Here is a 72,089-nt window from a genome sequence, read left to right as displayed (position 1 = left end):
ATTTTGTGGGCCCCACTTCCTTAGCACCTCATAAGACCCACCAGCTTGGAATTTGAGCCAGCCACCAGCAACAGAGTAAAGCCTGTCTGAGACAGGATGGAGCCCTGTGGAGTGGGGCAGACACCATCTCCAGCCTGTGGGCTTTGGAGAGTCCAAACAGATGAGGAGGGTCCTCCCAGCCGTGCAACACAGTGGCTTTGCCAGATTGTGGCCACAATGCCTCTTTAAGCAGGACCTCCATCCACTCCTTCTCACTGAGCAGGACGTCCCAGATGGATCCTCCAGCCATGCTGCTGGCATGTATTAGAGACAGAGATCTGATCTCTCCCTGGCACGAAGTACCTAGGGAAGAGGAGGCCCACCACCAAGGATGGTTGGACAGCCCAGCAGTTCCAGCTTGTGGGCTTTGGAGAGTAGAAATGGTCCAGACAACGGAGGGTCCCCCCAACAGCACCACACAGCAGCTTTTCCTGATTGTGGCCGGACTGCTTCTTTAAGTGGGACCCAGATCCATTCCTCCTCACTTGGCAGGATCTCTCAGCCAGGCCCTTTAGCCAGGCCCACTTGTGTGTAATAGAGACAGAGCTCTGATCTCTCCCTGGTATAGAGTGCCCAAGGGAAAGGAAGGCTGCCACCTAGGTTGGTTGGAAAACTCAGCTCTTCCAGCCTGCAGGTTTTGGAGAGTCCAAGCCAACAGGGGCAGAGGAAATTCCCCTCCACAAGATAGCTGTTTTTTTAAGGTGTGGACAAACTGTTGCTATAAGTGGGGCCCTGATCCCCACCTCCTTGCAGGGTAAGTTCTTTCAGCCAGGTCCTCCCAGCCGCAGCCTCCAGCCACCCTTGTACATGTTCTCCCTGGGACAAAGTGCCTGAGGCGCAAGGGAGGCCTCCAACTTGGCAATTCACACTTCTCAGCTGATCCAGCCTATACGCCTTGGAGAACCCAAACTCATCAGGGAATGAAGGGATCTCCAATACAGCAGAGCTGCTCTACCAAAAAGCAGCCACACTGTTTCTTTAAGTGGGTCCCTGATCCTGTTCCTCCTGATTGGGTGAGACCTCTCAGCCAGGGTCTTCAACCACCTACTACAGGCACATCCAGGCAGGCGATAGGTCAGTACCCAACAGGGATGGAGCTTCCAGAGGAAGGGGCAGGCTGCTTCTTTGCTGTCTCACAGCCCTCAATGGTAGTACCTCCAGCTACAGGAAAAACTGAGGCAACTAGGGCCTGAAGCAGACACCCAGGACACTGAAGCAGCCCTTTAGAAGAGTGGCCAGACTGTTAAAAGTAAAACAAATAGAAAACAACAACAACCCACAAAAACCCCATCAAAAGGTCAGCAACCTAGAAGACCAAAGGTAGATAAGCCCACAAATATGGGAGAGAATCAATCCCAAAATGCTGAAAACTCAAAAAACCAGAGTGCACCTTTTCCACTGAATGGCCACAACACCTCTACAGCAAGGGCTCAGAATTGGGCTGAGGCTAAGATGGCTGAATTGACAGAAGTAGACTTCAGAAGGTGGGTAATAAAAAACTTCACTGAGCTAAAAAAAAAAAAAAAAAGCATGTTACAACCCAATTCAAAGAAGCTAATAATTATGATAAAACAATGCAAGAGCTGACAGCCAAAATAGCCAGTTTAGAGAACATAACCAACCTGTTAGAGCTGAAAAACACACTCCAAGAACTTCACAACACAATCACAGATATTAATAACAGAATAGACCAAGGAGGAAAGAATCTCAGAGCTTGAAGACAATCTTTCTTAAATCAGACAGGCAGACAATAATACAGGAAAAAAGACTGAAAAGAAATTAATGAAACCTCCAAGAAATATGGGATTATGTAAAGAGACCAAATCTATGACTGATTGGAGTACCTGAAAGAGATGGGATGAATGGAACTAGGTTGGAAAATATACTTCAGGATATCATCCAGGAGAACTTCCTTAACCTAGCAAGACGGGTCAACATTCAAATTCAGGAAATACTGAGAACCCCAGTAAGATATTCCACAAGAAAGTCAACCCCAAGACACATAATCATCAGATTCTCCAAAGTTGAAATGAAAGAAGAAACGTTAAAGGCAGCCAGAAAGAAAGGCCAGGCCACCTACAAAGGGAAGCCCATCAGACTAAGAGCAGACCTCTCTGTGGACACCCTACAAGCCAGAAGAGACTGGGGACCAATATTCAACATTCTTAAAGAAAAGAATTTCCAACCTAGGATTTTATATCCAGCAAAACTAAGCTTCATAAGTGTATTAGCTCACTATCATGCTGCTGTGAAGAAATACTGAGACTGAATAATTTGTAAAGAAAAGAGGATTAATTGACTCACAGATCCACATGGCTGGGGATGCCTCAGGAAACTTACAATCATGGCAGAAGTCATCTGTTCACAGGGGAGCAGGAGAGAAAATGGAGTGCCAGCATGTGAAATGCCAGATGCTTATAGAACCATCAGATCTCATAAGATCTCACTCACTATCATGAAAACAGTATGGGGGAAACTGCCCCCCCTGATAAAATAACCTTCACCTGGTCCCACCCTTGACATGTGGGGATTATTACAATTCAAGGTGAGATTTGGGTGGGGACACAGAGCCAAACAATATCAATAAGCAAGAAGAAATAACATCTTTTTCAGACAAACAAATGCTGAGGAATTCATTACCAGCAGGCCTTCAAGAGCTCCTGAAGGAAGCACTAAATATGGAAAGGAAAAACTGTTACCAGCCACTACAAAAACAAAGAAAAGTACATAGACCAGTGATACTATGAAGCAACTAAATACACAAGTCTGTAAAATAACCAGCTGGCATCATGATGACAGGATTAAATCCACACATAACGATACTAACCTTAAATGTAAATAGGGTAAATGCCCTTATTAAAAAACAGAGTGGTGAGCTGGATAAAGAGCCAAGATCCATTGGTATGCTGTCTTCAAGAGAAGCATCTCACAAGCAAAGATGTATATAGGGTCAAAATAAAGGGAGGAGGTAAATTTACCAACAATTGGACAAAAAGAAGAAAAGCAGAGGGTACAAACCTAGATTCTGACAAGACAGACTTTAAACCGACAACAATCAAAAACACAAAAAGGGCATTACGTAATGGTAAGGGGTTCAATTCAACAAGAAAAGCTAACTATCCTAAATATATGCACCCAATACAGCAGCACCCAGGTTCATGAAGCAAATTCTTAGAGACCTTCAGAGAGACTTAGACTCTCATAAAATAATAGTGGGAGACTTTAACATCCCACTGACAATATTAGACAGATCATCGAGACAGAAAATTAACAAAGATATTCAGGATCTGATCTCTCCTCTGGATCAAGTGAACATGATAGACATCTAGAGAACACTCCACCCCAAACAAGAGGATATAAATTCTTCTCATCACCACATGGCACTTACTCTAAAATTGTTCACATAATCTGAAGTAAAACACTCCTAAGCAAATGCAAAAGAACGGAAATCATAACAAACTGTCTCTCAGACTTCAGTGTAATCAAATTAGAACTTAAGTTTTAAAAATTCACTCAAAACCACACAACTAACTGAAAACAGAACAATCTGATCCTGAATGACTCTTGGGTAATTAATGAAATTAAGGCAAAAATCAAGACGTTCTTTTAAACTAATGAGAATGAAGAGACGGTGTACCAGAATCTTTGGGATGCAGCTAAAGCAGTGTTCAGAGGGAAATTCATAGCACAAAATGCCCATATCAAAAAGCTAGAAAGATCTTAAGTGAACATCCAAACATCACAACTAAAAGAACTAGAGAATCAAGAGTATACAAACCCAAAGCTAGAAGAAGATAAGAAATAACCAAGATCAGAGCTTAACTAAAGGAGACAGAGACACAAAAATCCCTTCAAATAATTAATAAATCCAGGAGCTGGTTTTTTGGAAAAATTAATAAAATAGATAGACTGCTAGCTAGAATAATGAAGAAAAGAGGGAAGAATCAAATAAACACAATCAGAAATGATAATGCAGATATCTCCACTGACCCCACAGAAACACAAACAACAATCAGAGGGTACTATAAGTACCTCTATGTACATAAACTAGAAAATCTAGAAGAAATTGATACATTCCTTGAAAAATATACCCTCCCAAGTCTGAACCAGGAAGAAATCGAATTCCTGAACAGACCAATAATGAGTTCTGAAATTGAAGCAGTAATAAATAGCCTAACAACCAAAAAAAGCTGAAGACCACATGGATTCACAGCTGAATTCTACCAGAGGTACAAGGAAGAGCTCCTACCATCTCTAATGAAACTCTTACAAAAAATTGAAAGTAAGAGATTCCTCCCTAACTGATTCTATGAGGCCAGCAACTTCCTACTACCAAAACCTGGCAGAGATACAACAAAAAAAGAAACCTTTAGGCCAATATTCTTAATGAACATTTATGCAAAAATCCTCAATAAACTACTAGCAACCTGAATCCAGCAGCATACCAAAAGCTTATCCACCATGATCAAGTAGGATTTATCCCCAGGTTGCAAGGTTGGTTCAATATATGCAAATCAGTAAATGTGATTCATCACACAAACAGATCTAAGACAGAACCCACATGATTATCTCAATAGATGCAAAAAAAGCTTTCAATAAAATACAGCATCCCTTCACGTTAAAAACTCTCAATAAACTAGATATTGAAGGAACATATATCAGCATAATAATAGCCATATATTACAAACCCACAACCAGTTTCATACAGAATGGGCAAAAGCTGGAAACTCCCCTTGAAAACTGGCACAAGACAAGGATGCCCTCTCTTGCCACTACCATCCAATAGAATATTGGAAGTTCTGGCCAGGGCAATCAGGCAAAAATAAAAAAAAAAGAAATAAAGCATATTCAAACAGGAAGGGTGGAAGTCAAACTATCTTTGTTTGCAGATGACATGATCCCATATCTAGAAAACCCCATCATCTCAGCCCAAAAGCTTCCTAAGCTGATAAGCAACTTCAGCAAAGTCTCAGGATACAAAATCAATATGCAAAAATCACTAGCATTCCTACACAGCAACAAAAAACAGGCTGAGACCCAAATCCTGAATGAACTCCCACTCACAATTTTCACAAAAAGAATAAAATACCTGGGAATAGAGCGAACAAAGGAAGTAAGGGATCTCTTCAAGGAGAACTACAAACCTCTGCTCAAATAAATCAGAGAGGACACAAACAAATGGAAGAACATTCCATGCTCATGGATAGAAGGATCAATATTGTGAAAATGACCATACTGCGCAAAGCATTTTATAGATTCTGTGCTATTCCCATTAAACTACCATTGACATTCTTCACAGAATTTAAAAGGAAAACTATTTTAAAATTCATATGGAATGAAAAAGAACCTGAATAGCCAAGACAATCCTAAACAACAATAACAAAACGCTGGAAGTATCATGCTACACAATTTCAAACTATACTACAATGCTACAGTAACCAAAACAGCTTAGTACTTGTACAAGAACAGAAACATAGATCAATGGAACAGAGTAGAGAACTGAGAAATAAGACTAAACACCTACAACCATCTGATCTTCAACAAACCTGACAAAAACCAGCATGAGGAAAGGATTCCCTATTTAATAAATTGTGTTGGGAGAACTGGCTAGCCATATGCAGAAAATTGAAACTGGGCCCATTTCTTATATGGTATACAAAAATAAACTCAAGATGGATTAAAGATTTAAATGGAAAATACAAAACTATTAAAACTCTAGAAGAGGGCTGGGTATGGCAGCTCATGCCTGTAATCCCAGCACTTTGGGAGGCTGAGGTGGGTGTACCTCCTAAGGTCAGGAGTTCGAGAGCAGCCTGCCAACATGGTGAAACCCTGTCTCTACTAAAAATTACAAAAGTTAGTCAGGCATGGTGGCAGGCCCCTGTAATCCCAGCTACTCAGGAGTCTGAGGCAAGAGAATTGGAGAGGAGGCAGAGTTTGCAGTGAGCTGAGACCAAGCTATTGCACTGCAGCCCAGGCCAACAACAGTGAGACTCCATCTTGGGGAAGAAAAAAAACAAACCTCTAGAAGAAAATCTAGGCAATACCATTCAAGAGATAGGCACAGGCAAATACTTAATGATGAAAAGACCAAAAACAATGGCAACAAAAGCAAAAATTGGCCAATGGGATCTAATTAAACTAAAGAGCTTCTGCCCAGGAAAAGAAACTATCATCAAAATGAACAGACAACCTACAGAATGGGAGAAAATTTTTGCAATCTATCCATCTGACAAAGATCTAATATCCAGCATCTACAAGGAACTTAAACAGTTTACAAGAAAAAATAAATAACCCCATTAAAACATGGGCAAAAGACACGAACAGACACTTCTCAAAAGAAGACATACATGTGGCCAACAAACATATGAAAAACAGCTCAGCATCACTGATCATGAGAGAAATGCAAATCAAAAGCACAATGAGATACCATCTCACACCAATCAGATTGGCTATTATTAAGGTCAAAAAACAATAGATGCTGGCAAGATTGTGGAGAAAAAGGAATGCTTTTATGCTATTGGTGGAAGTGTAAATTATCTATTCAACTATTGTGGAAAACAGTGTGGAGATTCCTCAAAGACCTAGAGGCAGAAATACCATTTGACCCATTACTGGGTATATACCCAAGGGAATATAAATCATTCTATTATAATGACACATGCATGCATATGTTCATTGGAGCACTATTTACAATAGCAAATTCATGACATTAACCTAAATGCCCATCAACTATAGACTGGATTTAAAAAAATGTGGTACATATACATCATGGAATGCTATGCAGCCATGAAAAGAAATGAGATCATGTCCTTTGCAGGGACATGGATGGAGCTGGAGGCCACTATCCTCAGAAAACTAAATCAGGAACAGAAAACCAAATACTGTATGTTCTCACTTATAAATGGGAGCTGAATGATGAGAACACATGGAGACATAGGGGGGCATAACACACACAGGGGCCTACTGGAGAATGGAGGTAAGGAGGAGAGATGGCATCAAGAATAGCTAATTGATGCTGGGCTTAATACCTAGGTGATGGGATGATATGTACAGCAGACCACTATGGCACATGTTTACCTATGTAACAAACCTGCACATGTTGCACATGTACCAATGAACTTAAAAATAATAAAAAGTTGTATTAGTCCATTTTCACACTGCTATAAAGGATACCTGAGCCTGGGTAATTTATAAAGAAAAGAGGTTTTATTGACTCACAGTTCCACGTGGCTAGGGAGGCTTCAGGAAACTTACAATCATGGTAGAAGGCAAAGGGGAAGTGGGGCACATCTTACATGGCTGCAAGAGAGAAAGAGAGAGAAGTGGGAAGTGCCAAACACTTTGAAACCATCAGATCTCATGAGAACTTACTCACTATCTTTAGAACAGAATAGAAGAAACCAGTGCCATAATCCAATCACCTCCCTCCAGGTCCCTCCCTCAACATGTGGGGATTACAATTTGAAATGAGATTTGGGTGGGGACACAGAGCCAAACCATATCAAAAGTTTATAGCAATAAATGTCTACATCAACAAAGAAAATTCTCCAATAAATAACCTAACATTATACCTCAAGGGACTTAAAAAGAAAAAAAAAAAAAAAAACTAAGCCCACAGTTAGCAGAGGAAAGAAACCACAAATTTCAGAACAGAAATAAACAAAATAAAATGAGAAGAACTATAGAAAAGATCAATGAGATTAAGAGGTTTTACTAAGCTAACAAAAAGCACAAAAAGTTATGGAACAGAAATAAGCACAAAAAATTATAGAACTGAAATAAGCACAAAAAGTTATAGAACTGAAACAATTGAAATCAGAAATAAGAGAAGAAATATCACAACTGATACTACAGAACTTCAGAGGATCATAAGAGACTACTATGAACAATTATACACGAACAAATCAGATAAAATAGAAGATGGGTAAGTTCCTAGAAACCTACAACCTACCAAAACTGAATCATCAAGAAATAGAAAATATAAAAAGACCAATAATGTGTAAGGAGATTGACTCAATGTATTAGTCAGTTTTCATGCTGTTGATAAAGACATACCTGAGACTGAGCAATTTATGAAAGAAAGAGATTTAATTGGACTTACAGTTCCACGGTGGCTGGGGAAGCCTCACAATCATGGCAGAAGTCAGGGAAGAGCAAGTCACATCTTACATAGACAGCAGCAGGCAAAGAGACAGCTTGGGCAGGAAAACTTCCCCTTATAATAACCATCAGTCTCGTGAGACTTATTATCACAAGAACAGCATGGGAAACATATGCCCCCATGATTCAATTACCACCCACTGGGGTCCTCCCAGAACACGTGGGAATTCAAAATGACATTTGGATGGGACACAAGCAAACCATATCACTCAGTAATAAAAAATCTCCCAACAAAGAAAAGCCTAGGACTGGATGGCTTCATTGGTGAATTCTACCAAACATTTAGAGAAGAACTATTGCCAATCTTTTTCAAACTCTTGAATATTGAAGAGAAGGGAAAAGTTCTAAACTAATTTTATAGGTCAGCATTACCCTGATACCAAAACTAGACAAGAATACTACAAGAAAAAAAAATTACAGGATATCTCTGATAATCTTAGACACAAAAATCTCCAACAAAATATTAGCAAACCAAATCTAACAGCACATTAAAAGAACCATACACCATGACCAAGTGGTTTTTATCCCTGAGATACAAGAATGGTTCATCATAAGCAAATTAATCAATGTGATACATCACATTAACAGAATGAAGGATACAAATTATATGGTCATGTCAATAGATACAGAAAAAACACACAATTTGGTATCCTTCCATAATAAAAACTGTCAACAAACTCGGTATAGAAGGAATGTACCTCAACATAATAAAAGCCATATATCTCAAGCCCACAGCTAACTTAATACTCAACAATGAAAGCTGAAAGCTGTTCTTTTAAGATCAAGAAATAAGACAAAGATGCCCACTCTCACCACATTTACTCAATACAGCACGGGTAGTCCTACCCAGAGCAGTTAGGCAAGAAAAATGAATAAAAGTCATCCACATCAGAAAGGAAGTAAAACTGTCTCTGTTTGCAGATAACATGATCTTATATAAAGAAAACTGTAAAGACTTCACTAAAAGTCTCAGAAATAGTTGACAACTTCAGTAAAGTTGCAAAATACAAAATTAATATATAAAAATCAGTAGCATTTCTACACACTAAGAATGAACTATCCAAAAAAGAACTTAAGAAAGCAATCCCACTTACAATATTTAAAAAGAATAAAATACTTAGGAATATATTTAACCAAGGAGGTGAAAGATCTGTACACTAAAAACTATAAAACAGTAATGAAAGAAATCAAATAAGAAACAAATAAATGGAAAAATATTTTATATTCATGGATTTGAATAATTAATATTGTTAAAATGTTCAGGTCAGAGTACAGTGGCTCATGCCTACAATCCCAGCACTTTAGGAGGTCAAGGTGGGTGGGTCATTTGAGCTCAGGAGTTTGAGACAAGCTTGGGCAACATGAAAAAATCCTGTCTCTACAAACAAATACAAAAATAATTTGGGCATGTTGACACATGCCTGTAGTCCCAGCTACTTGGGAGGCTAAGGTGGGAGGATCGCTTGAGAGGCTAAGGTAGGAGGATTGCTGGAAGTCAAGGTTGCAGTGAGCTGAGATCGTGCCACTGCACTCCAGCCTAGGTGACAGAGTGAGCCTGTCTCAAAAAAAGAAAAAGAAAAAAAAAAAAAATCTCTATACTACCCAAACCAATTTATAGATTCAAAATTCCAGTGGCATTTTTCTGTAGAAAAAAACAACTCTTAATTCATATGAATCCCCAATAGACCCTGAATAGTTAAAGCAATCTTGAGAAATAGCAACAAAGCTAAAAGGATTAGACTTCCAGATTTTGAATTATATTATAAAGCTACAGTAATCAAACAGCGGGTACTGCCGTGAAAACAGACACATAAACCAATGAAACAAAAGAGAGGGAGCCCCCAAATAAACTCACACATATATGGTAAATTCATCTTCAGTAGAGGACCAGGAATACAGAATGGGGAAAGGATGATCTCTTCAATATTGTTGGGAAAACAGGATATTGGTATGCAAAAAAAAATAATAAAAGTGGACCTTTATCTTATACCATGCATGAAAAGCAACTCAAAATGGATTAAAGCCTTAAACATAAGATCTGAAACTGTAAAACTCCTAGAAGAGAGCATAAAGAAAAATCTCCTTAATCTTGGTCTTCTCAAGAACTTTTTGGATAAGACACTAAAAGCATGGGGAGCAAAAACAAAAATAAAATGAGACTACATCACATTTAAAAGTTTCTGCATATCAAATGAAATGAACAAAATGAAAAGATAACCCATGGAATGGGAGAAAATATTTGTCAACCATATATCCAATAAGGGGTTGATATCCCAAATGTATAAGAAGTTCGTGCGACTCATGAGCAAGAAAATAAATAACATGATTTTTAAATAAGCAAAGATTTGAATAGATACGCTCTAAGTAAATGAAAAGGTGCTCAGCATCATGAACCATAAAGGAAATGCAAATCAAAATCACAATGAGCTATCACCTCACACTTGTTAGGATGGCCACTATCAAAATGTCAAAAGATAACAAATGTTGACAAGGATGTGGAGAAAAGGGAGTTCTTACACACTGTTGGTAGGAATATAAATTGGTACAGACATTGTGGAAAACAGTATGGAGGTTCTTCAAAAAGTGTTGATCAAACGGTAAAAACTTTTAGTTGAGACAAATAAGTTGTGGAGATCTAAAGTACAGAATGGTGACAATAATTAATAATGTATTATATACTTGAAACTTGCTAGGAAAGTGGATCTTATCACAATAAAAAACACTATGTCAATTGGATATTTTAATTAGCTTACTGATTATAACCATTTCATAATATATACATAAATCAAATCATCACATTGTACACTTTAAATATATACAATTTTTACTTGTCAGTCTTACCTTAATAAAGCTGGAAAAAATGAACAAGGAAATGCAATGGGTCAAGAATAACCAAGATACTTTACAACAAAAACAAAAAGATGAGAGGACTTCCTCTAAAAATAATCAAGACGTATTATAAAACTACGGTAGTTAAGACAATGTGATCTTGGCACAAAATTAGATAGATAGAAACATGATAGATAGATAGATGATAGATAGATAGATAGATAGATAGATAGATAGATAGATAGATAGATAGACAGACAGATAAAATTCTTAATAAATATACATATTTACCAATGAAATAAAATAGATATCCAAAAAATAGGCTGTTGATTTTTGGTGAAATGTCCCTGCAGAGCCATAAAGAAAAGATGGTTATTTTTTTCTCTCAATAAATAGTGCTAAGATAATTTTATATTTATATGGCTAAAATAAAATTGGCCAGACTCAAAGGTTAATTTCAAGAGGATTAGATCTAAATGTGAAAAAGAAAAATAACAAACTTTTACAAATTGGCATAAAATAAAATTTTATGACTTTGGTGTAAGGTTTTTTTTTTAAAAAAATAAATGTACATAACTATTAAAAATGATAAATTTGACTGCACTAAAATTAAGTGTCTGTTCATCTAAGGTGTCATTGAGAGAACAGAAAAGCAAGCAGCTGCGGAGCAGAAGAAGGTATGTACAGTGTATACATTTCACAAAGAACTTGATCCAAAAAATAAAGGTTTTTTTATAAATCATTTTTAAGAGAAAGGTAGTTTTATTTGAAAACAAAGAGGAAAAAGATTAGATATCCATATGGCTGATAGAATAAGTGATGTCGCTGAACTTCATTAGCAATCAAGGAAATATAAATAAAAGCACCATAAGATACCATGATATATCCACCAGAAAAAAAAAAAAAAAGATGCTAAAACTAAAAAGACTGACAGTAACAAGTGTTGGAGAATATTTGAAGCCACAAGAAACTTCATATATTACTGGTGGAAGTATAATTTGCTACAACTGGTTTGGAAGAGTTTAACATTATCTACTAAATTTCAATACACACAAGCATCATGAAAAAAATTTTACCCTAGGTATTTACAAAAAAAAATTGTGTGAATATTTGCACCAAGAGGCATTTACAAAAATGTTTATAGTAGGATTTTTCATTACAGCTAAATATTCATCAGCAACACAATGGTGCTATATTCATACAACAGTATGGTGCTATATATTCGTAATGTGGAATACTACCCCGCACAGAACATTAACTACAGCAACATGTAACAGCATGGGTAAATCTCATAGACATGTTATCGAGCAAGAGAAGCCAGGCACAAAAGAACACATTACTTCATTTCTACAGAGTTTAAAAACAAACAAAACTATAGTGTTTAGGCATGCACATTTTGGAATAAAAAGTGAAGAAAAGTAAGGAAACAATTATCATAAACATCAAAAGTAGAAAGTGTGCATTGTAACTCAGAAAAGCCATAGAGGGGACTTCTGGGTTGCTATCGGTGTACTATATCTTGCTCTAGTCGGTGGCTACATGGCTGTTCACTATAATACTATACTAGTTCTGCATTATGTATTCTGTAATTTACTGTGTGCCTGTTATATTCCAGTATAATTTTTTAAAGTATATGATAAAATAAAACAAAAAAGTATTACTTACAAAGATCTCCTACCAAAATTGACACTATTGACCACTAACCACTTCTTTGTTTATTAAACTGACTTAACAAAAGAGGGTATCAATATGGCTAATAAATACAGCATTTGTAAAGAGGCTGTTCATCACTGGTAATCAAGAAAATGCAAATAAAAAGCTATGCTTATAAACTACCAGACTTCCTTGATGTCTTTCCTGCTCTTCTAGACTTTTTTTTCCCCTCAGTCTCTTCCACCTCTCAAATTTTATTGAGCCCGAGGGTTTTACCTTTGTGCCTCTTTTCTAACTCTATACGCTCTCAAAGGAAACTTCACACTGCTTGAATCTACTCAGGTACCAGAGGTACATCAAAAACAACAGTCCAAACTGAACTCATTAACTCCCACCTCAAACTTTTTTCCTCTTCCCACCCTGCCTTATTAAATTTGTTTGTTAATAAACTTCTATTGAGTAATATATTTGAAGTAAACTCTGAAAGTACTTTGCTAGACTGCAAGGATATAAAGATGTATATAACACACATTTCCCTTGCCCTAGCAATGTACTTGAAATACAGTAGGTACCAAATAAAAGTTAAGTGAATGAATTCATTCACTAGTGTATTCTCAAGGTATTTACAATCTAATGGTTCTGCAAGGACATAGTTCAGAACACAGCTCCAATACTTGCACAAGAATTCCCAAGGTTTGATTAACCTAATACCCATACAGGTATTATGGAATAGTCTAAGTAACTTTAGGACCAAATATTACCCTTATGATCTGAACTATGGATTGGTCTACGTTATTAATGCTGCCAAGCGAACACAGAAGTCTTGAAATCTTCCCCCTCTGCTGAACTACCCATAATATGTGAAATAACTCTTCACTTAAATATTATCTTAATATTCTGTGATATTGTGAAATACATATTTGGTCTTCATCCCAGGTTGTTGACAACAGTTCTTAAAACCTTTGGAATCTCTGAAATAATAAGAGCGTCTCTTGTGTGCTGATGAGATGACTGATAGCTAGGGGCCTCTTGATGGCTTTAGGATGGGGACTGGTCACCAGAAAGTCCAAAGACATGATTCCAGGGTTAGGACTTTCAGGCCCACCCTCCCTCACCAACCTCTAAGGAGGGGAAAGGAGCTAAAAGTTTAATTGATGACCAATGGCCAATGGTGTAATCAATCATGCCTCCACAATAAAGTCTCCATAAAAACCCAAAAGGACAAGATCTGGAGGGTCTTTCAGTGAGTTGAACACACGGAGATTCCTGGAGGGTGGTGTCCACAGAGGGTATGTAAATTCCATGTCTCTTGCCACATACCTTGCTTTCATCTAGCTTTTTATACATATCCTCTGTAACATCCTTTATAATAAACTGGTAAATGTAAGTTAAGTATTTCCCTGAGTTTTGTGAACTACTCTAGCAAATTAATTGAACCTGAGGAGGTGACCGTAGGAACCCCAATTTATAACCTGTCTGTCAGAAGCACAGGTCACAATCTGTGCTTGCAATTGGTGTCTGAAGTGGGGGCAGTCTTATAGGGCCGAGTCTTCAACCCATGGAATTGGACACTATCTCTAGGTAGATAGTGTCAGAGCTGAATTTGATTGGTCTGCCACAGAATTGCCTGGTGTGTGGAGCAAAACCTCCACTCATCTAGTGTCTGAAGTGTTGAATGACTGTTTAAGAATAGTGGGTAAGAAAACATTTTGGTTTTTCCTATATCCACATATATTCTAATAAGCCAACAGATATTTATTAACAGGCTCTGGAGCTGGCGTGCCTGAGTCTGAAGCCTGGTTCCACCCCTTGCCAGCCAGTGACCATGGTAAGTTTTCCACTTATCTTCATCTCTGCATCCTCAGCCTCACTGAAATCATTAGGAGTTGCAATGATAGCAGCACTAGTATTGAACAGACTGGGTTGCAAAGTTCTTGCCAGAGTACCTAACACAAAGAAATTGATCAATCAATATTAGCCGTTGCTGCTTATTCAGCAAATACATATTATACAGCTCCTACTTGATAGGCATTAGAAATGCATTAATGAGTTAAACAAATATGTTCACTGCCTTTCTGAAGTTTTCAATATGAAAGGACCTGGCAAATACATAAACAAAATCTATTTCTGAGTAAATTACTATGTTTTTGTTTTTAACTGGGGAGCTGTTCAGTTTTTCTGGAAGTTATGTGACTTCCTTCCCTGTACACCTCTTAGGGACCCCCAGATGATACTATGTTCCCCTGTCTGGAGTCCTAAGTTGCAAATGACAATTAAAAGCTGCAAATATCTTCAAAGTTCTCTTTGGAAGCTAAGTTAATGCTACTCCATCCTACCTGCCGATTTCCTTTTTTCATTCCATTTATTTTCTCTCTATTGTTGTGAACAACAAATACATGTAAAACAAGAGAGAACTAGGGAATGAAGATGTTTTGAGACAGAAAGAGAAGGCAGAAAGAGACAGGCAGTCCAGTTGCATCAGAACATCTTTAAAATAGATATTTTTTATTCTGAACCTGAATTTTAATTATTTTAACATGTCTACCTCATTCTTCCTTTAAAGGAAAGGAAGTCAAACTACAGTCTCTACAGATACTCTGTAGAAATAAAAATGTTACTGTTCTTAAGACAATAAATATTTCAGCAGAAAAATGAAGAAGTGATGTAAATGTGTTTGAGAAAACCAGTGGCAGGCTTTGGATTCTCTTGGATCTCCAGTGTTCTTTCTTCACCGGGAGCATATGGAGAGAAAAGGAGCATTCTCTTGCACTAGTCATTTATTATTTATTTTTATGCTTTAATTATTTGTGGAAATTCCTGACACCTTCTTATTCAGCCAGTTTTACTGACAGTCAGGAGTGGGAGGACAAAGCACCCACTGGAGAGGAGGAAACAGTGCCAGCAGCTTCGTGGTTGGGAATTGCATAGCTGAGCACTGAGAAATAACTTGATTTTAGGAGGATGATAACAAATTTTAAAATGATGCTAATGACACAGTTTGACATCTTTCTTGGGAGATGTTTTTATTTTCCACTGGTGAAAAAGAAGGTAGCTGAAACTCACTAGATGTGGGAATTTTCTTTCACTCTGACCCGAGTGTCACATCACTGCTCTCTGTGACTATAGGAGACTCTTGAACATCCCTGGAGTGAGATGGCACTTGATTCTGAAGCAAGAGCCTGACGGTGTGATAATAAGGACTCAGGAAAGTTAAACTAGTTACATGAGAATTTATTGAAGTCTGTTCATTCATTTGTATATTCATTTCATCCCTTCACTCATTCATAAATACAGAGTACCAAGCACTCTATTAAATATTAGATTGTGAGACTATTTGAGCAATTGAGTTTGAAAGAATGAAAATTTGAACCAGAATAGTGGCTCTAATATCTTCCTAATTCTTACAAATTTGTTTAAACCAGAAAGGGTTTGTGTTTGTTTTGGTGTTGGTTTTAGTTTGGGGTTTTAGGGTTTGTATTAACTTTTGTTGTTTCTCTGTTTTCACTTTATTTGTCTTTCAGATATCATCAATGATATTCACTCATACATACACACAGTTTCACCCTTTCATCCTGAAGATCAGTAGGACTCATTGCTGTCCATGATATGACATATTTTAAAAACTATACCCAAGGTTTTATTTCTTCATTGTTATTTCTAGCGCCCAAATAATATCTACCATCCCTGTAGCACCTCTTCCGTGCCTGGCATGATTCTACTTACTTTAACCTCATTATCACCACTCCTTGTAACAGAAGAGAAAGGAGATTATTGCTATTCCCATTTTACACATTAAAAAACCAAGGCTCCACGAGGTTAAAAATAGTTTCATAACTAGTTAACAGTGAAGTAGGGTCTCAATGTGTCTGGCTCAAAAGCCCACGCTCTTCAGTTTCACTTTTCATAAAAACTTGACCTTAAAGAGTAGCACAATGACAATTACAATTCCTCTAAATTTATACCAAAATGGGAAACTGCTCTTGGGTTTGCCTTCTCTTATAGCAGCTCCCCAAAGGATTAATTTCAGCAGCTTCTGACAATACAATGAGCACACGAGACAGGCATTATCTGCTCCCTGAGCCATGCACCAGAACCTCAAGTTTCCTCATTGCCTTGCACATCACACTCTTTTCTTTGAAGGGAATCCCATTTTCCCACCTGCATCCATCATTCATCTGTCATCTCATTCAACTAGTGAGGTTTTTAACTAGATGTTTTTTTTTTAATCTTTCTTGGCTAACCTTGTCGCTCAAGGTCTTTGGTTTCACTACAGTTTTAGAGCTCACTCATTTTCTTGCCCCCAGCTCACTCCTTTGAGAGTAGCAATTAACACAGGCAACTGTTTTGTTGGGTTTTGCTTTTTACATATTAAAGGGCAGAGGCAACCAGCTTGGATTTTTCTCAGCTTCCTTTTGATCTTTCAGGAGTCACACAATAATATCCATCTGCACAACCTGAGCAGGGTAATTTAGGGATGGTTTAAGGAGTAAGCTTTGAGATGCTATTGCTTGGGGTTTGAAGAAGGACCCATTACAGCAAGAGCATGACCCTTCTCAAATACCTCTCAGAGCAGAGATGTACTCTACTGAAATCTCACCTCCCTCTTCTGATGCAGGGGATGAAAGTGCCTCTGAAGAGGAACAAAGATCTGTGCTATCATAAAGCATAGCATTTTCCCATTGCATTTGAATTGAGTATATTGCTCTTTCAGTTTTGCTAAGACTACACAAAATGTAATTACATCGACACTATTCACCTGGGAACCTAAGAAACGAGTGCTAATGCAGCCTCACTGGGGGAGGGAAGCCTCTTGAATGGTGAAGACACTTTTCCCCAGACCAGAATTTTGCCTGGTTTTCTCAATTATAATCAATCCAGGCAGCATAGGAAAGCAGTGTGCCTCTGCACTGCTTTAGAATCCCACAGTTTCTCCATATGGGAACACATGTGTGTTTATATTTTAGTGTTGGGGTTCATGGACTAAATGTTCTCATTTCCCCTTTTTTCCTATTTAGTCCGCTTAGCAGCCTGCGAATACCCATGTATTCTCTGCAATTAAAATTTAGTTTAGGACTAACTTTATTTTAAAATAGAAGTTGAATCAAGTAATGTGGGTTTGGGGCCTAAATAACTTAAACTTTTTGATCAATATCTCAAAACTGGTTTACCATGCCTCTAGCATTCTTTGGGAGTAGGATAAAGTTTCAGATATGTGTTTTGGGTTTTTTGTGTGTTTTTTAGTGATGAGGTAAAACTAATATAGGTGGAATCCTGGTTGTTTAGTAGGTTGTCATCTCAATAGCCACAACTAAACCCAAGAAAATGTGTCTTAGCAAAAAATCAAGACCTTTATGTGGCTTGCTCTTTATAAATGAACAAAAAATAAAATATTAAAAAATTTCTACTCGAAATTGGCAAGAATGGCAGTGAGAATAGAAAATGAGAAGAAAAAGAAAATACAAGCATAGCTCAGAGAGTTGCAGGTTTGGTTCCAGACCACTGCAGTAAAGCAAATATTGAAATAAGTGAGTCACACACATTTTTTGGCTGCCCAGTGCATATAAAAGTTACTTTTACACCATAGTCTATTAAGTGTGCAATAATGTTCTGTCTAAAAAAAAATGTACAAGCCTTAATTTAAAAGTGCTTTATAGTTAAAAAATGCTAACGACCATCAGAGCCTTGAGAAAAACCTCTTCTTTCTGCGGGAGAGTCTTGTCTCCATGTTGATGATTGCTGACCTATCAGAGTGGCAGTTGCTGAAGGTTAAGTGGCTGTGGAAATTTCTTAAGCCACCCTACATTCAAGCCATTCAAAAACATTAAAATGTGCCACCCCACATTAAAGTCATTCAAACTACAGTGAAGGTTGCCACATCAAATGATTCTGTCTTTCCTGAAAGATTTCTCTGCAGCATGCGACGCTGTTTGACTGTATTTTACCCATAGTAGAACTTCTTTCAAACTTGGAGTCCATCCTCTCAAATCCTGCCTCTGTTTTATCAACTAAGTTTGCAAAATATTCTAAATCTTTTGTTGTCATTTCAACAATGTTCACAGCATCTTCACCAGCAGTAGATTCCATCTCAAGAAACCAGTGTCTTTATTCATCTATAAGAAAGAACTCTGCATTCACTCAAGTGTTATCATGATATTGCAGCAATTTAGTCCCATCTCCAGGCTCCATTTCTAATCCTAGTTCTCTTGCTATTTCCACCACATCTGCAGTGACTTCCTCTACTGAAATTTTGGATCTTTTGAAGTCATCCAGGAGGGTTAGAATCAACATCTTCCAAACTCCTGTTAATGTGGATATTTTGACCTTCTCCCATGAATGATGAATGTGCATAATGAAATCTAGAATGATGAATCCTTTCCAGAAGGTTCTTAATTTACTTTGCCCAGATCCATCAAAGGAATCATGTCAGCTATAGCCTTAGAAGATGTATTTCTTAAATAATAAAACTTGAAAGTCAAAATTAATCCTTGATCCATGGGCTGCAGAATGGATGCTATGTTAGCAGGCATAAAAACAAAATTAATCTCCCTGTACCTCTCTATCAGAGTTATTGGGTACCTAGGTATATTGACAATGAACAGTAATATTTTGAAAGAAATATTTTTTTCTGAGCAGTAGGTCTCAACAGTGAGTTTCAAATATTCAGTAAACCATGTCATGAACTGATATGCTGTAATCCAGACTTTGTTGTCCCATTTCTAGAACACAGGCAGAATAAACTTAGCATAATTCTTAATGGCCTGGGGATTTTCAGAATGGTAGATGAGCATTGGTTTCAACATAAAGCCACCAGCTGTATTAGTTCTTAACAACACAGTCAGCCTTCCTTCAAAGCTCTGAAGTTAGGCATTGGCTTTTCTCTTCCTTTGGAAGTTCTACATAGCTGCTGCTGCTGCTGCTGCTGCTGCTTCTTCTTCTTCTTCTTTCTTCTTATTCTTCTTCTCCTTCTCCTTCTTCTCCTTCTTCTCCTTCTCCTTCTTCTCCTTCTTCTCCTTCTTCTCCTTCTTCTCCTTCTTCTCCTTCTTCTTCTTCTTTTTCATCTTCCTCTTCTCCTTCTCCTTCTTCTTCTTCCTCTTCTCCTTCTCCTTCTCATTCTCCTTCTTCTTCTTCTTCTTTTTGCTCTTCTTCTAGATGGCACCTTTTCATCTACATCTACTTCTTCTAGATGGCACCTTTTCATCTACACCTTTTCTTCTTCTTCTTCTATTTCCTCTTCTTCTTCTAGATGGCACCTTTTCATCTACCAAAAGGTTTGGTATTGCCATCTTCATCAATTATCTTAGCTAGATGTTCTAAATAACTTTCTGCAGCCTTATATAGCACTTGTTGCTTCACCTTGCACTTTTATGTTATGGAGATGGCTTCTTTCCTTAAACCTCATGAACCAACCTCTGCTAGCTTCTCAACTATGTATCTGCAGCTTCCTCACACCTCTTAGCCTTCACAGAATTGAAGAGAGTGAGGTCCTTTCTTCGGATTAGGCTTTGGCTTAAGGAAATATTGTGGCTAATTTGATGTATCCAGACCACTCAAACTTTCTTTATATTAGCAATAAGTCTGACTCACTTTCTTATCATTTGTATTCACTGAAGTAACATTTTAAATGTTCTTTGCATTTACAGTTTAGCTAACTGTTTGGCACAAGAAGTCCAGCTTTTGGCATCTCTTGGCTTTCTACATGCCTTCCTCACTAAGCTCAAAGATTTCTAGCTTTTGATTTAAAATGAGAGACATGCAACACTTCCTTTAACTTGAATACTTAGAGGCCACTCACTGTAGGGTTATCAACCTGTCTAATTTTTATATCATTGTTTCTCAGGGACTAGAGAGAAAAAAAGGAAAGAACTGAGGAAATGGCCAGTTAGTGAAGCAGTCAGAACACACACAACATTTATCAAGTAAGTTCATCATCCTATATAAATGCAGTTTATGGTGCCCCTCAAAAATTACAATAGTAACATCAAAGATCACTGATCAAAGATCATAACAAATATAATAATAATGAAAGAGTTTGAAATATTGCAGGAATTATCAAAATGTGACACAGAGAAAGGAAGTGGGCACATGCTATTGGAAAAATGGCATGCATACACTTGCCACAAACACAGAGTTGTCACAAATCTTTAATTTGTTAAAAATAAATGCAATATCTGCAAAGGACCATAAAGTGCAATAAAATAAGCTGTGCCTATGAAATGGGATTAATCACAATTTTACAAGATTTTAATGAAGATTAGAAATTATATGTCTAAAGGAAATAACAAGAAACCAGACACACAAAGAGAGAAAGCGTTGTCACAACCTTCGTCTTTATCCTAATCATACAACCAAATTACAAGGTGCCTTAATATACATTGTGTCACTTTATTTGAGGCTAATAAGAATTCTCTGGAGATCATGAGGATAGCTAGTGACAGCATAAATATTATAGATAACATGGGTTGAGGTCAACAAAATCTTAATTGAGCCACTACTTATGTGCCAGGCACTACACCAGGTATGGAAGATGCACTGGTGAGGGGGAAAAAAATGTTCAGTTCTGGGTTAAGAGGGCAATTCAGAAATACATAGAGCCAAAATACCACTAAAACTATAGCAAAGTATTTTTTTCTAAAAACAGACATAAGCCACAAAAATGAGGAGACCAGGAGAGAAAATATGAGTAATAAACGTTTGGAAGCCAGAAAGAATATAGTCCAGAAGTAAGTGACCTACAAGACAAAAGAAGGCTAAGTGCTGAACTGAGAAGATATTGAAAACAAATCCCTATATATAAAATTCTCCAAGCTGCCATTGATGTTCCAAATGGGGCCTGAACATGCATATTTATAGGCTGGGTAGAAAGAGAAGATCCCTCTTTTTCTATAAAACTAAGAGATATACTGGCCTTGAAGTATAACATAGAAGTTTCCATACTCTGGTCTCTAAAGCAGCTTGAGATCTCACTATGCTTTACTGAGTGAAATCAGTACCATAGAATCAGCTCCCTGCCCAATTTTGGAAAGAGGAGACAAGGGAGCCAGGAAGCCTAAAAATCTGTCTTTTCAGGAAGAATGCTGAAAGCATTAGAAAAGTAGTTAGATTTTTTTTCACTCCTACCCTCTTATCATCACCACCATCACCACCTCTACAGAGATACTGGAAGCACATTCTTTGCAGAGTAGAGGGTCTCTGACAAAGTAGGACAAATGGGTATTATATTGAAAAGAGGGAAGTTAAATGTTCATATATGTGCTGAATGCTAAGTGAAGAAACCCTCAGTCCTCTTCTTCCAGTTGGCTGTTAGAGTCTTTGCAACTAGACTTGTACTTCTAGGCAGGAGAGAGGTGACTACTCTGAAGGTTCTAACTGACTCACTTTTTGCCCCACAAAAAGATCTAAAGATGGAGGGGTTCCAAAATGGCCAAATAGGAACAGCTCCAGTCTGCAGCTCCCAGTTTAATCAACACAGAAGACAGGTGATTTCTGCATTTCCAACTGAGGTATCTGGTTCACCTCACTGGGACTGGTTGGACAGTGCGTGAAGCCCATGGAAGGTGAGCCAAAGCCAGATGGGGCATCACCTCACCCGGGAAGCATAAGGGGTTGGGAGCCTTCCCTTTCCTGGCCAAGGGAAGCCATGACAGATGGTACCTGGAAAATTGGGACACTCCCACCATAATACTGCACTTTTCCCATGGTCTTAGCAAACGGCACACCAGGAGATTATATCCCACACCTGGCTTGGTGGGTCCCATGCCCAAGGAGCCTTGCTCACTGCTAGCTCAGCAGTCCAAGATAGAACTGCAAGGCAGCAGCCTGGGCTGGGGGAGGGGCATCCACCATTGCTGAGGCTTGAGTAGGTAAACAAAGTGGCCAAGGGAAGCTCGAACTGGGTGGAGCCCATTACAGCTCAACAAAGCCTTCCTGCCTCTATAGACTCCACCTCTTGGGGCAGGGCATAGCTGAACAAAAGGCAGCAGAAACTCCTGCAGACTTAAATATCCCAGTCTGAAAGCTCTGAAGAGAGAAGTAGCCCTCCAAGTAAGGTGTTTGAGCTCTGAGAATGGACAGACTGCCTCCTCAAGTGGGTCCCTGACGCCCATGTAGCCTAACTGGGAGACATCTCCCAGTAGGGGCCAACTGTCACCTCATACAGGCAGGTGCCCTTCTGAGACTAAGCTTCCAGAGGAAAGATCAGGCAGCAAAATTTGCTGTTCTGCAGCCTCCACTAGTGATACCCAGGAAAACGGGATCTGGAGCGGACCTCCAGCCAACTCCAACAGACCTGCAGCTGAGGATCCTGACTGTTAGAAGAAAAACTAACAAACAGAAATGAATAGCATCAACATCAATGAAAAGGACATCCACATGAAAACCCCATCTGTATGTCACCATCATCAAAAACCAAAGGTAGATAAAACCACAAAGATGGGGAGAAACCAGAGCAAAAAAGCTGAAAATTCTAAAAACCAGAGTGTCTCTTCTCCTCCAAAGGATCGCAGCTCCTCACCAGCAACAGAATAAAGCTGGATGAGAATGACTTTGACGGATTGACAGAAGTAGGCTTCAGAAGATCGGTAATAACAAACTTCTTCGATCTAAAGGAGGATGTTGAAACCCATCACTAGGAAGCTAAAAACCCTGAAAAAAGATGGACTAATGACTAACTAGAATAAACACTGTAGAGAATAACTTAAATGACCTGATGGAGCTGAAAACCATGGCATGAGAACTACATGATGCATGCACAAGTTTCAGTAGCCTATTTGATCAAGTGGAAGAAAGGGTATCAGTGATTGAAGATCAAATGAATGAAATGAAGCAACAAGAGAAGTTTAAAGAAAAAAGAGTAAAAAGAAATGAACAAAGCCTCCAAGAAATATGGGACTATGTGAAAAGACAAAATCCACATTTGATTGGTGTATCTGAAAGTGACAGGAAGAATGGAACCAAGTTGGAAAACACTCTTCAGGATATTATCCAGGAGAACTTCCCCAACCTAGCAAGGCAGACCAACATTCAAATTCAGGAAATACAGAGAATACTACAAAGATACTCCTCAAGTAGAGCAACCCCAAGACACATAATTGTCAGATTCACGAAGGTTGAAATGAAGGAAAAAATGTTAAGAGCAGCCAGATAGAAAGGTCGGGTTACCCACAAAGGGAAGCCCATCAGACTAATAGCAGATCTCTTGGCAGAAACTCTACAAGCCAGAAGAGAGTGGGGGCCAATATTCAACATTCTTAAAGAAAAGAATTTTCAATCCAGAATTTCATATCCAGCCAAACTAAGCTTCATAAGTCAAGGACAAATAAAATCCTTTACAGACAAGCAAAGGCTGAGATTTTGTCACCTTCAGGCCTGCCTTACAAGAGCTCCTGAAGAAAGCACTAAATATGGAAAGGAAAAATCAGTGCCAGCCACTGCAAAAATATACCAACTTGTAAAGACCACTGACAATACGAAGAAATTGCATCAACTAACAGGCAAACTAACCAGCAAGCATCATAATGACAGGATCAAATTCACACATAAAAATATTAACCTTAAATGTAAATGGGCTAAATGCTCCAATTAAAAGACACAGTCTGGCAAATTGGATAAAGAGTTGAGAACCATCAGTGTGCTGTATTCAGGAGACCCATCTCACTTGCAGAGGCACACATAAGCTCAAAATAAAGGGATGGAAGAAGATCTACCAAGCTGATGAAAAAAATAAAAAAGCAGGGGTTGCAATCCTAGTCTCTGATAAAACAAACTTTAAACCAACAAAGATCAAAAGAGACAAAGAAAGCCATTACATAATGGTAAAGGGATCAATTCAAGAAGAAGAGCTAACTATCCTAAATATATATGCACCCAATACAAGAGAACCCAGATTCATAAGGCAAGTCCTTAGAGACCTACAAAGAGACTTAGACTCCCACACAATAATAATGGGAGAGATTAACACCCCACTGTCACTATTAGACAGATCAATAACACAGAAGGTTAACAAGAATATCCAGGACTCAAACTCAGCTCTGCACCAAGCCGACCTAATAAACATCCACAGAACTCTCCACCAAAAATCAACAGAATATACATTCTTCTCAGCACCACATCACACTTATTCCAAAATTGACCACATAGTTGGAAGTAAAGCACTACTCAGCAAACGTAAAAGAACAGAAATAATAACAAACTGTCTCTCAGACCACAGTGCAATCAAATTAGAAGTCAGGATTAAGAAACTCACTCAAAACCACAAAACTACATGGAAACTGAACAACCTGCTCCTGAATGACTACTGGGTACATAACGAAATGAAGGCAGAAATAAAAATGTTCTTTGAAACCAATGAGAACAAAGACACAACATATCAGAATCTCTGGGACACATTTAAAGCAATGTGTAGAGGGAAATTTATAGCACTAAATACCCACAAAAGAAAGCAAGAAAGATCTAAAATTGAAACCCTAACATCACAATTAAAAGAACTAGAGAAGCAATAGCACATAAACGCAAAAGCTAGCAGAAGGCAAAAAATAACTAAGATCAGAGCAGAACTGAAGAAGATAGAGACACAAAAAAACCCTTCAAAAAAATCAATGAATCCAGTAGCTGATTTTTGAAAAGATCAACAAAATTGATGGACCGCAAGCAAGACTAATAAAGAGGAAAAGAGAGAAGAATCAAATAGATGCAATAAAAAATGATAAAGGGGATATCACCACCAATCCCACAAAAATACAAACTCCCATCAGAGAATACTATAAACACCTCTACACAAATAAACTAGAAAATCTAGAAGAAATGGATAAACTCCTGGACATATACACCCTCCCGAGACTAAACCAGGAAGAAGTTGAATCCCTAATTAGACCAATAACAGGCTCTAAACTTGAGGCACTAATCAATAGCCTACCAACCAAAAAAAGTCCAGGACCACATGGATTCACAGCCAAATTCCACCAGAGGTACAAAGAGGAGCTGGTACTATTCCTTCTGAAACTATTCCAATCAATAGAAAAAAAGGGAATCCTCCCTAACTCATTTTATGAAGCCAACATCATCCTAATACCAAAGCCTGGCAGAGACACAACAGGAAAAGAGTATTTTAGATGAACATCCATAATGAAAATTGATGCGAAAATCCTCAATAAAATACTGGCAAACTGAGGCCGGGCGCGGTGGCTCACGCTTGTAATCCCAGCACTTTGGGAGGCCGAGGCGGGTGGATCACGAGGTCAGGAGATTGAGACCATGGTGAAACCGCATCTCTACTAAAAATACAAAAAATTTAGCTGGGCATGGTGGCGGGCACCTGTAGTCCCAGCTACTCAGAGAGGCTGAGGCAGGAGAATGGCATGAACCTGGGAGGCAGAGCTTGCAGTGAGCCAAGATTGCGCCACTGCACTCCAGCCTGGGCGACAGAGCGAGACTCCGTCTCAAAAAAAAAAAAAAAATACTGGCAAACCGAATCCAGCAGCACATCAAAAACCTTTTCCACCATGATCAAGTTGGCTTTATCCCTGGGATTCAAGGCTAGTTCAACATACACAAATCAATAAACGTAATCCATCACATAAACAGAACCAAAGACAAAAACCACATGATTATCTCAATAGATGCAGAAAAGGCCTTTGACAAAATTCAACAACTCTTCATGCTAAAAACTCTTGATAACCTATGTGTTGATGGGATGTATCTCAAAATAATAAGAGCTATTTATGACACACCCACAGGCAATATCATACTGAATGGGCAAAAACTGGAAGCATTCCCTTTGCAAACTGGCACAAGACAGGGATGCCCTCTCTCACCACTCCTATTCAACATAGTGTTGGAAGTTCTAGCCAGGGTAATCAGGCAGAAGAAAGAAATAAAGGGTGTTCAGTTAGGAAAAGAGGAAGTCAAATTTTCCCTGTTTGCAGATGACATGATTGTATATTTAGAAAACCCCATCATCTCAGCCTAAAATCTCCTTAAGCTGATAAGCAATTTCAGCAAAGTCTCAGGATACAAAATCAATGTGCAAAAATCTTAAGCATTCCTATACACCAATAACAGACAAACAGAGAGCCAAATCATGAGTGAACTCCCATTTACAATTGCTTCAAAGAGGATAAAATACCTAGGAATCCAACTTACAAGGGATGTGAAGGACCTTTTCAAGGAGAACTACAAACCACTGCACAATGAAATAAAAGAGGACACAAACAAATGGAAGAACATTCCATGCTTATGGATAGGAAGAATCAATATTGTGAAAATGGCCACACTGCCCAAGGTAATTTACAGATTCAATGCCATCCCCATCAAGCTACCAATGACTTTCTTCACAGAGTTGGAAAAAACTACTTTGAAGTTCATATGGAACCAAAAAAGAGCCCGCATTGCCAAGACAATCCTAAGCAAAAAGAACAAAGTTGAAGGCATCATGCTATCTGACTTCAAACTATACTACAAGGCTACAGTAACCAAAACAGCATGGTACTAGTACCAAAACAGAGATATAGACCAATGGAACAGAACAGAGGCCTCAGAAATAATACCACACATCTACAACCATCTGATCTTTGACAAACCTGACAAAACCAAGAAATGGGGAAAGGATTCCCTATTTAATAAATGGTGCTGGGAAAACTGGCTAGCTATACGTAGAAAGCTGAAACTGCATCCCTTTTACACATTATATGAAAACTAATTCAAGATGGATTAAAGACTTAAATGTTAGACCTAAAATCATAAAAACCCTAGAAGAAAACCTAGACAATACCATTCAGGATATAGTCATGGGCAAGGACTTCATGACTAAAACACCAAAAGCAATGGCAACAAAAGCCAAAATAGACAAATGGGATCTAATTAAACTTAAGAGCTTATGCACAGCAAAAGAAACTACCATCAAAGTGAACAGGCAACATACAGAATGGGGGAAAATTTTTGCAATCTACCTATCTGACAAAGGGCTAATATCCAGAATCTACAAAGATCTTAAACAAACTTACGAGAAAAAAACAACCCCATTAAAAAGTGGGTGAAGGATGTGGACACTTCTCAAAAGAAGACTTTTATGCAGCCAACAGACATGTGAAAAAATGCTCATTATCACTGGCCATCAGAGAAATGCAAATCAAAACCACAATGAGATACCGTCTCACACTAGTTAGAATGCCAATCATTAAAAAGTCGGGAAACAACAGGTGCTGGAGAGGATGTGGGAAAAAGGAAGGTTTTTACACTGTTGGTGGGAGTGTAAACTAGTTCAACCATTGTGAAAGACAGGGTGGCAATTCCTCAAGGATCTAGAACTAGAAATACCACTTGACCCAGTGATCCACTGGGTATATACCCAAAGAATTATAAATCATGCTACTATAAAGACACATGCACATGTATGCTTGTTGTGGCACTATTCCCAATAGCAAAGACTTGGAACCAACCCAAATGTCCATCAATGATATACTGGATTAAGAAAATGTGGCACATATACACCATGAAATACTATGCAGCCATAAAAATGGATGTGTTCATGTCCTTTGTAGGGACACGGATGAAGCTGGAAACCATTATTCTGAGCAAACTATTGCAAGGACAGAAAACCAAACACCGCATGCTCTCACTCATAGGTGGGAATTGAACAATGAGAACACTTGGACACAGGGCGGGGAAGTGTGTCACACATTGGGGCCTGTCTTGGTGTGTGGGAGATGGGGGAGGGATAGCATTAGGAGAAATATCTAATGTAAATGACGAGTTAATGGGTGCAGCACACCAACATGGCACAGGTATACATATGTAACAAACCTGCACATTGTGCACATGTACCCTAAAACTGAAAGTATAATAATAGTGAAAAAAAAAGATCTAAAGATGTTGACACCAGGAATTCTCCAAGAAGTGCTTCTCATTTAGGTCATCTGGCAATAATGCTCAAAGTCAGGTAGCCCTACTCATTATCTCAGGGCTCCTAAATTGCTTTTTAATTGTCCAATCCTAATCATGAATAACATGATTAAGACAATCAAGAATAATCAGACATCTAAGAAAAAATTCTAATATGGAGGCAAGAGACCAAAACAAAACAAGCAAATAGACAAACAGAAAAAGCAACCTGGACAAAACAAACTATTCAGGGAGAAAAACTTCAACAATAATATCAACAATAAAAAAAATCTCATTATCTGTTGTGAGATAAGAGGATATATTTCATCCATGAAACAAGAAGTGGAAGCTATAAAAAAAACTTACTGAGAAGAAAAGAAAGACTTTTGGAATTTAGCAATATTATAGCAAAACTAAAAATAAAAATCTCAATAGAAAGCTCAAAGATAATGTTGGAGTAATTGTGCCAAAAGTTCATTAAAAACCAAAGAGATGGAGAATAGGGGAAGAAACATATTAGCATTATTTTAAGAGGCACAACATTCAAATAATAGGTGTTCAGAACAAAAGTACAAAGAAAATAGAAAAATCATCAAAGAAAGAATGCAAGAAAATTTCCAACAACTCCAAGTTATAAATTTTTAGATTGAAAAAGCCCATGGAGTATCCAGCAAAATAGGTAAAAATAGACCCACACCAAGGGAAATCATTGTGAAATTTCAGGACTGTGGAAACAAAAAGAAGGTTTTACAGCTTATCAAATGAAAATTCAGGGCTCATGTAAGAGGCCAGTTATCTGACTGACATACTGAAAGCAAGAAAACAGTAGAGCAATGCCTTCAAAATTCTGAAGCAAAATCATTACTAAATTAGAATGCCACATCTAACCAAACAATCTCATCAGGGAAGAATAAAGACATTTTTAGACACCCATCATGCAATGTCAATCAATTAATTAATTCAAAATAGCCTGTTTTCCTTAAGAAGAGAGTGGAGAAGGTTTACCACCAAAATATGGGAATACATCAAGAAATCAGAAGAAAAAGAAAAAGAGAGAATCCAAAACTGAAGGGAGAGAAAGAGTATCTGCAGGTTGCTAGTGAAAGAAGATGCTATGGAGATGGCTCATTCAGAGAGCAGCAGCATGATTCAGGAGACAGACATTTTGGTAGCTGTCTTCACATTTTTTTTTAATTGTACTATCTTTTCAACCTCACCAAAATAGTGGAATATGTGGTCTATTAGAGGAGTAAAACCAAAAAGGAGGAAGTCATAAAATGCAGGAAACATGTAATCAAACTCAGAATGGTAAAGGGAATTCTAAGTATGAAAGAAAAGGAGAAACTCAAGGTATCTAGGAAGCTCAAATGAATCTTCAAAGAAAAATTTCTCTAAGTAATAAAAGTAACTAAAAATCCCTAATATTAGGAAAAATGATGCTGAGAGGCCAATAAAATATATGAAAAGAATAACTGCAATTGGAAAAAACTATCAACTTTAGTAACAATAAAAAAGGAACATAATCTTATGACAATGTTCATTAGCAAGTAATATTTGCATAGGCATAATAATGAATAATAAACAACAATGATTTAACCAAAATTATAATACAACTATATTGGAAGGATGGAGGAAACAGTGATAGCAAGTCATTAGATAATATATAAAACAAAGATAGTAGCATACACACATTATGTAGAAATATGAGTGTGTAAATGCCAAAAGAAATAGCTTAAAAAGTCAAAAACGGTTGCCAGTTGGAAGATGTATTGTTGGAAATGAAGGGCAATGGGTGGGGAGCCACTATACTTTATTAGTAGCTTTGTACTATTACTTGGCATTTTAAACCATGTATGTATAATAGATTGATAAAATGTTTAATTATCAAAATTTCTAGCTTCATCATCATTTTTCTCCAGCACCCAGCACAGTGCCTAGCACATAGTAGGTCTTTAGTAAGTATTTATTGAAACTGAATAAAAGAACAAAATCATGATTCTATTATAGAGGAGCCTTCAGCAGAATAAATGGAGAATATAGAATAGATTTACTGGATAAGGCACAGTTGGTTATATCTATCTCCTTGCAAAACAACTAGAACTGCTGAATAGAACAGAGGCCCTTCTTCACCCTCTCTGAGGTTCGAAGGCCATTTTCAGCAGCATAAAGGGGTAAGAAGTAGTAATAGTTGTGGTGGTGGCAGCAGCAGTATACATCATCATTGTAAAAAGCAGCATCATACACCTTGTTCATAATCATAATCTTAAAAACCACAATATCTTGGCTGGGTGCAGTGGCTTATGCTTGTAATCCCAGCACTTTGGGAGGCCAAGATTGGGAGGATCATCTGAGGTCAGGAGTTCAAGACCTGACCAACATGGTGAAATCCTGTCTCTACTAAAAATACAAAAATTAGCCAGGCATGGTGGCGGGTGCCTGTAATCCCAGCTACGCAGCTACTCAGGAGCCTGAGGCAGGAAAATCACATGAACCCAGGAGGCGGAGGCTTCAGTGAACTCAGATTGTGCCACTGCACTCCAGCCTGAGCAACAAGAGTGAAACTCCATTTAAAAAAGAAAAAAAAAAAAAGCACAATATCTGCAGAAATACTCTAGATCACTGTAGCACCCTACAGTAGACAGGAAAAAGTACAAGTTTGAAGGAAGACATACCTGTGGGCAAATACTAGTTTTTACAGTTACTTCATTGCTTTCAGAAAATCGTTTAACCTCTTTTTGCTTGTTTTTTCACTTTAGAATGATAACAATATCACCAACCTTGCAGGAGTTCTTAAAGAATACCAGAAAATGTATTAAAACACTTTAGTATGGAGTAGACATTCAATACAGGAAGCTGCTATTACTATAGTTAGACTAGAATAAAAGTTTCCTGAGATTGGGAACCTTGAGTGTTTTGTTTCCAAGTTCTGAAACAGTGTCTGACACGCAGTAGGTAGGCAATGAATATTTGATGAATGAATGAAAAATCATTTCAAAAAGAAAAGCATTTATTTGGCCTCTTCGGTGTACATAGCTCAGCTTTGAAACCATTTACTACAGCATCTTAGATAAGCACTGCTTTTTGGGAATCAATTTCCTCAAACAATGCCACTAGTTATCTGCAGAGAAACACCCGTTCATTCAGGTGCCTAACCTCAAACATTCCACTAACTTTGAGAGCCTACAACTTTCAGCATCATACGTGCTGAGACTGTAATGCAAAGCTGAAAAAATCTCATCCCAACATACCAATATATTCTCGCATTGTGTTGTTTAGTTTTGTTTTACTTGGTCAAAGAAGATGTCTCCACGAACTTTAATCATTAGTCTTTCTCATTAGAAAAAAAATTTTTATCACTGATAGCAAGAGATATATTGGCTTATGCAAACTAAGCATTTTTGTGTAGTTCAAGCATTTTTGTCACCCTAAATAAAATTGTTAACTTTATGTCCTCTTTAGGTTGCACATGTCTAGGCAAAGGACTTCCTTTACCAAAAGGAAATCATTCGAGATGTTTCAGAACCTTTAAATGAGTGGAAAGCATTGCTCTCTGGAGCGTTTGCTTTGTTACCCTATCCACGAAGTCAGATTATAATAAGGAAAAGACAAAAGCAGCTTAGCTACTTTTCTAACTCTTTTTTTCCCTTCTGTATTCCTTCCTTTTATATGTATCCTTTCTGCTGTCCATGACCATCTGGAGAACATAAACAACCATTTTAGAACCCAGATGCCCAGCCATTGAGAATTCCCTAATTGAGTTATGCCGCAGTCAGCTGCACACACAACCACACCCAGAGCCCTGGCGTGCTCCACAGCTCTGCTGCAGAAACTTACAAAGATTCCGAGGTTTCCAACTGGGAGGTGTGCTGCTTCAGGAAATATCTGTTCTGCCTTCCCTCCAATTTCCCATTTGCTGGCATTTTTCATTGATCTTGGAAAACACATGGCCAGCATCTGTCTGTGAATAACTATTTATCATTGTGTAAAACATCTATGAAATGTTCTGCTTATAGAGATTTCTGCAAAACAAAACACAGGCTATGTCTTTTTGGTGAAATTGTTTCTCTGAGCCAAGTTATGAAGCAACTACAATTTTAGGATAGAGATCAGTATCTTGATCCATTAAAAGTAGAAATGTCGCTTTCTAATAAACTTAAATTCTGAAATAATTATTTCCACTTCATGATGTTTTTGTTTTTGTTGTTGTTCACCAAAATAATTCTTAAGTACAGTATGATTACATGCTCATCTTCACCCTCAGATTTGGGCATTATTAGCTCATTTTATTGTTGAAGAAATTGAGGCCCAGAGAGGTTAATGTAGGTTCTACAATTAAAATACTCTATGTACAAGTTCACTTTCAGTATTCTTTGTTTTTATTTTAATAAGTTTAAGTTATTTAATTATATAAAATAATTTTTATTTTTTTTAAGAGACAGGTCTCCTATGTTGCCCAGGCTGGTCTCAATCTCCTGACTAGGGCTACCTGACTTTGAGCATTATTGCCTAATCTCCTGGGCTCAAGTGATCCTCCTGCCTTGGACCCCCAAAGTGTTTAAATTACAGGTGTGAGCCACTATGCCTAGCCCCACTTTCAGTGTTCTTAAATTAAAGCTACACAACATTCTTTCAATCATATTTTTATATTCATTCATGCATTTATTCAACAAAAACTCTATAACATGAAAGATCTTAGTAGAATCAAACATTATAGTGAGGCTTTCTGATGGTTGTTATTGCATCGGATAAATTCCTGGAATATTTTATGTATGACCAATTTTGAGGGCAAAAATAGACAATTAATAGTAATTATCTCATTTAATGATAATGTAGAAATTGAATTTTATGATCCAGATCCAAGGAAAAGTCTTATTACAGTAGGTATACATCTCAGCATCTCTCACAAATATTCTTTCTTTCAGTTCATTCAATAAGCTTTTAAGCACTTACCAGATGTTTGATGCTCGTACTAGATGCCCATGTGAGAAGAATAATCTGGCCCTTGGTTATGAGGAATTTGTTGGAGTGTAGTGCAAAAGACAGACATTCGAGAAAGCTAAGACACACACAATGCAAATCATACAATAAGGTGTCAAAGGCCAGATGTGGAAGCAATTGAGTGCCTAAGCAAAAGGGAAACCTTCACAGAGTGGGTGACACCTGAATTGCCTCCTAATGGGTGATTAAGAGTTTTACACACTAATAAAGGTGGGAAGGGCCTTCAAGGAGAGCAAAGAGAACGTATAAAGGTGCAGGGACAAAAAAGAGTCTGCTATTTGAGCTAGGGTGAGAAGTCTGGTTGGAGCAAAGGTGTTGGGAGGATTCTGGGTGATAAGGCTAAACAAATCACACAGAAGCTATGTTCTACAATGTGGCTTGGGTGACCCTGGGCAAAAGAGAGAGCAACAGGAGGATTAAAACACAAAAGTGACATGATCAGATGCATCATTTCAGAACTGTAACCTGGTGACAGTGATAAGGGAGGGCAGGGAAGTGCTGAGTAGAGAAGAGCAGAGTCCCTGGAGAGGGCTCCACTCTTGGGCCTGTGCCCACGGACCTAAGTGAAAACAGACACTCCTGTTTTCACACCAAAATGTTGCATTTTTCCAAGACCACTCTGGCCCACCACGTCCCCCATCCTGTGCCCATATAAACTCCAAACATTAGCAGGCACAGACACAAGTGACTGAATGTTGAGAGGAACAGAGGAACAGATCAGTAGACACTAGCAGACCACAGACCAGTGACGGCTGAAAAATGTGGCAGAGAAAGAGAGAAGAGAAGGCATGGAGTTCTGAGTATCTGTTTGGCCGGGGGCAGTCAGGGAAGAGTCTGGCCACTGGGCAGCCCAACTCCAGGGGAAGATCACCTTCCCACTCCATCTCCAACTCCGGCTCTCCATCCATCTGGCCGAGAGTCATCTCCACCACTTAATAAAACCTTGCCCTTATCCTTTGGCCCCACACGTGATCCAATTTTTCCGATACACTGGGCAAGAGCTCAGGATACAGAAAGCTGTCACACTGGGTCTATTGAGCTAATTAACACAAAACATCTGCTGACAGCAAAGCTGAAAGAGCACACTGTAATACACATGCCCACTTGGGATTTAGGAGTTGCAGACACCCACTCCTAGATGCTGCCACTGGGCCAGAGCCCAAAAGTGCTCCCCATGGCCTCTGCACGTGCCCATCTGCATGCTCCTGCTAAGGATTTGAGCACCGAAGGAGTGAGCCACACCCCTGTCACACGTCCTGTGAGGGGGATAAGGGAACTCTCCCATTTCACCAAATGAAGGCAAAGGAGAAGACTGCAGAGGGGCTTGGGAAACTGCTCTGCCTGGAGATACGGCTTTAGAAGTCATGGTCAAATAAAAACAAAGGTATAGTTGATTCTCATTGTCTGCTATGATTATGCTTTACAAATTCACTGAGTGCACTAAATTAGCAAATACTAAGATGTTGCTCCTTGGGGAAATACATGGTTAGGTTCCTGTGAGCCTCTCTTCACACATTTTCACCCACTGATCAATACATAACATTGTTTTATGTGTGTTTCTGCTTAAAAACACCTTATTATATATATATATATATATATGTGTGTGTGTATATATTTATTTATTTATATTTGATTCCTTAAAATTGAAAAGCCAATAGCACCCTAACTCATGCCTAAGCGAAGCTTGTCTAATGTATGTATTTTCTCTGTAAGACATCACAGCCATCTCATGCTTAGCAGCAGTAGATAGCACCTTGCCTGGAAGCCATTTTAAACAGTGAAATCACCAACAAAAACACAATCATGTGAAAAATGTGGCACTAAAAACACTGTGACAAGGAGGCTTGCATAAAATATAAGAGCTGAAATGAGAAGGCAGTGTAGCCTCCTTGAGCTCAGTTGAGAACATCCAAGTCAGGTGACTCAAATTTTTCTCAGCTTTTACCATCTAAGTGTAAGGAGTATTGATTTGGGGGTTAAAAATACATTTTAGCAATTAAGTAAATGTGCAAATATGAAAACAGTGATAATGAGAATTGACCAAACATTAAATCATTCAAGAGGATAAGAAAGCTGGAGATGTTCACAGAGCGAACACCCAGAGGACAGAAACACCTAAAAAACATCTGGAAAGTAAGTAGGAACAGGCAGAGATGGAGAAGAGACCAGATTCTTAGAGGTCAAGGAAAGGGGAGGATTTGAGAAGTAGACTGTGTTTAATAGTTTACAATGTTACAAAGTGAATAATAAGGCCAGAAAATGGGGTTTTGTTGTGTCTATCTACCATGGTCACCTTAACAGGGAGTGGTTTCAGTCATGGAACAATGGCAACAGAGGTAACTGGATCCCTCCTAGGTGCTAGTTAAGATATTATAAATTTTAGGAGACTTTCTGACTCTGAAGGAACTAGGTAGGCATAAAGAGTTATTCATGTATTTTTAATAAACATCGAGCATCACTAGGTGTCAGACTTCATTTAATCACTGGGAACAGAGTAATATACACAGTAGGCAAAATTCCTGCCCATCTGGAGCCCCCATTCTACTGAAGGAGTTGTTCAATATATACACAAATGATAACGAAAATGTCAAATGCTAAAAGTGCTGTGAGAAATATAGAGCAATATAAGGGGAGAGATATTGACGGATGTTTCTAATTTAGTTGATGGTCAGTGATGAAAGTTGGGCAGAAGCCTAATGGAAGTATGGGAGCAGATCATATGCTTATCTCAAGGAAAAGTGATCCAGGCAAGGGAAACTAAGGTACAAAATCCCTCCTTCCTGAAGGAGGTTGCTTGGTGTGTTCCAGAAAGAGCCAAGACCCCAGAGGGGCTGGAAAGAGCAAGCAAAGAGGAAAGTGGTAGGAGAGACAGTCAAGTGACTAAAATACAGCAGTCCAAAGGAGGGCAGGGTGAGTGCTACAGGTCATTAGAGGAGAGAAGAATCTCTGACTGCTGGTGGACTTATGAAGGTTTTGAAAAATAAGTCAGACTTGGGCAAGATTTATAAGACAGGATTAAGCTATGTGCATAGGAGTGGAAGGGTAAACTATTTGTATGTGGGTAGGGGTGTGTGGGGAAGATATCAAGAAGTTAAAAGCAAAAATAACAATGCACAGGGAGCCAGTCTGGCTGGCACGGAACATCTATACCAGGGTGACTGGGGAAAACTTTAGAGGTCAAATAGTCTCAACATGGGAGATCATGAAAGCCAAGATAATGGCAGCCTCAGAGGGTTCTCAATAGTCCCGTGTTAGATTACAAGGTGCCTTGGAAAGTTGAAGATGGCAGTGACAGGTGTCTAGGATGACTGAAAGAGATGATATTCAGAGGCAGAAAGAAAATTAAGAGAGTATTGCAGTAGCTCTGTTGATGAGCTGATAAGGTCCGTGACAAAGGTTCTTTCCACTGGAGTGGAAAGATAGCAACAAACGTTATGAAAGGACAACATGGCAAGATTTAGAGACTTGATAACAGGGAAAGACTGTTGAAGGGGTGATGGCACCATTGACAAAAAACAGAAAAATTGCAGGAGAATAATTGGTTTAGGGAGTGGAGGAGGAGAGCGGTTAATAGCAGAAGAAAATGGTAGGGTATCAAGAGGAAGATGCCCTATAGACAGTGGAAGATACAAGATAGAAATTCGGGGGAAAGTTAGAGATAGTAAGTGCCTCTAGGGTAAAATCTTGGCCTGGTTCACTTTGAATAACTCTTACCCCAAACACAGTAACTGAAACTCTACAATAAATGATTACTGCAAGAATGAAAAGAAAGTACACCATGTGCTGGGGCCTGCTTTAATAGAGGAAAGCAGTGAGTGAAGTATTGAACTTTGGAATGTGATAGTTCTTGGCAGAAGGAAAAAGTAAACGAAAACCAAATGATCAATCACAAAGTAGTCTAGAAATTTTACAAAATTATGCTAAGTTCATGTTAGAAGAGAATCACGTGGCTAGGAATCCTCAACAGAAATTCAAGGCTTAGAAGTACAGAGGCTACCGCTGAGCCCACAGGGAAAAGGTGCCACTCATTATTTCTTAGGTGCCACAAGTGCAATGTAAGTGGAGGTCATTTTGGGAAAAGAGGAGCCCTCCTAATTCCCTGGAACAGGTGAAAGGGGTGAGTTTCTTAACGAGAAAGTCTCTAAACAGCATCAGATGAATTGCAAGCTTTCAGCCCCACCTCCCACATGGATACAGGGAGAATTTTACATCGTTCTTACACAGCTTTATTTAGGACTGGAGGGAAGCCAACTGTCTATTGTTCAAGTTCACATTTTAGCTGATGATGGAAATTCACACATTCTGTATGAGGCCATCCTGAGGAGCAGTCCTCAGTGTGGGACTTTGGCAATCATACTACATTCTAGGACAAACAAGCTTTCCAGAGAGGCAAAGATTTTCAAAACAAACAAACAAATCAGCCAGCCAGAAAATGGATCTTTCAGTGTTTACCACAGGGAAGATATCTGCTGAAAAGTTTAAGAGTAGTGATAAGCATCATTTCCTCTATTAATCACTTTGTTGGATTAAAGGAGAAAAAAATGAACACATTGTCCTGGCATTTTTTTCTAATTATTGTGGGAGGCCCACCTTGCTCCTCATGAGCTATAATTTCTTCAAAAGTGCAGAATCTTGAAAAGAAAAAAAGAAATCTCCATTATTCATCAAAGTGTATTAAAAAATATTAAGAATTGGCTGGGCGTGGTGGCTCACACCTATAATCCCAGCACTTTGGGAGGCTGAAGTGGGTGAATCACTTGAGGTCAAGAGTTCAAGACCAACCTGGCCAACATGGCAAAACCCCATTTCTATCAAAAATACAAAAATAAGCTGAGTGTGGTGGCGCACACCTGTAGTCCCAGCTACTTGGGAGGCTGAGACATGAGAATTACTTAAACCCAGGATGTGGAGGCTGCAGTGAGCTAAGATCGCACCACTGTACTCTAGCCTGGGTGACAGAGCAAGATTCTGTCCCCCCCCAAAAAAAAAAAATGTTGAGAGTTGAGCATAAATTTGGGAAGAAAATGTAACAAAACCTCTGAGAATTATAGGATTATGTAAAGAGACTGAACCTATGATTGATTAGGGTACCTGAAAGAGATGGGGAGAATGAAACCAAGCTGGAAAACATACTTCAGGATATTACCCAGGAGAACATCCTTAACCTAGCAAGACAGGCCAACATTCAAATTCAGGAAATGCAAAAAATCCCAGTAAGATACTCCATGAGAAGATCAGCCCCAGGACACATAATCACCATATTTTCCAAGGTTAAAGTGAAGAAAAAAATGTTAAGGGCAGCCTTAGAGAAAAGCCATGTCACGTACAAAGGGAAATCCTTGGGCTAACAGTAGACTGATCAGTGGAAACTCTGCAAGCCAGAAAAAATTGGGGCCCAATATTCAACATTCTTAAAAAAATTTCCAACCCAGAATTTTATATCCGGCCAAACTAAACTTCATAAGCAGAGGAGAAATCAGATCCTTTTCATACAAGTAAATGCTGAGGGAATTTGTCACCACCAGGCCTCCCTTGCAGGAGCTCCGGATGGAAGCACTAAATATGGAAAGTAAAAACTATTACCAGTCACTATAGAAACACACTGAAGTACACAGACCAGTGACACTGTGAAGCAACACATAAACAAGTCTGCAAAATAACTTGCAACCATAATGATGACAGGATCGAATCCACACATAAGAATACTAACTTTAAATGTAAATAGACTAAATATCCTAATTAAAAGTCACAGAGTGGCAAGATGGATAAAGAGCCAAGATCCATTGGTATGCTGTCTTCAAGCGACCCATCTCACATGCAGACACACATAGGCTCAACATAAGGGAATGGAGGAAAATTTACCAAGTAAATGGAAAACAGAAAAAAAAAAGGGGGTTGCAATCCTACTGTCTGAAAAAACAGACTTTAAATGAGCAGAGATCAAAAAAGACAAAGAAGGGCATTATATAATGGAAAAAGGTTCAGTTCAACAAGAAGAGTTAACTATCCCAAATATATATGCACCCAATACAGGAGCATCCAAATTCATAAAGCAAGTTCTTAGAGATGTACAAAAAGACTTAGACCCCCACACAATAATACTGGGAGAATTTAACATCCCACTGACAATACTGGATCATTGAGACAGAAAATTAACAAACACATTTAGGATTCTGAACTCAGCTCTGGATGAAGTGGACCTGATAGACATCTTCAGAACTCTCCACCTAAAAACAATAGAATATACATTCTTCTCATTGCCACATGTCACATGATCTAAAATTGATCACATAATCAGAAGTAGAATACTTTTCAGCAAATGCAAAAGAACTGAAGTTGTAACAGTCTCTCAGCCACATGCAATCAGATTAGAACTCAAGATTAAGAAATCCACTCAAAACCACACAACTACATAAAAACTGAACAATCTGCTCCTGAATGACTCTAGGGTAAATAATAGAATAAAGGTAAAAATCAAGAAGTTCTTTTAAACTAATGAGAACATAAAGACAACATACCAGAATCTCTGGGACACAACTAAAGCAGTGTCAAGAGGAAAATTTATAGCACTAAATGCCCATATTGAAGAGCTAGAAAGATCTCAAATTCACAACCTAACATCATGACCAAAAAAAAAAAAAAAAAAAAAACCACAAATAAAAAACCTAGAGAATCAGGAGCAAACAAAACCCAAAGCTAGAAGAAGACAAGAAATAACCAAGATCAGAACTGAACTAAAAGAGGTAGAGACATGACAAAACCCTTCAAAAAATCAATGAATCCAAGAGCTGGTGTTTTGAAAAAATTAATAAAATAGACCACTAGCTAGAGTAATAAAGAAGAAAAAAAAGAGGAATCAAATAAACACAATCAGAAATGATAAGGGGGATATCATCACTGACCCCACAGAAATACAAACAGCCATCAGAGAATGCGAGTACCTCTATGTACATAAACTAGAAAATCTAGAAGAAATTGATACATTCCTGGACACATACACCCTCCAAAGACTGAACCAGGAAGAAACTGAATTCCTGAATAGACCAATAACAAGTTCTGAAATTGAGGCAGTAATAAATAGCCTAGAAACCAAAAAAATCCAAGGACCAGATGGACTGACAGCTGAATTCTACCAGAGGGACAAATAAGAACTCCTACTATTTCTACTGTAAGTATGCCCCAAAAATGAAAAGGACTCCTAACTCATTCTATGAGGCCAGCATCACCCTAATACCAAAACCTGGCAGAGATACAACAACAACAAAAAAAGAAAACTTCAGGCTGATATTCTGGATGAAAATCGATGGAAAAATCCTCAAAAAAATATTGGCAAGCCGAATCCAGTAGCACATCAAAAAGCTTATCCACCACAATCAAGTAGGTTCATTCCTAGGACGCAAGGTTGCTTCAACATATGCAAATCAATAAATGTAATTCATCATAAAAACAGAACTAAAGACAAAACCTGGCTAGGCATGGTGGCTCACTCCTGTAATCCCAGCACTTTGGGAGGCCGAAGTGGGTGGATCACCTGAGGTCAGGAGTTTGAGACCAGCCTGGCCAACATGGTGAAACCCCATCTCTACCAGAAATACAAAAATTAGCTTGGAGTGGTGGCAGTCCCCTATAATCCCAGCTACTTGGGGGCTGAGGCATGAGTATCACTTGAACCCGGGAGGCAGAGGTTACAGTGAGCCAAGATTATGTGACTGAACTTCAGCCTGGACAACAGAGTAAGACTCCATCGCCAAAAAAAAAAAAAGGCAAAACCCACATAATTATCTCAATAGATGCACAAAAGGCCTTCAATATAATTCAACATCCCTTCAAGTTAAAAGCTCTCAGTAAACTATGTACTGAAGGAATATACCTTAACATAATAAGAGCCATATATGACAAACCCACAGCCAATATCATACCAAAAGCACAAAGGCTGGAAGCATTCCCCTTGAAAACAGGCACATGACAAGAATGCCCACTCTCACCACTCCCATTCAATATAATTTTGGAAGTTCTGCCCAGGGCAGTCAGGCAAAGGAAAGAAATAAAGCATATTCAAACAGGAAGAGAGGACATCAAACTATCTTTGTTTGCAGATGACATGATCCCATACCCAGAAAACTCCATCGTCTCAGCCCAAAAGTTTCCTAAGCTGATAAGCAACTTCAGCAAAGTCTCAGGTTACAAAATTAATATGCAAAAATCACTAGCATTCCTATACAGCAACAACAAACAAGCTGAGATTTAAATCATGAATGAACTCCTATTCACAATTGCCACAAAAGGAATAAAATACCTAGGAATACAGCTAACAGAGGAAGTGAAAGATCTCTTCAAGAAGAACTACAAACCACTTCTCAAATAAGTCAGAGAGGACATAAACAAATGCAAAACCATTCCATGCTCATGAATAAGAAGAATCAATACCATGAAAATGGCCATACTGCTTAAAGTAAATTATAGGCTCTATGCTATTCCCATTAAACTACCATCGACATTCTTCACTGTATTAGAAAAAAACTATTTTAGAATTTATATGGAACAACAAAAGAGCCTAAATATCCAAGACAATCCTAAGCAAAAAGAACAAAGTTGGGGATATCATGCTATTTGACTTCAAACTATACTACAATGATACAGTAACCAAAACAGAAAACAGCATGGTACTACTACAAGAACAGACACATAGAAATATGGAACAGAATAGAGAGCTCAGAAATAAGACCACAAACATACAACCATCTGATCTTCAGCAAACCTGACAAAAACAAGCCATGGGGAAAGTATTCCTTATTTAATAAATTGTATTGGGAGAACTGGCTAGCCATATGCAGAAAAATTGAAACTGGACCTCTTTCTTACGCCATATACAAAAATTACCTCAAGACGGATTAAAGACTTAAACGAAAAACCCAAAACTATAAAAACCCTAGAAGAAAATTTAGGAAATACCATTCTGGACAAATTGGGTCTAATTAAAGATTAGAAATACCATTTGACCCATTACTGGGTATATACCCAAAGGAATATAAATTATTCTATTAAAATTAAAGATTGAATTTGTCCAATTTTGCTTTTGTTTCCATTGCTTTTGGTGTTTTCATTAGAAAATCTTTGCCCATTCCTAATTAAAGAAACTATCATCAGGTGAACAGACATCCTACAAAATGGGAGAAAATTTTTGCAATCTATCCATCTGACAAAGGTCTAATATCCAGCATCTACAAGATACTTAAACAAATTTACAAGAAAAAACAAACAACCCCATTAAAATGTGGACAAAGGTCATGAACAGACACTTCTCAAAAGAAGACATATATGTGGCCAGCAAACATGAAAAACAGCTTAACATTGCTGATCATTAGAGAAATGCAAATCAAAAGCACAGTGAGATATCATCTCATATCAGTCAAAATGACTATTATTAAAAAGTCAAAAAACAACAGATGCTGATGAGGTTGTGGAGAAAAAGGAATGCTTTCACACTATTGGTGGGAGAGTAAATTATTAGTTCAACTGTTGTAGAAGACAGTGTGGAGATTCCTCAAAGACCTAGAGGCAGAAATACCCTTTTACCCATTACTGGGTATATACCCAAAGGAATATAAATCATTCTATTATAAAGATACATGCATGCATATGTTCACTGCAGCACTACTCACAATAGCAAAGACCTGGAATCAACCTAAATGCCCACCAATAAGAGACTGGATAAAGAAAATACGGCACATATACACCATGGAATACTATGCAGACATAAAAATAAATGAGATTACATCCTTTGCAGAGACATGGATCGAGTTGAAAGCCATTATCCTCAACAAACTAACACAGGAACAAAAAACCAAACACCACATGCTCTCACTTATAAGTAGGAGCTGAATGATAAGAACACACGGACACATAGAGGGGAACAACACATACTGGGGCCTTTTGGTGGGGGGCAGGAAGAGGGAGAGCATCAGGAAGAACAACTAATGGATGCAGGGCTTAATATCTAGGTGATGGGATGATCTATTCAGCAAACCACCATGGCACACATTTACCTGTGTAACAAACCTGCACATCCTGCACATGTACCACTGAATTTAAAATAAAATTTGAAGAAAAGAAAAAGAAAGAGAACAGAAGTGTATAAGACAAAACACCCAGAGGAATCTCATAAACTGATTTCCACAAAACCCACACGAGGAAAAGAGGCCAGAACATTCCAGTTGACTAGGATTGCTGCCTGATTTCATTAAGCATGACCTGATTTCTTTTACTTCCTGGAAAAGTGCTATTGTCATAGTACTTCTAGTGTGGTTTTACTTCCTTCCAAGAAAAGCTCCACACAGCTCTGCTATAAATTTTTTTTTTAAGTAAATCTTTGTGATGACAGCTCGAAGCGTATTGAATTCAAAATACTCTAATCTTTTCCCAAACTCTGCTTTGTATGAAGGGGAAAAAATTCTTAACAGACTCCCAATTCAACATATAAAAATTTCCATTACTTCATTTTTTAGGATATTTTTACTAAAACTCATTAGCCTTTTATATATTATGCTTATTCTAATTTTCATCTAACACACTGAACTATGAGTCAGTTCAAATAAGATTTAAAATAAGACTTCATTTTCATTGCACAGAACTACTCTTAATTGCATAGAACCAGTTTATACTGCCTTTATCTAATTAAGACAAAAGTTAGAAAGGATAATTTAAAATAAATCAAAACAATCAAATACTACATTTTAAATTTCACTTTACATGGTGTTTGGGTTTCAGTTTTGTTTTGTTTGGCTAAGTGAGGCTTAGAAAAATAATGAATTTAAAGAAACCACTTCTCAGTTTGAGAAATATTATACAGATTTTTTTCAGGAAGAGTTTGACTTTGTCTCAGAGAATGAGCCCTGAGCAGTGAGATAGGAGAAAATCAGCTTGTCTTTTTGGCTTCTAAGTAGCTGAAATTGTTTCCTCATCTGTAAAATTAGTTATTTCGACAATCACGAAATTTCTTCTACTGCCTACATGTTATGAGGCTATATAAGGATTTTTAAAATTAGCTTCAATTTGAAGTGTAATTTTGATCTGCAACACTTCTAAGCAATTGTTACTTTGAATCATTTTATTATTGAGAAATGTTGTTTGATACATTCAGGCCATGAAAATATTTCAGAGCAATACCAAAGTGTTAAGAGTGTTTTCTTTAAACAACGTTAACTCTGCTATGCTGTTAAGAAATAGAGACTGAGAGATTTGAGAATTTACTTATTAATAAACCATTACCAATAATATTATATGCTGGTTTGAGGCTTTACATTTTACCTTATTAAAGTTATCTTTCTATTTCAATAAAACTATTGTTAAGTACTTTTAAATTATGATTTAAAATCTTAATGAAGTTTACTTCTTCCAAATCTGTGAATTCAGAATAATTCTCCTTTTTTAACTACATAAACAATACTGAAAAGAACATCTTGCCCACAAAGTTTTATTTGCATTTCCATATATTTCCATTGGAAGACATGATTGAGAAGCAGTTTCAGAGCCCCACATAAATATATATTTCCACTGGTTTGCTGTGGAACTAAAAGCATTAGTAACATACTAGAAATAAAAAATGATGGCATGGATTACAAGTAAATTTCTCTAGTATAAAAATTTATTTACAGGTGGACCCATCATATGTAAGACATGTTTGTGATTCAGCTTTGTGCCTCACTCAGACGCTCAGAAGGCATAATCAAGGCTATTATCTTGTCAGTTCTACTCTCCTCAAGATTTCTGGAGATGACAAAATAAGTCTTGGTTCAAAAAATAATGTTTTTGAATGAATTCTGTTCTGACAGAGTTGTTGACAAAAAGTGTATTGGGATTCCACAACTATGTGAAAATACTTTGGGGATATAATAGTTTATCTAAAAATAAAGGCTTAAAGCAAATAATACAGAGGTAGTTGTATACTTTTTCTAAGTAGGTAAATATGTATGTCTCTGCTTCACACTTAATATTCTTGAAAGAATCGGATAATACCTATTCCCAAAACAATTGCACAAAGTAATGCCTATATTTTGAGAAAGGATGTTCACATAATCCCTGCTACGGTTCAGATATTTGTCCCCTCCAAAGCTCATGTCAAAATTTGATCCCCAGTGTTGGAAGGAAGTGGGACCCAATAGGAGGTGTTTTGGTCATGGAGGCAGATCCCTCATGAATAGATTAATGTCCTTCCTTTTGGGAGAAGCAGTTCTCACTCTACTAATTCCAGAGAGAGTCCGTTGTTAAAAAAACAAAACAAAACAAAACAAAAACCTGGCACCTCCCAGCCACCCCTTCCAGCTTCCTTTCTTGCCATGTGGCCTCCACCCTGAGTGGAAGTGGCCTAAGGCCCTCACTAGAGGCAGATGCTCAATCTTGAACTTTCCAGCCATCAGGACTGTGAGCTAAATAAACATTTTTTTATTTATAAACTATCTAATCTCAGATATTCTATTATAGCAATACAAAATTACTAATTGTTAATAAACATGTACTGGAATTCTATATGAAGAATGGAACCATAAGCCAGACATACAAAGGATCCAGAGGCTATGAACTTATAGTTTAATTAATCTCTGCAGATGTGTGACCTTTAATAACATGAACAATCAATTCAAAATATAAAATGGCAGAACTCATATTTTGTTATCTTCTTTTCCTGAATCCTATCCATTTCTATTGAAATTGCCATTAACTTTTTTAAACCGAAGATTTTTTCCTGATAATAAAAGGAATAAATCCATTTTTTAAATGTTGTAGAATAAAGAAATGTATAGAGAAGAAAGTAATGGACGACCTATCATCACACTGTGCAGAAATACCCTTATAAACATGGTTCCATAATTACTTCCTGTCTTTTTTCTGAGTTTTTTCATTTATAATTCATATGTCAGGATACCTTCTTCTGACTCCTTTCTTGTCTATTCTTCTCTTAATATTTGTAATCACACTGTATATATAATTTGTGTGTTGCATTTTTCTCAACATTACTGATTATTAAAAGCATTTTTATGTCATTAAAGCACTCTTCATTTTTAATTACTACATAAATATTCTATTGTGCAACTGTACCATGATTTACTTCCTCTAATTCAGAATATTTGACCAGGTTTTGTTTTTGACTGCATAAGTAATACTGTAGTAAACATACCTGCTTACAATTTTTTTTTGCATTTCTTATTATTTCCTAATGATAGATTTCTATAAGTGGAATTAATGGCCACGAGGTATAAATGTTTTTAGGCTTTTCAATCAAACTGTAGTATCCACCAATTTATGTTATTAAGTTTTAATGAAAATAATGATTATTAAATCTATAATAAAAATAAAAATGTCAAACATTAATAGACGTCTTTTATTAGTTTATATGATAAGGAATCCCAAGATAATGCAATTTGGTTCTCACCCCAGTAAAATGTCTCATGAGTGACAGCTTTCATTTGACCAGTAGTTTACATTCACGTGTTAAGACAGGTTGAAATAACACAGTCAATATACGACTTCCTTGAAAAAAGAGAAGAAATACGAAGCAAAATCTTGCTTATTTCTCATCTTCAAACTATTTTATTTTTATGTAGATGTGCTCATCATTTTGAAAAAGACACATATCAGACATACTTAATAGTAAGTCAGTCATTTCAAGGTCTTTTTAAAAAATGAGTTTTTCTGTGTTTCTCCTCCAGCAGTAACATAAATACAAAGGAAAAATAAAGGAAGAGTGCACCTTCATGAGAAGGTAGGCAGCTAAGGGAAGCAGCAGTGTTTGGGAACCTGATTTACCTGGATCTCAGTTCATGGGCTAACACAATTTTCCATGAACATATACATCTTTATCCATTTAAAAATCCAAGTCCCTAAAGCTTTAGACTTTGACCCTTTTAAACTTAAATATGGCATATTTTAGATTTTCTCTTCTCATACTATGAAAAGTTTTAGCTTAAAACTATAAAATTATATACTTTTTTCTTCAATAATCACCAGCATTGCATATTACTTAAGTGAATGGGAACCTGAAGTCATATTACTTAAGTGAATGGGAACCTGAAGTTGAACCACCTAGGTTCAAATCTTAATCCCATCATTTACCAGCTGGGTGGCACAAGAAAAGTCATTTGTTCTGTGCCTCAGCTTTGTAATTTTTAAAATGGAGATAATAATGGTATCTATCTCTTAGGATTGCTATTAGAACTAAGTGAGCTACGCTTGCAAAGTGCTTGAACCACCTGACTTACCTGGCACGTGGTATTGAACGTTAATGACCATCAGTGCCACCGGACATTATTAACTGCAGGATCCTAGGAACACAACATTTGTATACAGAACCTGAATGGACAGAGAGTAAGATATATGATAATATGGTCTAGCATGTATTAGGTACTAAGTGAATGCTATGGGTAAAAGAAATTACAAGACTGCCATGGAGGAAATGCTTACTAAAGGATAACACTCCCTAGGTAGTCCCCTCACAGAAAGGGTGGGATTTAGCAGAACTTTGAAGAAAAGAGACTTGGAACAAAAGTGGAAGAGCATTCTAGGCAAAGAAAATGTTGAGAAACATTTGATATACTCTGGGAGCAATGAATAAGTCAGCTGTGCTATCACAAAAAATGGTTCATCTAGAAAGCAATCAGAAAGTGAAGGACCTTACGTGGTAAACCACCCAGGAATTGATTGCTTATAAGTATCTGGAAGCCACTGAATGTTCTGAGATCAAGGACAAATGAGAGTAAAATGTGAAGGAGATTAATATATTGTTAATTTTAAAAGGTGAGTTATATTGGGAGATATTACAGACAAAAAATTAAAAACTAGTCATAAGCCGACATCATAAAGAGCTGGTATTAAAACTAATGGCAAAAACTGCACTTATTTTTGTGCCAACCTAATAATTCATAGTCTTCCTCCCTAGTAATTATTTACTCTTTGTGAACTATCACTTAGGAAAAAAGCCTTGCCCAGCCTCAGCTGAGTTTGGCTTTACACTTCATGTTCTTTTTTGAGAGTAGAGCTCTAACAAGTATGTTAGCTTCTTTCTCAAACCTGTAGCCCTTATCCAACAAAAAGAGAATAAGAATTTAAGGGATTTGATATACACAGTTTGAAAACTCAGATATTTGATAAAGTCTTATTCATAGTTCAGCAGCTATCAGCACAGACATCATGAGATTTGTAGGAGTGATTCTTAGGCTTGTACAAATTAGTGGGGTTTTTTGGATAAACAGAGAGCTGACTATTGGGTTAGCAGAAAACCCACAGTGCGAAGATCTTGGAGATCGATTATGAGTTTTCAGATGCCCTTGGGAAATTTGAAAAATGGCTTATGATGTTAAAACATAATCAATTGAGGGATACTTCTAGGAGAGACTATAGAACATTTATCTTTGTAAATTTGGGGGAAACAATTAGCAATCAACTGTCTTTTTTCTAACACCGAAGATTTGCTAGTTAGATGTGATCTTTTAAAACACCTCTGAAAAATAAACACTAGCCAATGTACCTAAATGTAAAAAAAAAAAAATCAGGATAATTATGGACGTGAGGAAATGAAAATATATGCAATATGCAATATGCCCTGCTTGTTTTTATAGGCTTTGGCTTAATGGAATTTTCTCTTTGTAAGTGAAGTGAAATATTTTTTCACTGAAAAGTCTATTACCTTAAGAGTGTAATAAGATCAATATAAAGGAGGTAGAGAGATGTGTCTATTTTTTCAGGCCAAGAAGAAACTTTGTGGGTATAATTCATTCTGCAGATGTATTGGAAGGCTATTTTTAAATCCTTCTGTTATTGTGATTGTGTGACATTATGAAACTTTGCTGCTGAATTACTACTGACCCTGGAAAGTCTCTGCAAGTCACTGAACCTCAGTTTCCTAATCTATAAAAAAAGGTAAAAACAGCAGGAAAGTGGTGAGGGCATATTCCATTAAATGCTTATAAGGCTTTTTGCAAAACATAAAGTGTTGATAATCACTTCTCTAGCAAGAGTTCACTTGCTGTAAAATTATCTGGCTTGCTCAGTTCTTTAGAAACTGCTCAGGCCAAGTAGCATTCTTTTACCTGAACTGTGTGCTGAACAGCATCCTCCCTTCAACTAGCAGAGTCTGAAACCAAATGAGTGTTCAATTACAATGATACTTCTCTTCTAAGGTGAGCCCATACAGGCTACGATAATAAGAGTCCCAATTAAGCTGAAATTCTCTGCAGATTTATTTATGTTTTACTAGTATGGACAATTCTGAGAGGGGCTCTGGATGCTAACCATTGATTAAGTCTGAAGGACTCTTCATTTTCCTTTCTCTTTCCCATCTTGCATTTTTAGTCATTCTCTGAAGCCCCCTAGACTGTACAAACTAACACCAAGCCCCAGAGTTTCCTTTTAATGAAAGCCCTGATAGTCCAACCTTGCTCTACATTTTCAGTCTGCCATTTGCTAACATATTACATGACCAGCTGAGCCACCGAGCTAGAATAAACAGAATGCACTTTAGCATACAGGGATATTTTGCAAGAGATATATTCTCAAGTCTTGGAAACTTAACTGTGTGTTACCATATTGTCTTCCTTATGCTCCTTCTGTTTCTTAATTTCACACATCACTCCTTTCTTTGAAGAAATTTTCCCCCAATGTGTTAAGAAACTGAGTCATGTCCTAAATTCTCTGGAAAAACTCAGGAGGGTGGGAGGAGGTTTAGATCTGCAAAGAGCGGTCTTGAAAGAGCGATCTTGTTTTCTCTCAATAAGTTAATCAACCTGGCCATTTCACATGCGAGTTAATACAGGTGAAAGTGCTTTAAGAACTTTAGTGTCATACAAATATGGATTATTCCAGGATTCCTATTCAGCTGTGGGCTACAGTTGGGTCACATGTCAGTCCTTTCATACTCACCGGGCTCATTTTAGGTGAAGTGGTTTTCTTGAAGTTCTAAAGCTGAAGTTTCACCTTCAATAGGTCCCTTTACGCTTTGAGTGGTAGAGAGACCCTCATTTGCAGGGAGATTACCCTTGCTCAACTACAGGAGCTGGAGATGGCTCACTAATCAGCTGGTCACAAGACGGAAGTGTATCTCTTTGGATGTTAAAATATATTTGTTTATTCTAAATCAGTGGCTCAGCTCGTCATGTGGCACACTGTCCTTTCAGGCTTATATTCTCTCTCACTAAAACAGATTTTTTTTTTTTTTAAAGAATGAATTATCTCCGATCTCAGAAATAGAGAACTGAGCTATAACTAAAAACTGTTATTGAAGCCGGTAATTTTTTCACCTTCATGATTCTCTGTTTCTCGGCTACATTCTGTGCTGTCCTGACATATGTTAATCAATGCATTTGTTACCACACAGCTTGACTATTGCATTTCTCTGGTGGCTGGCTTATCATCGTCTATAATTATTTCAACTCCAATTAATTCTGAACTTCTTTGCAAGGTTATTTACTTGCTTTAAGCAATAAGACAACATGGCACCTCTTTGATTTCTAAGCATCTGGTCAACTACAAATTGAATTCAATGCCCTCTTCTTTGGCTGAGCAGTCTATTTCAGTGACCCTTCTCACTTGATCACTGGTATTAGTGGTCATTGGTCTAGCCGATAGGAAAAAAAAATGCTTCTGATGAGACAAATACTCTCATTACGACACTCTTGAAGGCTACAGAAATAATACTGGAAGGAACACAAAAATGAATGAGGGGAACAGATGAAAAACGTTTATGGAGGTGTGTTTATTCATGAATCCAAAGAGATAATCTGTTAATTTGTGTTTTAGATCCAGCTTAGGGAAAGAAGAGAAACCTATAATGTCCCAGGTATTATCTTAGGTGCTTTAGTATCATTGGATTATTTCATCATCATGCCAATTATTGAGAGGTAAAAATTACTTGCCTTCCATAACAGATAGGCAAAGAGAATCTCAGAGACAGTAATAAGGATCTGCTGAAGGACACACAAGTAGTAAGTGACAATGCCCAGACTGGAATTCAGGCTTTCTGACCACAATACCACTACAGAAAGAGCTAGAAGTAGTAAAATTTTATAGATTAAGGTGTATAAGGGAGTGGGAATAGTGTACCCAGAGGTATAAAATGTAAGAATCAGAATCAAAGAGAAACAAGCCTCAAAACGCAAGTCCTGAAGCAAGGTTGTTAATTGATAGACAGAATAACATAGAAATAGATCTAGATAGACCTAGAGATTTTTTCTGTCTCTTTAAAGAGCCAGAGAGTGAATATTTTTAGTTTTGCGCCTATATAGTCTTTTTCTAAACTATTCAACTCTGGCCTCACAGTGTAAAAGCAGCTACATATGTCAACAAAAGGGCATAGCTATGTTCCAAGAAAATTTTACTTATACACATGGGTCTGGTTTTTCGGGCCATAGTTTGCAGGCTCCATAGTCTAGACGAATGTTTCCAAAGATGATGTGATAACATCACCTCAGGGGTTGTTTGGAAATGAAAGGGGAGTTTTTTGATGATTACCCTCATGGGAGTTAAGGAAACATATTTAATGGATTCTGGCCAGGAATGCTGAAAATCCTGCAAAAATCCTGGGACAGTCTCATGTAAGCTAGAATCTCCCCACCTTAAATGAAGATAGCATCCCCACTGGGAAACACTGAATAAGGCAAATTAGACAACATATGCATTAAAAATCAAAATCTTTATTCTTATTTGCAAATAACAACAATCAGTAATAGGATGTGAAAAGAAGGAAGACTTTCTGGAAAGAGAAGGGCCTTTTGAAATGACAACAATCTCCTATGAATAAAGTTTGCCTACCAAGTAGCTGTGTGTGTTAAGCAATGTCCTTGATGTTTCTGAGCCTATCTCCTATCAATAAATAGGGAATAATCATAACTTCTTCGCAAAGTTACTATAAAGATTTAAGGAGAAGATATATGTGAAATGACTAGCATGGGGTGTAGATTGTGTAGGCCCATGCTGTCCGAAAGAAATATAATGTGAGTCACATGTATAATTTTAAATATCTACTAGCCACACAAACCAAAAAAGGTAAAAAGAAACAAACAGGTAAAATTAGTTTAATATTGTACATAACCTGGATATATCAAAAATACTATCACTTCAACATTAAAAAACAGCAGAAATTTATTAATAATACATTTTGCATTCTTTTTTTCTAAGTTTCCAAAATCTGATGTGTATTTCATCCTGACAGCACATCCCAATTTGAATCAGCCACATTTTAGACACTCAATAGCCACATGTAGCTAGTAGCACAGGTGTAGATACAAGCTAAGATTATGTTCTTCTCATTCCTTCAGTTCACAACAGGTCACTAACTCCTAGCAAATGTGGGGCATCACACCTTGTCATACCCTTTTCTCAAGACTGAAAATGGAGAATGACCCCCAACCCTCGCAGAACAGGTCTTCTAGCACCTTCCAGGTTTTTGTTATGAAGCACTTCTTAGGCTGCACTCCCCAAATTTAATTGAATGTGAAATTAAAATAACTGTACATTCTCCATATTAAAATCTCCTGATATTCAAGAAACAAATACAGCCAGAAGGCCTATATTTTGTGGTGCCTCTTTAACAACCTCTATATTGGGCAATTTTCTGAATAGCAATGCAATAAATTTGATTACCCAAGAGTATCCTGCAACTTTAATATCTCAGTTCCCACTAAGAAAATACTTTTAAGAAGTCTAGCAGAAGGGTAGTCATAGTCACACAATTGGTTGAAAATGATTAAACAAGCCCTGTTGGTGGCCCATCAATGTTTATGATTAATGTAGTTTTAATCATCAGCATGTCATAAGAATTCAGCTCTTCTAATTTGCTTTTTTTCCCTACTGAAACAAATGAATTCCTTCTCTCTTAGTGTTTTGAATCTTGCCAGTCAAAGAAATTTATAAAAAGAATATACATGTGTAGAGGTGCTGTATTTCAAAATGTCTATATGCTATAAACTCATCCCCATTAAGCTCATGTGCCCCGTGCTTCGTTTGGCACAGATAGTTCAAGAGCAAAAGATGGAACCCAGAAGTTATCCCCCCCCTTTCTTTCTCTAATTATTTTGAGCTGAATTCACTGAAAATGAATATGAATACATTTCCAGCTTTTAGGATTATGGAGGCGCCTAAAGCCTGCAGTGACTTTCATTAAAGCAGATGCTCTCGCCGGAGCGACCTGACTCTGCAGGTTCCAGGCAGACTGATTGAAGCTGACACCACTTGGAGAGAGGCAGGTCTTTTTGGGAACATCAGCAGTTCAGGAAAAATACTGTTTTGTTTGATTCCGTTTTCCACCCTAGTAAAATTTTGCCTTCCCCAAAGATATTCCTTATCTTTTTATTTGTCTGTGTTGTTTTGTTTTTTTTAATAAGAGACAGGGTGAGGAAAGATAATATTTGCTTAGTTAAAAGGACTCCTATCTAAAAACTTGACCCTTTATATATAATGGTGATTGTATCAATTGATGCAATTGGGTCAGACTATCAACCTCTTAAGCCCTCACCCCAAAACTGTCTCTATCACACACTCTCACACACACACACACACACACACACACATATCACACACACTCTAACAACTATTGGTTAGGAAATGTGAGAAATAAACATTTGTCTAAACAAGGTACTTTGGGACAGTTCCTAGAATATTGATCTGGTTAGAGGCAAGAGAAGCTAATGAATTTCAGTCCATATGGCCTGCTAATGAGGGTCTTACAAAGGCTGGAACACCTATTGATTAACCTGTTTAATATCTTAAAACCAATGCCTCCTTATGGACGATGCCCACCCAGCTGCCTATCCAGAAGAATAATGTCATTGTTTGTTTTGCACATGCCAGGAAGAAGTCTCTGCTGATTCCCTAGATGACAAAAGTGCAGCAAGGGCTTTCTCTCCCCCTCTTTGGCAATAAGAAAGCTGCCCCTCCAGATGATAGGGTCCTTCCCCGCTTCCTGCAGGTAACTGTCAGTCAGGCGGAGTGTGAGGTATGATAATTCCATCTGCGCCATTCGGATTGTCAGCTGCATTGTTCTGCTCAGTGTGCTGTGGATTGTGAAAAACAACCAGGACGGATGATTTTAAGTAATTGCTCTGACAGAGACTGATTACTACAGTAACAACAGTCAGTTATGGTTAAGGAGTAGCCTTGGCATATGGTCTACATTTGATGTGGGAAGGAGAGTGGGGGGAAAAGAAGGGAAAAGCTTTATAATTTTACAGATTGCTTTATGTTTTATAGTGACTGAGTTTTCTTTTCCTTCACTTGATTTGGAAAATATCACCAACAGAAGACTGGGGGAAAAAAATCTAAATATATTGTTACAGATAAAGTAATTCAAAGAACATATTTAACTGTATTAAGATAAACCATAAAATGATTAGGATTTGTAAGACTGATAATTATCCATTGCCACAGCATTTATTGTTCTATATATTAAGATTTTTTTCAACTTTGTGCGTTCAGTGATCACCTTTGTGAAACATTGGCTATTCACTGATTGCCTAAAACTATTGCATTCATTTTGCAAGATGAATCATTAACATTTGTTGGCTTAGCTTCCAAGTAGTCTGTTTCATTCATGAAAAATACTTCAACAAAACAACTTATTCAATGTATGTATCTTTCATAAAATATCAGATGTCTAGTATTTAACATAATAATATAGAGAGTTGTCTATCATTGCTTAAGGAGAGAATAATAAAAATAATCCCAAATATATTTCACACACAGACATACACTCACACCCCATTTGCCTTAAACAAACTTGAAAAGATCTATTTACTTTAGCTTGGTAGCAATGTGTAGAGAAACAAAGTAACTAATAGGTTTCATTCTAGTTGAGTTTTTAATTTTTATGCCATTCTTATTTTTAATTTTTTCTAATACTCAAGAAGTGGCCCATGAGATTATATGCAGGGCAATGAACTAGAAAGCTCCTTCAAGAATAATTGAAATTATAGTGATTTTTTAAAATAAATGGTAATATGCTCAATAAAGTAATTCAATAGCAGATAAATAGGAAAGTCTTTGGAATAAAAATTAGGGTAATAATTTAACACCGTGAAAAGTAAGTATGATAAAGTACATCTGAAGGACATTAATTACTTATACGTGTGTGAGCTATTGTTGGGCACATAATGGCTGATCCATTTGCCAGCATAGTCGAGCTGTTCCCATTATTTTAACTCATTACTTTGTAAACTTCCTTCGTGGTACCTTGAGAATAAAAGGTGCTATTTAAAAATACTCCTATTTAATATTAATTAGTGTTAAGCAAAATAATGTTCACCAATTTTTGTTTAAGCAATGGAAAGTGCTGGACTAGCTAATATTTTTGAATATGTTTGAACCTAGTGTCCTAGAATTTCCAGTAGGGTTCTGCATATCACCTTCATTTTCAAATGAGTAACTGAGAAGGGCTGTGATTGGGCTTCTTACACCAGCAGGCTTTAGAAAATATTTCCACGTACTAAGCAGTCTGTGAGACCAGGGAAGTTTAGAAAAATAGAAGGCCTTTTTCCTCAGTGATTTGGGTCATGACCTGGTGATAAAGAAATGCAAATCACATTGTCAATTGACCTTCGAGCTATTACAAATCATTCATACTAAATAAAATTCTCTGCTGGAAAAAAACTGGCAGTTATTCAGGAACACTATGGCAATTGGTTCTAAATAGTACGGTTACTTAGGATTTTGGGTTTCTAAAAATTACTTTTCCCAGATATGCTTGTCATCCTCTAAACATACCAATGCTTCAAAGAGCTGACTGCTTACATATTTAGTTGAATAAGCAAATTGGTCATAATTAATTTAAATCAAATGTCTTCCTTTCTGACTCTGAAATTTTTTTAGCATAATATAGTACTGAGATTTTTTTTAACCAAGTGAAATTTCACTAAATAAATTATGAACTAAATATATTCATACTAAGGATAACAACACTTTATGAATTTGCTGATTGTAAAACCTGAGATTTTGTCCTGGACATTAAAGCCAACTGAGAGAGTCCAATTTCATAGTTTATTTTTTAAATGGTACAAAAAGTGTTAACATTTTGAAAAATGTTGCCAATATCTTATCAGAATTCTCTCTTCACTCTCTATTTTCTTACACCTGGACAAATTGGTAAGTGTGTAATGGTCTAGCCGGTGTAGGCATTTGGATTTGAAATGCTTGCATTATTAATGCCCATTCTCTTTTCTAATAAATGTCTTTTATTTGAACCTCCCATTTTTTGAATATAGGGAAAAAACTAATTTGGGGAAACACAGCACCTTTGGTAACCTCCTGAATTTTTATTAATATACTTTAGTCTGTTTTGAGGACATTGAACATATATGCAAATTTACAGAGTGTAGTAAAGAATTTATTCTCTATTCTTTGTTTAACTCTGCCTTCATCATTTATTACATTATAATTCATACCAAAACCTAGTGGTTTTAAACAACAAAATTGTATTATTTCTTATGATTCCGTGGATCCAGAATTTGTGCAGGGCTCGGATGGATGATTCTTCTGCCCCATCTGGTTTGACTGAGGTCACTCACTCAGCTGGCTTGAGCTGCCACTGGGCCAAGCTGAGGTATCCAAGAAAGCTTTGTGCACGTGTCTGGCATTTCAGTAACTCCTGTAAATGGAGTCTTCTCTCTCTCTCTCTCTCTCTCTCTCTCTCTCTCTCTCTCTCTCCCCCCAGCCTCGTCCCCACTCCCCCACCCAGGCCATGTGATTTTCCCTCATGCAGTAGACTTGCCAAAGTTTCCTTATAGCATGGTAGCTGAATTCCCCAGAAAGAGAAAATTGTCAGTCCTCTTAAAAATTAGGCCTGGAACTGGTCAAGTGTTACTTGTGCTGCATTCTGTTGATTGAAGTAAGTCTAAAGACCATTTCTGATTCAAGAGGAGAGAAAACAGAGTCTACTACCACTGATGGAAGAAGGACCTATATGTATCAGGAGGGGAGGATTTGATGGCAGCCAACTTTAGAAACTATCTCCACACCTTCTAAGAAATTATTTGCCTCCTTGCCCAAGATGAGCAAACATTTCAGCCAGACAAAATGACATTAACTTCCTTAATTTCATTAGTTATCATAATGGAAAATGGTGAACTGTGCAAATATTTTGTTTAGTATAGTAAACTTTTGGCCCATTTTTAAATTAGTCACTAATTGCATCAATCTATATTTCTTAATTTTTACTCTCAACCTTACAAGATGTTTATACTTTTTAAAATGTAAAGTAAAACTCATCTCTGAAGAATGATTTCTAACAGTGTTTTCCAAAGGAGCTAATTGGAAGAAAGAATATTGACTTTAAAATTCTGAAAAATTAGTGGAACTTTGGGTTTTAGAAAGGTTAGTCTATATCTCTATGAAGCTAAAGAGCTAATATTGGAGTCTTTCCCTTCAGGCCTTTTTCAAGATCAGCATTCAAAGCAATTTTATCATATTGTGAAACACATTATTCTTTAAGACTGTTCATTGTGTGGGTTGATAAAACCAGAATTCATTTGTTTTATGAAAACATATTTGACCTTACTCTGCTCTCATTATCCTCAACAATACAAGGATTTAAAATTATTATTCTAGATTGAGGTCTTTCCATTGGAATCTCAGAGCCTTTTATACTGGTTAGGCTCAAAATCATGTCTAAATAGATATACAGTTTGTTTTCAGGTTAATCTCTGAAACAATTTTTAGTGTTTCCCCAAAAGAAGGAAGCCATATAAAAGAATATTTCTCTGGCACCAGGCAGAGCCCCCTGGGTTTAAAATTCTGCTTATAAGTTATAAGGTATATGGCCTTTACCAAGACGATTAAAAGTAAGTCATAGTGTACTCATTTGTAGAATGCGAATAAGCTCATCCGCATATAGGGTTGTTGGAATAATTAAGTAAATGTTGAATGGGACATAACCATCAATGAATGGTAGCTTCTAATATTAAGCTTTAAGTCAAGAGTTTTGAATAAATGGCCAATTTTTAATTTTTTGCTTGCCAAATATGTAATGTAAAACAATAATTGTTTCAATTTTTTAAATATCTATAAAATAGAAATTTTTATTAATTTTCTTTTTCATTAGAAGAGATGTACTCACAGATGACTAGCTTCCCAAACTGTTCCTTGAAAAGGGAATATTATGGTGAAGTATATTTGGAAAATATTATATACTGTTATATACTCACAGAAAACTATGATGTATATTAAAGGCTCTAAAATATTATGTAAACAATTTTTAAATATGATTAATTAACATTTCATAAACTTTAATAAAATCTAAATGCATATAACAGTCAAACTGAATCATGAGACCAAAAATAGTCAACCCACTATGTAATCCATACATATGAGGCCTTTTTTATTGTTTTTATTTTTTTAACTTCATAGAAGAGACAGTTAAATTTAAATATGAGAGCTCCCAATAAACTTTATCTTACACAGAATAACCAATAACTTTATATATTTTAAAAGGTTGATAAAAATTCAGGGCCATTATTAAGAACACCAGTTTTTATATTCTCCTAATACATGTTAACACATTGCACAAGATTGTGTCCCCTTAGACTAAAAGCTTCCAGACAAAGATGCTTTAATAGTTGATTTTTTTAGTATGTCTTATGGTCACCTCAGCCTTCCTAGTATGTCTGCTTTACTGTTTCCCACCTCAACTGCCTGCTGATGTTACTAAAATTTAATGAAAGAGAAAAGATTTCCAGGAGAATCAGACAACCAATCTTGTTAAGTCAATAACCTGAATTATATACTCTAAATGAATTCTGATAACTCTGCCCAGAAAGTAGTTGCCTTGCTGCTTAGAATAAAAAACTATGTTTTATGACAGTTGTATTCTTTTTCCTCAATTTTATATCCTCTTTCCCATCATTCAAGTTGTAACTTCCAAGGCACAAATGGTCTGTATTCTGACATCACAATATTCATTACATAAGTTGCTCTGTAGAATTAAATGGGAAGATGGATAAATCAGTAGCTCACTGGAGGGTAGATAAAGGAAGGAAGTGAGAGAAGGACAAAGAAAAAAAGGAAAGGAAGGAAGAGGAGAGAAAGAGAAAGAAGGATGAGAGAAATGACAAACTTACAGATTCACAACTGTTGTGAAGGATTCATTGGAAGTCAACACTAAATTATCCAAATGTCCTTTTAAGAACTAAATAATAAGTCCTGAGATGCAAACTGATATGCATAATGACAATATCTAGAGAATGAAAATGTTCAAATACATCAATTATTTATTTGTTCATTTGCTTCTAACATTAGAAAGAAACTCTTTAGCAAAGAGTTTACTAGGGTCAGTGTCTTAACATAGCACCTGGCCGGAAGGCAGGTACTCTTTATATGTTGGTTAAATGAATAACATCATTAGTCACATATTACAAAATGTATGGTTTCATACCAAAATGATTTTGCCAAGCAATAAAAAAAATTAGAAAACACCTCAAGCAAACAAAGATTACCTATTTCCTATGTTTAGGCATCCCATGAAGACCCATTATCTTGATTTCACTATCCATGGTTTGTTGTTTGTTTGTTTCTTGAGACAAAATCTCACTCTGTCACTTAGGTTGGAGTGCAGCAGCACCATTTCGGCTCACTGCAACCTCCACCTTCTGGGTTCAAGGGATTCTCATGCCTCAATCTCCTGCGTAGCTGGGATTACAGGCGTGCACCACCATGACCAGCTAATTTTTGTATTTTTAGTAGAGATGGGATTTCGCCATGTTGGCCAGGCTGGTCTGAATCTCCTGACTTCAAGTGATGCATCCACCTTGGCCTCCCAAAGTGCTGAGATTACAGCCATGAGCCACTATCCACGCATTATTGGATGGAGCAGTGCCATGATAGGGAAAGTCCTTTAAAAATGAGTCTCAAAAATCATGACATTTTGCTCCCTAGAGCAAACAAACTTTTCTTTCAGTATGACAGAAGACATCAGCTTTAAGGAAATATTTGGGTGAAACATTTCATCCAAGGAGTCAATTTAACTGTGTCAAAATAGCTACCCACAAATGCATAAACCAATGTATTCTTTTTGGAGCCATTTGGCTAACACAGGTTAAGTTGGAATAAGTCAATGAAGGAGTATGTAAATTTGAATAACAAACATAGAATATATATCTATGCTGAAAATTTCCCGTAACACTTTTTAAACCACTATCCTCTACTTTTCCAGAAAAATACTATAGCTACCTCACAAACTTCACTCATTAATTTTGCAGTATTTCCTGTGAGATAAAGCAAACTCAACATTAAAGTATTAATTCAAGAGCATAAAAGGGAAAAGTAAATGAAAAAGATGATTTTCTTCCCCCTTTGATTTTCTTAAAAAAATATTTTAGGGGTGGAATTATTGTCTTCCTAAGAGAACAGGATGTTTAGTAATACTTTTAAAATACTATAATTTAGCTAAAATTGAGAAGCAAAAGGGGAATGATTGAAAACTTCTTTATGGCTCCAAACGAAGGGTGGAAGGCAGAAACAGAAAAATCACATACAGTATACTAGTTACAAGTTAAGTCCTCTTAACTGATCTATTTTACCATTTTTTTGTTCAAGTAACCTATTTAAAAACACATCCATGCATAGACTGCCCCTATTATTAATAGTAAATGTACATTTCAACCTGTCAAGTTTTTCTAGCCCCACTTTTGCAAGGTTTTTTTTTTTTTTAAAGAAAAAAAATTAAAAGCAAAGGCATTTCCTAGGGCACATGCTGCCAGACACCCAGCATTTATCTTATCTCAGTTGATGACTTTCCTTTTATCCTGAAATGATTTGACAATGACTCTATGATTTCCTGTACAAATTACCCTTTGAAAGTGGCAGTGGCGCTTGGCAGCGATCTTCACTTAATTACTGAGTGGATTATTAGCATACGGCTCCCCCCCACTTCATTTCTTTATATCTTCTAGATTGCGTTGACAGTTCCCTTTCATTGCCTGCTTTAACTCACTGAATACTAAACATTATGCAGATTGCAGCTGAGAAGTACCCAGGCTACTCCAAACCCCTAGTCTGCACCAGAACCTTTTTGATGGAGAGTAATTTACAGGTCAGGAATCAATAGTGTGCCTGGAAAGTGCATTTGTGGGTTTTCTTAATTTAGATTGGGGTGGGGTGGAACATAGCACTGATTCTTCTGCAATCTTTCTGAAAAACAATTAGTTTTGTTCCTCTGTCTTTAAATAGACTGAGATCTTGAAATTCTCTTTCTCTTTTTACTCATTATGCTACCTAACTCGGCAGGAAGGGGTTAAAGAGTCCGTATTTTAAGAAATGGCAAGTTTCACTCTTCATCAGTCTCTGAAATCAGGGGGCTGATAAGCTGACCTCCTCAGCATGTGTAGAGTGTTATTTATTGTTTGTCAGGGCAAGACAAATGCAAATGATAAATTGCAAGGATCTCTTCAGCACACTCAGAAGGAACCTTCTCTTCTGTCTTGGCTCTCATCTTTTGGCACAAATTTGCACATATGTCGGGCATTCTCCATCCAGATCTTTATCCTTTTTTTTCTCCCTGAACTGCATTCAAAAGCATCTTCCACATTTCCCAGGCTATAGTAGGGACATGAACCCCTTCCCATTTCAACCTTATGGTATAGCTTAGTTATTTTTTTTTCTCTCCTTGGGAGGAGAAAACAATACATGAGTGATTTCAAGAGTTGGTGGAAGTGACACCAAAGCAATAGGAGTCAGTGCGGGAGGGGGGAACAGCTGGGTGCTTACTATGTCATCTCCATTCCAGGACTATCAACCACCAGCTTTATTCTTCTAGTGTTACATCTGCTATGAAATTTGGGTCTTCCAGGTGGCAGCCCAACATGCTGTCCAGTGCTATCAGGCCATTTAAATGCTTTGAGCTAATGCTGCATATCCATTTTCTAAACAAGTTAGCAGATACCATATGCAGCAATTAAAGTTTTATTGAGTGGTGCCTGCTTACCATACTGAATTTGGATTGGCTACCATCTGTTTCAAAGCCTGTGGTACCATCCCTGTTGCTTGAGAGAGCATTTGTAAGGATAGAAGATTTTTCTCAACTTCTGAAGAAGCTGCTCGGATTATTTTTTACATGAAAGCCCACAAAAGTAGAATTGGTACAAATAAAAAATACCAGACAATTAGAAGTTTGAATTGAACGTGTTTTTGAGTGTTATAGGCCACTGAACCATGTGTTCAAAGTCTTGTAACTTCTGCCCTAGCTATTTTTAATATATAGGTCTTGCTGAATATGCTAGTTTTCAGAGGGGCAACCCAACAAACCAAAATTAGAACTTAGCAAACGACAAGGGAATTGTTTTGCGTCTGTGAGAATTAATGCAACTGTCCTCATTTTCTGGGAAAATTTTACCTGGACCACAGGGAAACATTAGAATATAAATTTACATTTGACTCACTCTACTGGTAAGTCTCTAGGGAGACAAAGCTGTTTAAGATCATTCAGCTGAACAAAGGGTTTTGAAGACAGCATTTATTAAAATTTAAGTAATGCCTAAATACTTGAGCTCTGCTGGTTTACTAATACATTGTTAATGTTTGATGTTTTTGCAGACATATTTATCTCTGTACCTTTGACCTTCATGAACGCTGAGAGAGAAAAACATATCATAGTGCATTCAAAACCTCTTGAACATTTTAAAACAACTGCTTGGGTATTAGTGTGTACTAACAGAGGAAAGACTGGAGACCAAATCTGTTGCCAAACTCTCGGTTTTACAGATCTTTGATAAACTGATATTTCTGTGAATACCTTTTTCCATGGGAAATGGATATTTCAGAGCCTGTTGATTCTGTCCCATTTAATCCTTACTTGAGGATTTCCAAGCAAAGGCGTTGAATCTCAAAAATAGCTGGTAAGTATGAAGAAAAATAGCTATAGTGGCTTCATTACATCATATGGTAATGTATTTCATTAGGGCTCCCTCACTATTCGTGTCCTGGTGAGCAATGTCAAACATCATGAGTGATAAGTTCATAGCACTATAGGCTTAATCTTCATCTAGTTATAGGAAGTGTAATGTATCTGAACAAAAACACTGACTGTGATTCAGAAGACCTCTATGCTAGTCTCAGAACTGCTGTTCACTGCCTGGGAACATCACCAGTCTCTTTGAATCCTTTTTGCTGCTCTGTATAATGGTACTTAAAGTCTATGTCCACTTCTTTGGGTTAGTATGAGATTTAAAAGAGTCTATAAAATCTGTAAATAACCATTGGAATATGAGGTGAAAAACAATTTGCAAATTGTAATGTGCTGTCACAAAGCCTACTCACCCTTTAATTGAAGGTAAAACGTCATATCTTTCATAAATAATCCTCCATACCTCCTCTGAACTTAAATAGTAATGTATTTGTATCTGTCTTAAGACATTCTTAGTCTGGGCACGGTGGGTCATGCCTGTAATTCCAGCACTTTGGGAGGCCGAGGCTGGCAGATCACTTGAGGTCAGGAGTTTGAGACCAGCCTAACCAACATGGTGAAACCCCATCTCTACTAAAAATACAAAAATTAGCCGGGCATGGTGCCACATGCCTGTAATGCCAACCACTCTACTTGGGCGACTGAAGCAGGAGAATCGTTTGAATCCAAGTGGCAGAGGTTGCAATGAGCCAAGATCGAGCCACTGTACTCCAGCCTGGGCAACACAGCAAGACTCTGTCAAAAAAAAAAAAAAAAAAGGACATTCTTTCTTATGTTTTATAATCTAAGAAAGGATTTCCACAATGCCCTGAACCTTTGCTATTCAAAGTGTGGTGGTTCATGGAACTGAAGTATCAGTGTCATGTGGGAGCTGTTTAGAAATTCAGAATTTTAAGTCCCTCCCAGGCCTACTGATTCAGACTCTGTATTTAACAAGACTGTCAGGTGATTTGTATAAACAATAAAGTTTGAGATGCACAACCAGGGGTGTCCAATCTTTTGGCTTCTCTAGGTGATATGGTTTGGCTATGTCCCCATCCAAAATCTCATCTTGAATTGTAATCCCCATTATCCTCCAAGGGTGCCACCAGTTGGAGGTAATTGTATCATGAGGGCATTTCCCCCATGCTGTTGTTGTGATAGTCAGTGAGTCTCCTGAGAAATCATGGTTTTATAAGCATCTGGCATTTCCCCTGCTTGCACTCACTCTGTCCTGCCACCCTGTGAATAAGGTGCCGGCTTCTCCTTTGCCTTCTGCCACGATTTAAGTTTCCTGAGGCCTCCCCAACAATAGGGAACTGTGAGTCAATTAAGTATCTTTCCTTTCTAAGTACTCAGTTTTGGGTATTTCTTCACAGCAGTGTAAGAACAGACTAATACACTGGGCCACATTGGAAAAACAATTGTCTTGGGCCACACATAAAATATACACTAACAATAGCTGATGAGCAAAAAAAAAAAAAAAAAAACCACAAATCTCATAATGTTCTAAGAAAATTTATGAATTTGTGTTGGGCTGCATTCAAAGCTGTCCTGGGCCACATATTACCTGTGGGCTGCGGGTTGGCCAAGCTTGCTAATCCATATAATAATTTTGATTCTCAGGAAATTGTTTTTTTTCTAATCAAGATATTTAATATATTAAGATCTGTTATATTTTAAAGATAACTAACACAACACCATCATTTTAAGAGTAACAGAAATCAAATTCAAACTGAGATTCATATAAATTGTGATGTGTATGAGATTAGGTAACTGGTTCATTCATTTATTAGTTCAGCAGTTACTAAATGCGTACTGTAAACTGGACTGTGCAGTAGGCATGGTGTATTCCACTTAGGGTAAGACATGGTACCCAATACCAGAGGCTTGCAGTCTACTCAGTTGGGGGTAGAGGAAAGTTATCTGGCTCCTGTTGGGTGTTTCTTCAGTCACACCACAGTAATCTTTTTAAGGAGTATCTAATCCTGCCAAGTCATCTCTCCTTTGTCTTAAATTTCTTTCAGAATCAAATATTTATTTATCTTCACTGCATTGGAAAATCTCTGCTTAATGAACCTGGTGAAATCAAATGTCACTGTTTGGCTAATCACCTATAAGGGAAAAATGGCTTATTGGCCACCCATAGTGGATATCATGGCAGATACATCTTGTAGTATGTCCTTCTCACCTACTCACTAACCCATGTGCACTATAACCTAGAATTAATATTATTATCATACAATAATAATCATACTTAACATATATTGAGAGCTCACAATAAGACATGTCACTATAAAGCATGTCACACATATTCTCTCATTTAATCTTCATAACTATACTATGAGGCAATATCACCCCCCTTTTATAGATAATCCAAACCACTGAAAAATCATGCAACTTGTCCTATTTAAGAGACTGGTAGATATGCATTACAGCCCTGGGCAGTCTGACTTTAGAAGCCTATCATGGTAGAGGAAATCTTAAGAGGATGATTGTACCATTTGGAATAATTTCCAACAGGATAGGTTATCTCTCAGTACATATCCTATTCTTTCTGTCCTGAAACTGGCACATCTCCCATCAATGATGATAAAGGTTCTAGACACATTAATCCCAAGTGGGTCTTTCAAAAGAATTAAACAAACTGATGAAGATCTTAAGCTTAATTAAAACTTTTATTTTCCTGACTGAAGGCCAGCAGAAGCAGAAAGGAATGGCAGTTTCAATTATTTATTGGCTGCATAATGTCCCTTCATGAACAGTAATTCCCTAATTTTTAAAACTGTAAATATCTTGTAATCGTTTTCTTCACTAGGATTGGATTGGATGAATGATGTGTTGCTCCCTTGCATTTTCTCAATAATGGTTTCTTAGAGTATGCTCTTCTCACCTTTTTGGTTACAGATTTTCATTATTGGGTCATTTGTCTCCAAGTGGCCTAAAAACATATTTAGACATCAATAGTTGATTAGACTCTTATGTAGAGATTCAGCCATCTAAGTCAAAAGAGTGACTCTAATATCAGTCTAGAATTTGCTGGCAACCACCTCCTCATTCATTACTGTCTCATTTTTACAATTCGACTTGACTATTGGATAGACAGACACCAAGTCTGAAGAAGAATAAATGATTGGAGTGTAGTGAGTTTCAAATGAAAGTCCTTTCTTCCAATGTTGTCAGTATAGAGCAATGTAGTGGTCACTTGGTTTATGCTGCAGTTTATAAGCTGCTTGGATTCTTTGTTTTGGCTCCTAACTGCTCATTTTCTGTGATTCTTAGTATCCCAAGAGAAGGTTGGTATGAGAATTGCACCAAATATCCGAGCATTAAGGGTCTAGCAGTCTTACAATTCTCAAAATATTAATAGAAAATAAGGTCTAAAGAATATCTACACCTTCATTTGCTCTATTGTTTATAAGCTGAGCCAATGACATGCTGCATGCACTGTTACCAAGGTCTCCCCAACATTACAACATGCAAAAGGTATATTTAGCGCTGTTGTCTTTTTGAATAGACACATTTCTAGAACCTCACTATAATACTGTTCACTCTATCTAACAATTCCCCTGAAAATTTGGAGAAGTTCCAAGAGGGTTATGTGATTAAATACCAAGAGATAATAGAGATGCAAGATGGTCTCATGGTGCATGCCCCAAGATCGAGTTGTACGTAGAGGCTCCAGGCAATTTCTTTCAAAGATTTGAAGATGTCAGTCTATAACCAGTAGCTCTTTCCAACCCTTGGCCTCTGCTCATGGGGTTTGTCATTGATTGCAACTTTGCCCTTGGCTCCTCCACAAACAGCTTTGTTCAGATCTTTTGTTGCCGGTGTGATTCACAGCTATCGATCTTTCAACAGACAACAAGTGTGCTACATTGCTAAAAGTTCTTCTTTGGAGAGTTTCTGTTCACCCTATATGCAATCTTATATTTCTCCCACAATCAATAATTTTCCAAGCATGTGCTCTAAGTAATACCAAAACAATTCATGATCAAAATCCTTCAAAAATGATCATTGAGTAAAATATACCATCAGTACTCTTTAGCCTAGCATTCAAATTCTCCAGGCTCTAGCAAAACCGCTTCTCTTCCCAGCTGTGGTTCCAAATATTCCTGTCTCCAAATCTCTCCTTCAATCATTCTGAATTACTTACTCCTGGTAAGTAAAAATAGTAAAGTAAAAATGAGTCAGAACTGAGCCTAGCATGGTATACCAGTGGCTCACTTATACTAGCTAATAAGGTTGAGAAACAATTAATACCTATGACTGATAGCCTGTGGGTAGGGCAAGCCCTGGGAACTGGAGAGTACATGCTCTGCAGTGCCCCTAACAGGCTCCCTTTGGTTGAGATCAGGTGACAAACTAGCCCATCTTCCAGCATCTTGAATTCAGTGCTTCCATCAGCATCCCTAGGGAAGGTAATACTAGTAGGAACATCATTCCTTCTAGCTTGACTTTGATTTTCTTCTAAGAATCTCTTAAATTGCTTCACATAGATCCTCTCTATGAATTCAGATTGTACTTGATAATGGAGAACCTGCTTTTTCCAGAACACTTAATACTGCAGCCTGGATTAGGTATAAATTTGATTCATAGAATTAAGATCTGTCCTCTTGGCTGTGGCTCTCTGCACTTCATATCCCACTTCAACCCAAGGGGTTCTGTGCCACCCCTTGCTCTTCCCTGATTTGTTTTTCATCACCCCATTCAAAAACTACAGGCCAGTCTCCCACCTAACCCATCCCCACTGTCCTCCATGTCCAACGGACTCACTAGTGAGTGAGATCATGACACAGGTATCAAAGAAGCCTGTGTACCCCAAACTCAACATGTCCACTATCAAAGTATCTGTTTACTCAATCCTGTTCTATCTTGATAAAGAAAATAATTTTCACTCACTTCTCCGAATTAGTAGCTTCTATCAATTCTCTTTCCCAGGTATCCCTTGAATTCAAATTTATCACCACCTCTACTATTAGCTCACCAGATATACATAAAATAACTTCTAGAATATTGTAAACATCTTCTAACTTGTGTCCCTGATTTTATTCTCCTGGGATTCATCTCTATCCTTTACATCTACCAAGTCTCTCTCTGAATCACTGCTATAATCAGGACTGACCCCCACCTTGAAAATAGATTCACTGTTGCCTAAAAAATAAAGGGAACGTTCTAAGGCACAAAAAGTCCTGTAAAAGCTACACCCACCCATCTTCCTAGCCTCGTTCTTTGCTACTTTGTGTGCCTGAAGAATTTAGGAGCGTACCTGTGGTGTTATGAAATACATTGGATTTTGGCCAAGGTTCCTGGTTCATAACTCCCAAAGCCCTTGTTACAGTTTTTTGCTATAATTTGGATGTGTTAGGCCTCAGAGGAAGGTCTCTGATCTTTTCCTGCCCTCCTTTCACCTGTCTCAAGGCAGGACTCTCCTTTTTTTCTGCCTTTCTGATTGTGGTTCTTAAGACTCTTCCCAGAGAGGGTCCTGCCCTTATACTCTAAGGGATGGAATGCTCCTATAAAAACCCAGGAGGACAGGGTTCAGAGAGGGTCCAAACACATGGAAGGTTCCTGGAGGGTGGCACGCCCAGGGAGGGAATGGAAGCTCCATACTCCATCCCCCCATGCCTCACCCTACGTGTCTCTTCATCTGTATCCTTTGCAATATCCTTTATAATAAGCCTACAAACACGTTCCCTGAGTTCCATGAGCTGCTACAGCAAATTAATCAAACTCAAAGAGAGGGTAGTGGGAACCCCAACTTGAAGCTGGTGGGTGAGAATTTTGGAAGGCCCAGACTTGCAACTGGTGTGTGTGGGGGAAGTCCTGGGAACTGAGCCTCAGCTTTTGGGATCTGACACTATGTCCCTGTAGATAGCGTCCGAACTAAATTAGAAGACACCCAGTTGGTGTCCGCTGCATGGTGTGTGAAGAAAAATCCCATACACATTTGGTCACAGAAGTCTTTTTCTGTGTTGATGATTGCTGCAGTGTGAGAGTAGAGAAAAAACACAGAGAGTTTTCTCTACATGATACCCAAATGATTATGGCTGCATACCTGTTCATCATTCTGTTGTCTCTGCCTGGATTGTCCTCCTGCTTTGTCTTCCCAGCAAACTCCCATGTCCTTTTAGATTATGTTCAAATATCATCACCTTTGTGAAATATCCCCTGATCACATCTGATAGTATTATAGCTTTCCCTCCTTTATATACACTTATAATCCTTTTTTTCTTTCCTTTATTTCTTTTTTCTTTTTTATTTTTTTTGTTTTGACACAGGGTCTCACTCTGTCAACCAGGCTGGAGCATAGTGGCGCGATCAAAGCTGACTGCAGCCTCAACCTCTTGTGTTCAAGGGATCTTCCCACCTTAGCCTCCCTCCCAAGTATTTTTCAGGATTTTCTTCATTATTCTTGCTTTTTATGCTCCAAATAAATTTTGTAATCAAATTGTTTGGGTCCATAAAAAAGCAAGATGGTGTTTTTATAAAAGTTGCATTGAATTAATTAACCTTGAGAGAAATGACATTTATTGATGATGATTCTTTCAGTCCAAAACCATAGACATGTTTCCTTTTTTGTTATTTGAAACCTATGCTGTGTTTTATAGTTTTCTTCATGTAGGTTTTGAACATTGCTTGTTAACTATTCTACTTTATCATTATGGTAAATAGATAATAGATACATAGATGATGAAATTTTAAAGAATTTAATGGTGTTTTCACATGCAGGACATGTTTATGTGCCCTCATTTCTTTTTAAAAATCTGCTGTCTTACAGTACTTTTTATATCTCTCACTCTTTCAGGAGCATATTAAACGATCACAAAAACAACCCTTGTAGAAAGTAAATGGTTCAGCAACAAAGTGACAAATGTAAAGTTCTTAAAGTTCAGTACTTTCCCTGGTTCTTCTTAGAGAAAGCGTCAAGATGTATATTTATAATACGATGAGATACAACATAAACTATATGTACTTTATTGTCATTGTCCCTGTTTTTATTAACTCAAATTATCACTATATATGTAATGATATATACATATGTAATGATATACTTATACAGTGATAATTTGAGTTAATAAAAACAGGGACAATGACACATAATTAGGAAAAGAAAAACATTGTATATATTATATATAGTTATATATTATATATGTATATATATATATATATAGAGAGAGAGAGAAGGAGAAAGAGAGAGAGACAGAATTTCACTCCATTGCTCAGGCTGGGGTGCAGTGGTGTGATCATAGCTTACTGCAGCCTCCACTGCCCCAGGTCACGTGATCCTCCAACCTCAGCCTCCTGAGTAGCTGGGACTTACAGGTGTGTGCCACCATGCCTGGCTATTTTTTGTATTTTTTTGTAGAGATTGGGTTTCACTATGTTGCCCAGGCTGGTCTTGAACTCCTGGGCTCACACAATCCACCTGCCTTGGCCTCCCAAAATGCTGGGATTACAGATGTGAGCCACCATGCCCAGCCCACTTTATTTTAGAAAACCTAGATGTTCTGAATATGTTTTTAAAAAATAAAGATATTTGGATTTTGCCTTAAAATAGAACAAATTTGCAACTCTGACCAAGTTATCCATAGCATTACTGTTATTTTCACCAAATGCATACAATTTTTAATTGGAGAACTTGATAATTACCTCTTGATGGCTTTTTCACTCTAGACTAAATTCCCATGCCTCCTCTCCTGATTTTAGTGGCTGAGAATAATTTGCGAAGGGGTTTCCTGGAAGCAGTCCAGTGCAAACAACCTAGAGAGCTATAGTTCTTCATTTAAAACAGTCTATTTAAGTTTAATTATCCTTTGGCTGATCCTCCAGGCTGCAAACTCATTTATCAGTACCCATAGATATAGTGTAAAAAAATAAAGCATTTTACACTTCTTAAAGATTTATTTCCAAAACTATTTTTAAATTTAAAAATATGTTGATACCACAATGTGGAAGATTACATTGTTGCCTTCAATTTTTGACCATTCTAGCATTCACATTCTAGCCATGACCTCGTTGTGGATAGAGTGAACTTTCTTATCCCTTGACTTTGGGCGTGGCCATGTGACCCCCCTTAATCAACAGCCTGTGGCACAAAATGGCAAAATACCATTTCTGAACTTACAAATTAAAAAGCCTCTTGTTTTCCCTTTTGCAATCATGTAGCTCTGCCATTGCCATGAGAAGCATATGCCTAGCCTTACACACTGGTATGAGGAGGATGAGAGACAGAGAGGGGAATTGCCCCAGCCACCCCAGAGATCTTCAGTGATGGGATAAGCTTCCTCAGCTGCCCCAGCCTGAAGCAGAGTCACATGGAGAAGCCCAAACTACATCAGGAGAGCTCCACTTGACCCACAGATTCACAAGGTTACTATATGATTGTTATTTCAGTCTCTGGATTTTGGAGTTGTTTGTTACACAGCAGTAAATGACTGACTCAACCAATCACTCAAATCCCCAAACTAGATAGTGGTTTAGAGTCTTGGACTTTTCTTTCTCTTTCACCCTCCAAATCCAATCAGCCATCAAATGTTCATTGGATCCCTACAATGTTTCTGCAGTGCTTCTTCCTTTCCATTTTCTCTTTCACTACTCTAATTCATGCCATATTATAGCATATCTG

The sequence above is a fragment of the Symphalangus syndactylus genome, chromosome 7 (genome assembly GCF_028878055.3).
Source record: "Symphalangus syndactylus isolate Jambi chromosome 7, NHGRI_mSymSyn1-v2.1_pri, whole genome shotgun sequence".
Classification (NCBI taxonomy): Eukaryota; Metazoa; Chordata; class Mammalia; order Primates; family Hylobatidae; genus Symphalangus; species Symphalangus syndactylus.
This window is presented reverse-complemented; position numbering follows the sequence as displayed.